We start from the raw sequence: 72,089 nt of genomic DNA on the forward strand, positions 1-72,089 counted from the left end.
AATTTAAGTGAAGCAAGAGAGAATTTCTTGAAAATTTTACTAACTCCCAAATAAATCTTAGTGAAGCAAGAGAGCATTTCTTCAAAAATACTAAATAACACCATGCTCAAAAAGATATAAGTGAAGCACTACAGCAAGTCCATAGCTCATGAAAGATTTAAGTGAAGCACAGAGAGCAATTCTAACAAGTCATGACATTATTTTGGCTCTCTCAAGTAGGTGTGTCCAGCAAGGGATCAAGACTTAAAACACAAAATAAAACAAGAAAATACTCATATTATACAAGACGCTCCAAGAAAACCACATAGTATGTGACGAATAAAAATATAGCTTCCAGTAAAATACTAATGGTCGTTAGAAGAAAGAGGGGATGCCACCCGGGGGCATCCCCAATCTTAGTTGGTTGCTCATTTTTGGATAATAGCTTGGGATGTCAGGGCATCCCCAAGCTTAGGCTCTTCTACTCCTTATTCCTTCATCCATCATAAGATAACCAAAAACTTGAAAACTTCAATCACACAAAACTCAACAAAACCTTCGTGAGATCCGTTAGTATAAGAAAATAATAAATCACTACTATAAGTGTTGTATCAAACCAATTCATATTTTTTTCTTGCATTACATCTACTGTATTCCAACTTTTCTATGGAAAAAACTCATCAAAGAAAACCATAGAGCCATCAAAACAAGCACACAACACAAAGAAAACAGAATCTATCAAAACAGAATAGTCTGTAGCAATATCTATTTCGAATAATTATGTTACTCCAAAACTTCTGAAAAATTAGGACTACCTGAAATTTTTGTAAATTGATCTATTGCAAGTGGAATGGGTGTTTTATCGCTCTCTGGTTAAAAATGAGAATTATTTTCGTCAGCGCAAAAGTTTTTGTTTTTTCAGCAAGATCAAACAACTATCACCCAAGAAGATCCTAAAGGATTTACTTGGTAAAAACACTAATTTAAACATAAAAAACACAGTCATAATAGTAGAATAATTGTCCTAACACTCAAAAACAGGAAGCAAAAAGCAAGAATAAATTTTATTCATTGGGTTGCCTCCCAACAAGCACTATAGTTTTACGCCCTTAGCTAGGCATAAAGCAAGGATCTAAGTTTTGTCTTCTGATGTTTTGGCAACTTTTGTAAGGGTTTTCTCAAACTCGGGAATCTCTTTACGCTTCCCGAAATTTTCTGGAAAAGAGACAATCTTTATATCCAAAATATCCAATCGCTTGTTGCAAAGATTAATCAAGGTATTCATGTGATTGATGCTACCATTGAGATGTTTGAGGAGTTTGTTATATTTTTGTAATTCAACCATGTGTTTGTGTAGATCACCAAGTTTGTCCAGCATTTGAACTCCCTCTGGGGTGAAAGTAAACCCCTTCTTTTGAGGTGGAATCCCCAAAATTACTTCTAAAATTTCATAGGTAGCATTGGCATCAAGCTCAATAAAATTCCCTTTAGCGGCAAAATCTAGGAGTTTTCTATGATGCAAAGCCAATCCTATGTAAAAATTACGAAGCAAGACCTTAGCGTCCCCTTTTAAATTGGAAATATGATAAGATTCCATAAGCCTATACCAAGCATCTTTCAAATTTTCTCCTTGTCTTTTCTTGAAGTAAAGCACTTCAAAATCCGGTGACAAAGGAGGAGTAGGCACACTAGCCATTAAGACTAGGAAGCAAGAAAACAGATAGATCTGGAAAGAAAAACAACGAACGAAAAAGAGGGGCGAATAAAACGGCAAATTTTGTGAAGTGGGGTAGAGGAAAACGAGAGCCAAATGGCAAATAATGTAAATTGCAAGGAGATGAGATTTGTGATCAGGAACCTGGTATATGTTGAAGATCTTCCCAGGCAACGGTGCCAGAAATGGCGTGATGATGGGAGGCTATCTTGACTTGATTCTCCCCGGCAACGGTGCCAGAAATTCCTTTTGATGTCGCTTGAAGCTACATCGGTATTTCCCCAAAGAGGAAGGGATGATGCAGCACAGCGGCGGTAGGTATTTCACTCAGATGTGAAACCAAGGTTATCGAACCAGTAGGAGAACCAAGCAATACAACGTAAACAGCACCTGCACACAAATAACAACTTCTCGCAACCCGACGTGTTAAAGGGATTGTCAATCCCTTTCGGGGTACGGCGCCTCAAGATAGGCAAACGGACGTGAGGTAAATTTGTAGTAGATTTATATATCGAACGCCAAATAAAATAAATAAGAATATATTGCAGCAAGGTAGTTTTGGGTTTTTGGTTTAGTAGATCTGAAAATAAACACAAAGGAAAATAGATCACAAAGGAAAATAATATGAGAAAGAGACCCGGGGGCGTAGGTTTCACTAGTTGCTTCTCTCTAGAAAAATAGCAAACGGTGGGTGAAATAATTACTGTTGGGCAATTGATAGAACTTCAAATACTCATGACAATATCCTGGCAATGATCATTACATAGGCATCACGTCCAAGATTAGTAGACCGACTCCTGCCTGCATCCACTACTATTACTCCACACGTCGACCACTATCCACCATGCATCTAGTGTATAAAGTTCATGGAGAAACGGAGTAATGCAATAAGAATGATGACATGATGTAGACAAGATCTATCTATGTAGAGATAGAGCCCATCGTTTTATCCTTAGTAGCAAGGATACATACGTGTCGGTTCCCCTTCTGTCGTTGGGATCAAGCACCGTAAGATCGAACCCACTACAAAGCACCTCTTCCTATTGCAAGATATATAGATCAAGTTGGCCAAACAAAACCCAAATATTAGAGAAGAAATACGAGGCTATAAGCAATCATGCATAAAGAGATCAAAGAAACTCAAATACTTTCATGGATATAAAAAGAGATAGATCTGATCATAAACTCAAAGTTCATCAGATCCCAACAAACACACCGCAAAAGAGTTATATCATATGGATCTCCAAGAGACCATTGTATTGAGAATCGAGAGAGAGAGAGAGATAGAGAGAGAGAGGAAACCATCTAGCTACTAACTATGGACCCGAAGGTCTACAAAGAACTACTCACGCATCGTCGGAGAGGCACCAATGGAGGTGTGAACCCCATCCAAGATGGTTTCTAGATTGGATCTGGTGGTTCTGGACTCTGGGGCGGCTGGATCAACATTTCATTGACTCCCCTAGGGTTTTGGGAATATTGGAGTATTTATAGAGCAAAGAGGCGGTCCGGGGGGCGCCCGAGGTGGGCACAACCCACCAGGGCATGCCTGGGCCTCTACGAAGCCTGGTTTGAACAAGAAGGCTCCTGCAAGAGAGTGCCCATGTCAAAGGCCGGAGCCTACACTCTTGAAACTTCCAAATCAACTGGTGGAGAGACTGCTGGTGAGGGCAATAAGAGGAAGGATAGGGCCAAGAAAACTATGGCCAGAGTCATAGGCAAGCCCTCTATGTTGATTCAGTCTGATGAGGAGGAAGAGGAAGAAGAGGATGTTGCACCAGCACCTAAAGCTCAAAAGCTGATGGGGGATACCATCAAGTCTAGGTTTCTCCTTCTAAGCCCAAGACTGTCCCCAAAGCTTCTGCTCCAGCCCCCAAGACTGCACCAAAGAGGAGCACAAGGAACATACCAGCTGCTAAAAAGAACAAGGCCCCAGTGCCTGAGATTGAAGAATAAGAAGAAGATGCTGAAGCCCAAGTGCTCAGGAAGCTCAAGCCCAAGATCCCTGACCATGATGAGGAAGCTCAAGCTCAAGGGAAGATGTTCCTTGTCCAACAAGTATGTGCATGTGCCCATCTTGGAGTTGATGAGCATCTGGATGTGTGGAGCATACCCACATGATCTCTTCTGGTCTGCAGTTGTCCTCTTGATTGTCTCAACAATCAAACTCATCACTTTAAACTTCTGGGGCACATCAAACAACTGCAGTAAATTGATGGAGTGGCCTCTGATCATCCTGTGATCTCCTGATTTGGGCAACAAGGTGTGCCTCAAGATGTTGTTGATAGTGGTCAGTCCAGACAACAGATCAGAGCCCATCTTGTGAGTTTCCAAGGCTTTGTCAGGAATCTCCTTGTACATGTTGGCCATGGAGTTGTGATCTTTCTTACTCTTGGCATAGACATCTAGTCATCCTCATGCTCTGCAGGGGCATTAATGAGCTTGGCCCACTCAGCAATTGTTGATTGGTACCTTGTACCTTCAAACATCCATACAATCCTTCCATCGGGATAGAAATGAGTTGTGGAGTAGAATTGCATAATGAGCTCATCATTCCACTTGGTGAGTTTCTAACCCACAAAAGTATCTACTACACATAGTCTGGAACTTTCATGCACTCCTGGGAAGTGGTCTTCATTGTTGTTGATGTACTTCCAATCTGCCCACTTCATGTCACAGACAATGGGTTTCTTGTCCAAAATAATAGTCTCATAGAAGTCTTGCCGCTCCTTGGTGTGAAACATATAATTCACAGCAGTCCTTCTCCTCATAGCATATGGATCTGATTGTCTCCATAATCTAAGTCCTGCATCCTTTCTGATTTTCATGTTCTCAGCCACTGGATGATTGTCATCATGGTCAGGGATCTTGGGCTTGAGCTTCCTGAGCACTTGGGCTTCAGCATCTCTTCTTATTCTTCAATCCCAAGCACTGGGGCCTTGTTCTTCTCAGCGGCTGGTACGTTCCTTGTGCTCCTCTTTGGTGTAGTCTTGGGGGCTGGAGCAGAAGCTTTGGGGGCAGTCTTGGGCTTAGAAGGGGCAGCCCCAGACTTGATGGCATCCCCCATCAGCTTTTGAGCTTTACGTGCTAGTGCAACATCCTCTTCTTCCTCTTCCTCCTCGTCAGACTGAATCAACATAGAGGGCTTGCCTATGACTCTGGCCATAGTTTTCTTGGCCCTATCCTTCCTCTTCTTGCCCTCACTAACAGTCTCTCCACCAGTTGATTTGGAAGTTTCAAGAGTGGAGGCTCCGGCCTTTGACATGGGCACTCTCTTTGCGGGAGCCTTCTTGTTTAAACCAGGCTTTGTAGATGCAGCTGTGCCAAATGCTTTCTTGACAACCTTTTTCTTGGAGCTGACCTCCTCCTCAGCAGCAATATAATCTTCATCTTTAGACTCAAAATTTATCTTCCTCCTCTTCCTAGTAGTAGCCTTAGGCAGGTTCCTAGGAGTACTTCTGCTGCCATCATCATAACTGTCAGAGGGACTAGTGCCCTCACTCAGATTCACCTGCTCCTCAGAGTTGTTCTGCCTATCACTTTGATCTGACATGTTTGATACTGCAAACTGAAATTGACCCTGTGAATAGTTATAAATGAGATAGAGTGGATGAGCATCACAAAGTGCAGAGGTTTTGTAAAACAAATGAGTCAAAAACTTAGTTTTAGTTTTCCACAGAAAGCATTTCTGAGCTACCGATTTGTTAAACTCTGTGACACCGAAGGAACTTTTGGGTTCTAAACTAGTGGAATCGGTCAGACCGAGACACAGTTAGGTGACTCCGAGATTGCTAGGGTTTCACTGAGAGTTGAACTCGGTCACACCGATTTGCGAGTTTCGGTCAGACCAAAAATTACAAGTGTAATGGCCTAAGCCAAATCGGTGAGACCGATTTCCACAACTCGGTCGGTCAGAGATGAGTTCGGCGAAAACATAACCCTAAATTTTCGAATCAAAACTAACCTACATAAGTTTTTATTGGATAGGGTGATCTCATACATGCTAAGAATTGTGGCATTTGCTTTGTGCTAAGAATCGGAGGAAATAATTACACAAAGATTCGAACTCATACCCTAACTCGGCGATGAGCTCGCTACGGTGGCAACAACGGTGTAGATTTCCGTCGACGGCGACGAAGACTAGCAGCGGGAGGTCGCTGGTGATGAGAGGATGATCCGGAGACCCGAGTCGTCAGAGTAGGACACGCTCGGGCGAAGAGGTTTTGGAGGAATTTCCAAAATTTGACCCGTCGATATATATATCCTGACCTTGTCAATGTGATAGAGTGGAACAACTCGGTGGCACCGACATGCAGAATTGTAAGCGGTTACTGCAACTCGGTGTGAGCGAATGGTCCTAATCGGTTGCACCAAGATTGAAAACCTAGATCAACTCAGTGAACTCGGTGCGACCGAAAAGGATGAACTGGTCAGACAAAAATGCACAGAGAGGTTTGGGAAGTTTAAGTCTATGACGAATCGGTGACTCTGAGTGCTCCTCACCCAGAGGGTTCGAATATGACTTGATCAAATTTGTGATGTAGCATGAATAGAGTTTGAGACAAGAAAAGCATAGATAGCTAGCGGAAGTTCTTAGGCATTCTTGTCCATCCATTTGGCAAAAGAAGAAGAGCCAAACAAACAAGGCAACAAATGGATGTCCTCTAATTGGGAAAATATGCAATCAACATGCTCACACAATAAGATAGCAAATGAAATATGTGGAAAAGCATGCACAGTCACTCTAGCATCTATCAAGCAATTTGGCGACAACTAGGTCATCTATATATGAGTATATTGACTTAGGAGTCAAATGAGAACATTTGATCATAGGTCATACTCATCGTTTAAGCGCAAGTGGGGTTAACACTTTTACATAAAGCATTGTCGTGTTCACATCACTAGAGTTGCTTTATCTCAATTCTTAGAGTAATGCTCCCCCTAGATGTGATATCCCCCCTAGGCGGGATGAACTAACCTTGGGTTTTGTCGATGATGACTTCATGTAGATGTTGAAGATGTGGATGCTCAATGTTGATGTAGATCATTTGGAGCAATCCATTTTAGTGAGTTGCACTTTCAATACCTACATGGGTTAGTCCCACAAGGAACAAACAAGGATATCCATAGACATAGAGTGAAGTACACAAGATGATGTCCATGAAAGCATTAGGTTACCTTGTCCCTTGTCCTACCAACAAATGGGTTTGAGACTCATTGAACTAGTGCAAGATGTGGAAGTTGCTTGCACTTGTTCCCACCAAAATGATATGAGTGAAGTATGTTGGCAGAGTCACCCTCAAGAACTCTCTACTTCTTCTTATTGGGGATCCACATCAACTTGATGGGAATCCTTGGAGTTGTAGTCGTACTTGATGAAGTAGAACTTGATGTAGTCTTGGGAACACACTTGACCAAGGCCTTGGGAGCTTCTTCAAATGCATTAATCTCCACTTGAAGCTTGTCCTTGCCTTCTTGCTTGTGGTCTTGTGGTGGAAGATCATCTTGAGTTGTGTTCCCTTAAAATGAGTAGGATCATACTTCCCTTGTTGAGGAACAAAATTTGTCTTGGGGTATTGATCTTCTTCCCACTCAACTCCATTGGCATTGAACTTTCTTTCAAAGCAAACACCTTGATTCTTCGGTGCCTTCCTTGCTTCAGTACAATTTCATCGAATTTCTTACTTCCGACAAGGCACTTGTAAACACCTTTCTCTATAATTCCCTTCAATAAGCTATTTTCTTGCTCAAGTGTAACTTGGCTAAGAGAATCATTAGTGGAATCAAGAGAACTACTGGGAGCAACAACATTGGATTTAACATGATTATTGTTACTACTAGAAGAAGAATCTTTCTTACTCTTGTTGCTAGATTTTACTTGTGGCATGTAAGTAGACAAGAGTAAATGCTTGGCAATGTAAGAAGAACTTTTCTTACGAAGATCATCATTGATTGCTTTTAAGAACCCATGCCCTTGCTCTAGATTGAGCTTTTCAAAGCGTAGCTTGTCATGAGTCTTTAAAAGCTCTCGATGATCTTCCAAGGTAGTTTCATGAGCTAACTTAAGAGTGTTTAGTTCTTTAGTTAGATGCTCAATCTCCTTCTTATCATCGTCATTCGTTTTATCTTGATTAGCTTTATTAATAGCAAGTTCATCATGATTTTCATCACTAGAGTTTTCAACAAGTAAATCATCATCACCTAGCAAATCATCTTCATCACTATTGAAATTAACATACTCAGGGTGTGATACATTTGGGCCTTTTGCCATGAAGCATCTTCCAATTCCTTCATTTGGTGAGTCAAATATGTCATAGGAGTTGGTTGACACAAGTGCTAGATCGCCAACACCTTCATCTTCAGTATATTCAGAGTCGGAGAGATAACTTATCTCAGAGTGATGGTCGGAGTCGGGGTCGGATACCCAATCACCAACGTGAGCTTGATGTCTTCATATTGTGTAGCTCCTTGATGACTTGTCCTTCCTTTCCAAATCCTTACTTTTGCGACAGGTTCTCCGTTCATAACAATCATCTCTACTCCTTCTCTCTCTTGGAGGTGATTCTTCTCTTCTACTTCTCCTTTTAGGTGAGTCTTCTCTTCTTTTGTAGGGAGCCTTACACTCATTAGAGTAGTGTTCGGGTCTTCCACAATTTTAGCAATTACGCTCACGATTAAAGATCTTTTGTCATTGTAGGACCATGACTTGGAACTTCTTTCCTTGCTTCTACTCTTGTAGAACTTGTTGAAATTCTTCACCATTAGGCTCAATTCATCATTGAAGGCTTGTTTCTCACTTGATGATGTAGGAGCATCACATGAGGCTTTGTAAGCACCACTTGACTTGTTGTGAAGCTCTTCTTTATCCTTGAGTGACATCTCATGAGCAACAACTCTACCAATGACTTCCGTTGCTTGAGATCTTTGTAGTTGGGCATCATTTGGATCAATGTGCACATGGTATCATATTTTCCATCCAAAGCTCTTAGGATTTTCTTGATGATGAATCTGTCGGTCATCTCTTCACTTCCTAAGCCGGCAATCTCATTTGTGATGAGAGCAAGCCTAGAGTACATTTCAGCGACACCTTCACCATCCTTCATTTTGAACTTGTGAAGATGGGTTTGAAGCACATCTAATTTGGATTCCTTGACGGAGTCGGTACCTTTGTGCATATCAATCAAAATATCCCAAATTCCCTTTGAATTTTCAAGATGGCTGATTTTGTTGAATTCTTCAGGGCACAATCAGTTCAAGAGGATATCGCAAGCTTGAGCATTTTATTGCAACATCTTCAACTCTTCCGCGGTAGCTTCACGGTTCGATTCTCTCCCATCAAAGAATTCACCTTGCAAGCCAATACATACAGTAGCCCAAACGGCTGGGTTATGTCCAAGAATATGCATTTTCATCTTATGCTTCCAACTAGCAAAATTAGTACCATCAAAGTAAGGACCTCTACGATGGTAATTTCCCTCGCTAGACGCCATACTCTCCTAGGTTGTGAAACCAAGGCTATGATCACCAAAGCTATGGAAATCAAGGAAAATGGATACCAAAGCTCTGATACCTCTTGTAGGATCGAAAGTATGTCTAGAGGGGGTGATTAGACTACTTGCCCAAATAAAAATCTAGACTTTCCCATTTTTAAGTCTTGGCAGATTTTAGCAACTTATCACAAGTCAAGCAATCAACCTACACATGCAAATCTAAGAGTATAGCAGCGGAATGTAAATCATTGCATATGAAGGTAAAGGGGAGGAGTTTGGAGGGAGCAAACACAATGTAGACACAGAGATTTTTGGTGTGGTTCCGATAGGTGGTGCTATCATACATCCACGTTGACGATGGAGACTTCAACCCAGGAAGGGTAACGGTTGTGCGAGTCCACGGAGGGCTCCATCCACGAAGGGTCCACGAAGAAGCAACCTTGTCTATCCCACCGTGGCCATCGCCCATGAAGGATTTGCCTCACTTGGGTAGATCTTCACAAAATAGGTGATCTCCTTGCCCTTACAAACTCCTTGGTTCAACTCCAAAATCTTGACGGAGGCTCCCAAGTGACACCTAACCAATCTTGGAGACACCACTCTCCAAAAGGTGATAGATGGTGTGTTTACGATGAACTCCTTGCTCTTGTGCTTCAAATGATAGTCTCCCCAACACTCAACTATCTCTCACATATTTGGATTTGGTGGAAAGATGATTTGAGTGGAAAGCAACTTGGGGAAGGCTAGAGATCAAGATTCTTATGGTTGGATTGGAATATATTGGTCTCAACACATGAGTAGGTGCTTCTCTCTCAGAAAATGAATGGTGGAAGTGTATATATAGCCTCCACACAAAATCTAACTGTTACACACAATTTACCGAACTCAGTGTGACCGAATAGTTAAACTCGGTCAGACCAATTTAGTTCAAAATGTGAACATTAGGATTTTCGGTGGGACCGACATGTTAACTCGGTGGAACCGATTTCATTAGGGTTCGGGCATAACATAATCTCGGTGAGACCGGTCACATGAACTCGGTGAGACCAATTTCTATAATAGGCAAACAAAGAGTTGGTCAGGCAAACTCGGTGGTACCGATCGCTCATTTCGTGAGACCAAAACGTTACGAAAAGGAAACAGAGAGTTTGCATTGCAAACTCAATGGGACCGATCGCTCATCTCGGTTAGATCGAAACGTTAGGAAGGGAAACTGAGAGTTTGCAGTCCCATCTCGGTGAGACCGAGATCCGTATCGGTGAGACCGAACTGATTAGGGTTTTTGGCTATGGCTATGTGAAATGAACTCAGTGGCACCGGATAGATCAAATTGGCGGGGCCGAGTTTGACTTTTGGTTTGGGACATATGTGGATATGAGAAAGTGTTTGAGGGCTTTTGGAGCATATCACTAAGCATTTTGAGCAAGCAAGCCATTAAGCAACACCTCATCCCCTTTTAATAATATTGGCTTTTCCTATGGACTCAATGTGATCTTGGATCACTAAAATGAAAAAGGTAGAGTCTTGAGCTTGAGACAATATGTGTCCTTAGCATTTTGAGGGGTCCATATCTCTAGTCCATGTCATGCCAATCATTGAACTTTATAAAATGATCATCTTGAAAGAATATTAGTTCAATGAGCTATATGTTGTTAAGAATTACCAAAACCACCCAGGGATTAGTTGCACTTTCTGTGGATGAAGTTTTCAAAGATCGAGGAGTTATCGATATGAGAAGAATAAGGAGAGGCAATAGCTCAAGCTTGGGGATTCCCAGGCAACCCAAGTAAATATTTCAAGGATACTCAAGCATCTAAGCTTGGGGATGCCCCGGTTGGCATCCTGTCTTTCTTCAACAATTATTGGTATACCTCGGTTTTTATTTTGTTCCCATGATAAGCGTTTTGTGTGTTTATTTTTATTTTCTTTTCCTTTATGCACCATGCTAGTATGATATAGTCCTTCATTGATTTATAGAATGCTTCATGTGCTTCACTTAAATCTTTTGAGTATGGCTTTATAAAATGCTCTTTGTGCTTAACTTAAATATTTTGTGTATGGCTTTATAGAATGCTTCGTGTGCTTCACTTATATATTTTGAGCTTGGATATTGGTCAATATATATTAATTGTATAATGCTCTATGAACTTCACTTATATCTTTTAGAGTATGAAAATTATCTTCGAAATTGGGCTTGGAAGAGTATCATTAAAATATTACTATTTAGCTAAAAAGCTTTAAAGAAAAATGCTTGTTGGGAGACAACCCAACATTTATACCTATAGTTTTTGTGTGTTCACATGATTAAGCTACTACAATAATCATGTTTTATAGTTTTTGTTTCAATAAAGTGCCCAGTAAAGCCTTTGGGGTAGTGTGGATGATAGTTGACTTGATTCTGTGCAAAAACAAAAACTTTTGCTTCAGGTAACAGAATTGTTTAGATTCATTGGAATGCGATAAAATTATGAATTTTTTTACACGAGATTGATATAAAAAATTCCACGTTGTACTATTTTTTTTAGAATTTTTGGATTTACATAAGTATGGTCATTGTCCAGATCATTACAGACTATTCTGTTTTTGACAGATTTTGTTTTCAATGCGTAGCTTGCTTGTTTTATAGTTTCTATGGCTTATATTGCTCAATATAAATTGTTGGAAATGATAAGGTATAGTATGAATTGTATGAGAACAATTATGGGTCTTGTATTTCACAGTACCAAAGTGATTGGTTTGCCCTTTATCATACTAACTTATCTCATGAAGTTCCTTCAAGTTTTGTGTGATTGAAGTTTTCAAGTTTTTGGTGAGATAACAATTTGAGGAGAATAAGGAGTGGAAAGAAACTAAGCTTGGGGATGCCCAAGGCACCCCAAGGTAATACTCAAGGAAGACCCAAGCAACTAAGCTTGGGGATGCCCCAGAAGGCATCCCTCTTTTGTCTTCAACACTATCGGTAAACCTTACTTAGAGCTATATTTTTATTCATCACATGATATGTGTTTTGCTTGGAGTGTATTTTCATTTTACTAGTTGTTTGAATAAAACCATTGGATCTAAAATCTTGAATGAGAGAGAGTCTTCACATGGCTATTTTACTATTTAACTATGCATTGATCTTCACTTATATCTTTTTGGAGTAGTTTTGTCATTTACTCTCGTGCTTCACTTATATCCTATGAGTAAATGGTTGAATGAATTGAATATCATAAATCCGAAATTATATATGTTCTATATTCTTATCCCATGGGGAGTAATGACTTCACATATAAGAAGTATATGTGGTAAAAATTTATGGAAATTTAGCAAACACCGTATTGGTAACTTGAACAACTCATGAAGCAATAATGAAGAGAGATTTCACATATAAATATACTATCTTGGACATCTACTATGATTGTGAGCCCCATTAATTATTTTCAAACTTGAGAATATTAGTTGAAGTTGGACAAGGAAGACAATGTAATGAGTTAGGTTTGGGTATATTTGTATAGAAGTTATATTGTTATGGATCCTCCAACATGTGGCGCTTGCTTAGGATCTTTTGCTAAAATTTGTACTAACTAGAGATACTATTTGTGCATCAAAAACCCTTGAACCTAGTTTCTTGCCATGAGTGTCCACCATATCTACCTATGGATTGAATAAGATCCTTCAAATAAGTTTTCATCGGTGCAAAAAGCAATAAAAATTGCTCCTAAATATGTATAATCTTTCATTGTAAGGGAAAATAAGTGTTGTACGAACTTGTGATAGTAAAGAAATAAAAGTGACGGACTGCATAATAAAGGTTGCTATCACAAAGGGAAATACAATGTGATGTTCCTTTGCATTAAGGGTTTGCACATCCAAAATTAAAAAGTGCATGACAACCTCTGCTTCCCTCAGTGAAGGGTCTATCTTTTACTTTCATGTATTTACTTTTATGCAGAAGTCAATAGTATTCCTTCTTAGTTCAACCTCAATTATTCTTTAGTTGGCAAGCATCATGTGGTGGGGAAATATCCAAGCATATATGGCCATTCAAATATATTTGATCATGAATTATTATTGTTGACAATTATCTATATGGTAAATAAGTTGGAGGCGGAACATTAAGCCCTAATCTTTCTTTGTGTTCGAGGATGCTATTTGTCTAAAAATATGCTTTGAGTGTTAGCAATCATGGAAGACTATATGATAATTGAGTATGTGGAATTTGCTAAATCAAAGATCTTACATAGACCCTTCCTGAAAATAAGATGAATTGCAATTGTTTGGTGACTGAAAGCATAGTTTGTTAGTTTTCAAGAAACTTTATGGTGTATACTTTAACATGTGGATAGCTTGTTACTTGATCCTGAGAAGTTTTATGATATGAGCTACTGTTTATGATATACAATGGTGCTAGAAAAAGTGTTTGGAACTATCATTGATCAAATTTATGCACTATGCTAGCATTCACACCTCATAAATTATATCTTTTATCATTTACCTACTCGAGGATGAGCAGGAATTAAGCTTGGGGATGTTGATACATCTCCAATGTATCTATAATTTAGGAAGTATTCATGCCATGTTTACAACAATTTTATATGGTTTTCGTATGATTTGATTAGAACTAACCCGGACTTGACGATGTTTTCAGCAGAACTACCATGGTGTCGTTTTTTGTGCATAAATAAAAGTTCTCGTAATGGGCTGAAAATTTGTGGTGATTTTTTGTGGACCAAAAGAGACCCCCGAAGCATCAAGGAAGACTAGAAGCTTCACAAGGAAGCCACAAGCCTGGGGGCACGCCCACCCCTAGGGCACGTGGAGGAGGCTTGTGGGCCCCTCGAGCACCCCCTTGATGTGAGAACGACGCCAAAAATACTTATAAATGCTAAAACCCCGAAAAGAACCCTAAATGAGAAGTTTCATCGCCGCAAGCCTTTGTAGCCACGAAGAATCAATCTAGGCCCTCTCTGGGACCCTGCCGGAGGGGGCCATCATCAATAGAGGCCATGGAGGAGGAAGCTGGAGGGGTCCATCATCACCATGGAGGCCAAGGACCAGAGGGAGAACCTCTCCCCATATAAGGGGGTGTGGAGGAGGAAGCACAAGGGGGAGACCCTCTCCCCCCCTCTCTCGGTGGCATTGGAGTGCCACTGGGGAACCACCGCCGCGGTTATCGTCTTCATCATCATCACCATATTCATCATCTTCCTCATATCTTTTAAGCGGTCCACTCTCCCGCACCCCATTGTAATCCCCTACTTGAACATGGTGCTTTATGCCACATATTATGATCCAATGATGTGTTGCCATCCTATGATGTTTTGAGTAGATTTCTTTTGTCTTTTGGGTTGATTGATTATCTAGATTGGTTTGAGTTGTATGTTTATTTTTGGCGTTCTCCTATGGTGCCTTCCGTGCCGCGCACACGTGAAGGATTCCCACTGTAGGGTATTGCAATACATTCATGATTCGCTTAATTATAGTGGGTTGCTAGAGTGACAGAATCTTAAACCCGAGTAAGGGGGTTGTTTCGTATGGGAGTAAAGAGGACTTTATACTTTAATGCTATGGTTGGGTTTTACCTTAATGATCGTTAGTAGTTAGCTGATGCTTGCTAGAGTTCCAATCATAAGTGCATATGATCCAAGTAGAGAAAGTATGTTAGCTTATGCCTCTGCATCATATAAAATTGCAATAATGATTGCGAATCTTGTTAACAATTGCCTAGGATAATTCCGCACAACGATCCATCATTATTCCACATTCACTTTTTGTAATATATTGTGATATATTCTAACTTTATGATAATAACACCTATTTTATATTTTAGTTCTCTGATAACATGCGAAGCTATCCTCTTCATACCCACAATGTAGTTTTATTTCTCGTTTCCAGATGCAAGCAAACGTTCGGTGTACATAGAGTCGTATCAGTGGCAGATAGGACTTGAGAGAATATTGATCTTACCTTTAGCTCCTTGTGGGTTCGACACTCCATACTTATCACTTCCACCTTTGGAAATTGCTACGATGATTCCTTGCACTTGGGGATTATCAGTAGACAATGCAGGGCAAGGCCGAGGAGATGACAGTGCAGATAGCCACGCACTTGGCGCTGCTGTTAAGACCACACATGTTCCCAAAAAGAACCTTAAGGTATTAATCCATAGAAAGATGGGGGCACAGGACGGCGTAACACAACGCCATCAAGCAACGACTTGATAGGGTTGGCTCGGAGCCAGGCTAGCGACCAGATTGCCAGGTTTCTTCCAGCCAAAGAAATCGGCAAAAGAGTGGATAACATCTAGTGCCAAGGGTTGCTCGAACAACCTAGAGTATCATTCCAACACCTCGGCAGACACTAGATCATCATCTCTAAGAAGATCTAGCTTACACGGTAGTGTGACGCCCCTGATTCAATCATACACTCAAATGTGTATGATCAAGATCAGGGACTCAAGGAAAGATATCACAACACAACTCTAGACACAAAATAAAATAGTACAAGCCTTATATTACAAGCCAGGGGCCTCGAGGGCTCGAATACATCAGCTCGAAAACACAAGAGCCAGCGGAAGCAACAATATCTGAGTACAGACATAAGTTAAACAAGTCTGCCTTAAGAAGGCTAGCACAAAAGCAACAACGATCGAAAAGGCAAGGCCTCCTGCCTCGGAGCCTCCTAACTACTCCAGGTCGTCAGCGGCCGTCGCGTAGTAGTAGGCACCCTCGGGGTAGTAGTAGTCATCAGTGGTGTCGTCTGGCTCCTGGGATCCGTCATCTGGTCGCAACAATCGGGTATGGGGGAAAAAGAGGTAGCAAAGCAACCGTGAGTACTCATCCAAAGTACTCGCAAGACTTACATCAAAGGAATGGGTTGTATCTATGGACTAAACTGCAGAATGCCAGAAGAGAAGGGGAAAGTCTAGCCTATCAAAGACTAGCATCTTCAAGCATCTTGCAACATTTAGAAGAGTACAGATCATCATAATGTAAAGTAGTAGTAGTGTTATCAACCTCGCCCAGAGATCCTTCCTCGACCCCCTACGAGGAAGCAATCCCAGAGCCATATTATCCATTTATCATCACAAGTATCCAGTTCTAGTTGTATCGATCGAGATACAACTCCAAGTGTCCATTACCGTAGGACAGGCTATCTATAGATGTTTTCTTCCCTACAGGGGTGCACCAACTTGCCCTCCACGCTCGGTTAACTCCGGCCGGACACACTTTACTGGGTCATGCCCGGCCTCGGCCAAACAATATGCCGCAACCTGACCTAGGCTTAATAGAGAAGTCAGCACGCCGGACTAAACCTATGCCCCAGGGGTCTTGAGCCATCGCCCTGGGAACTCATGCACGTCGCGTGGGCGGCCGGTGAGCAGACCTAGCGACCTCCTTAAAAAGGCAGGTGCTTACCAGTCCACCCCGGCGTGCACCGCTCAGTCGCATGACGTCTAATAAGCTTCGGCTAATGCATACGACGCAGAATGCCCATATTATGCCCACATGATGGTTAGTGCTATCAAGCCAGAGGCTCCTCGAATAAAATATCCAAAACATTAGTGTGTTGGTAGTGCGGTCACGAGCAGAGACTCGCGAAAGATGTGACCCCGTCGCCCTGTCTCGAGGACTTGCGGCAAGGGCTAAGAGTGCCCGGACACGCCTCGTGTTCAACTCTCGGGTACCCTCCAGGTCAACCCGTCTCCACATCACTCGCGGGTACCCCTTAGGGTCGCCCCGCCTTCCCGAGTAACAGTTGTAAAGTCCAAGTATCCGTGTGTCCAAACACCAAGGGGAAACTCCGAGGAATCACCCTCGGCGGATTCCACTCGATGTAATCATCAAGGTGAACATAGGAGGAACCACCCTCGAGGTTCACACTTGAGGGGTTGCACGATAGAGCCGTATCGGAAGTGGTTAAGGAGGAACCACCCTAGATGACCACGACCAAATAGCTACACTACAGGATTAACATCAGGAGTGCTGATGAGGTGTCACCCTCGGCACTCGATAGTAACGCTGTAGAGTCGTACAACTAAGGGGGGTGATGTGCGGTGTCGGGGACTGGACGTCGATCACGTTGATTGAGTCATTGAACATAAAGCAGGGCAACTGGGACAACGTGGGGGTCACTGATGGATCTCTAACCAACCTATACTAAGCAGTTTAGAATAAGCAGCTAAGGTATGAAAGCAGGTAACAAAAACAGGCTATGCATCAGAGTGGGATCATACAAAAAGTAGTAGCAGTTCTAATGCAAGCATTAGAGGGAATGAAATGGGCAATATTGGAATGCTCAAGTTGGGTTTGCTTGCCTGGAAGCTTTGCTGCAAAAGAAGGGTCATCAACGAGGTAGTCGATCACAGGGGCAGCATCGGTCTCAGGGTCTACCCAAGAGAAGAGGGGGAAGAAACAATAAATATAAAGCAAATGTAGCATCACAAAGCATAACATGGCAATATGTTGTGCCGGGTGTGACCTAATGTATGGCTAGACAATATAGGTGAAGGGGGAATTCAACCGAGAATGTATTCCCGGTTCGGGACCTGTGTCAGACAGATGACCGGAGGGGTAATGTTCCATGTTCAGCTAGTTAGAGGCATCTGACAGGTAAACGGACCGCGTATTTGGATTCGTACGTTTTTCTGAGCAACTTTCATGTAGAAAACATTTTCATCGAAGGTATGGTTTAATTAATATGATTTTCTAAAGATTTAAACATTTTCTTATTTAATTATTTAAACTTGAATTATTCAAAACAGTGAATGATGACGTCAGCATGATGTTAGTGTGATGTCAGCAGTCAGCACCATCTAGTCAGTGTCAAACCTGACCAGTGGGACCCAAATGTCATGCACAGTAGAGCTAACCATAGTTCATTTTATTTAAACAGAGTTAATAAGGGGGTGGGCCCCGGGTGTTAGTGGCTGCTTAGGTTAATTAAACATTTTAATTTACACCAAAGTTAATTAGCGGGCGGGGCCCACCTATCATTGAAAAGGTTGCCCAGTCAGCAGAGTTGACTGAGTCAACTCAGTCAACAGGGCCCCACGGGCCCATGGTCAGCAGCTCAGGGGGCGGGCCCCAGGCGTCCTCGTTAGCCCACGCCGGCGCTGGTGACCGAAGTAACTCCGGCGGGCCGTTTCGCGGCGGTGCGTCGCCGGCGAGGTTCAGAAACAACCATACAGGGTCTATTTGACACGTGAGAGGCGCCGTTCGGGCGCGATGAATGAGCCACGTTGAGTGGCGGCAGCGGCAGCAGCTGGGGGCCGGAAAGGGCACCAGCGACGAGCTGCAGCGGCCGTGACTTTCGGGCAACGGCAGAAACAACGCAAGAGAGGGCGGGTGGACGAACTGGAGGGCACTACGGGTCCCTACGGTGTCGAGGAGCACGGGCGAGAACTCGGTCGAGCTAAATGAAGACCGAAATGATGGCGACGAACAGCATGGCGGAGACGTCCTACGGCCTTGGTGGCTAGTTGTGCTACGGGGACGGAATGGAGCGGGGGAGAGGGGGAGGAGGTGCGGTGCTCACCGGGCCCTGTAGTTGTGCGTTCGCGGGCTCGGGGAGGGCTCGTGGTGGCCGGAGACGATGACGGCGTGCGGCGGTGATCGAGGAGGACGGAGGTCGAAGACGGGTTGATTCGGCCGTCGTGGTTGCTCCTTGGTCGCGCTGGTGGTAGGGGTAGATGTAGTGTATGGCGGCAGTCCTGCCAAACGCGATGCGGCGGTTAGGGAGCAATGGTGGCTACGGGAGCGACCAGTGCACGGCCGCGGCAACGCCCGGGTGAGAGGGGAAGAAGGAGGGAGGGGAAGAGCGATGGGCGAGGGAGTGTCAGGGGAAGTGGGAGAGGTAGGTGGGGGGATGAGGCCCGACCTTATCATGTCTGGGCGTCGCCGGCGAGGAGGTGGAGTGGCGCCTGGACGCGCCCCTTCCCCGTGGTCGGAGGAACAGGAAGGGGAGCGACTGGGAAGGGGGACTGGGTCGCCCTAGCTGGGCCAGTTGGCTCGGGTGGGCCGAGGCCCAGGGGGGCAGGGGGCTTTGTCTCTCCCTCTCTCTCTCTCTCTCTCTCTCTCGCTTTTCCTTTTTTCACTATTTTTTAAAACTTCTCTGCTTTCTTTTATTTTCAAAAAGCAAAACAGTTCTATAATTTATAAAACTTACACCTAAATAGTATAACAATTTAGGACACTCCCACAACAAGTTGAAACCAAATTAAATTAGTTTAGCAATTTTTTAACTCAAAAGTATTCAATTTAATTGCTTTAGCCACTGTTTAAAATAGTTTAGGGCACTTAAATACTTTGCAAAAATGTTGGTTCACTACCAATATTAGTTATGGATTATTTGGCACATGATGAACATTTTAGTTTTCATGTTTGAGCAAATATGAATTTTTGACTTTAGATTAGATTTGAATTTGAATTGTGATTTGGATCAAGTAAAGATTAGCAACAGTAATGTGATGACATGACACCATTAATAGGGGATTACTGTAGCATGACACTGGGGGTGTTACAAATCTCCTCCACTACAAGAAATCTCGTCCCGAGATTTAAGTGGGGAAGTAAAGAGCAACTTCGGGAGAACTGACCCTTATATGGTTAATTATCTGGTGAACAATTCAGGGAATGAGGCAGAAGTATCTCTCGAGTTGAAACTTAATGAAACATCGAGAGCAAGTATGAAGGTACAATAGGAAGGATCAAGCGGGTGGACAAACGATTGATACCTGAACAGAGTGTGAGAAAAGGGGTTCAGAGCATCAGGAATAGATCATCTCTCAGAAGGTGGCTCGTGACTTGATACGAAGCCAAATGCAATAATATTTCTTAATCGAAGATATATAGGAGAGTTAGGTTACGATCATGTGGAGCTATGATGAGGGTTGATTGAGAGTAGGGAGATCAGTGTTATCTTATCGATCTCGACAACAAGGTATGTCATAGGATAGTCTGTCAATTATGTCGGCAACAACGTAGGTACCAAGGGCGAGGGACGAAGAGAACCATTTTCCTGCTCGTAAGACGAGGCAGACTAATAGGCAAAGTTCTCATCCATCAGTGGTTACCGGAATGTCATCAACAACAGTAACAGGGTCCTACTGACAAAGTTGTACACTGAGGTGTTTACATAGGCAGGGAATTATCACTACTTAGGTAAGTCAGATTACAAGAAAGATTAGACAAAACAATGGAAAGGAAAATGTGATTATACCCAAGTATCAAAAGTATATCTTTCCCATCCATGACAGGACAGCAAGTAGAGAATCAATTAGGTAAAGGGGCGAGGGATTTCATGATGTTACCCATATAATGATGTTTGGATAATCGATTAAGAAACATTTAGCATTTCGCTTCCAATGTTCATGTTGATGATCAGAGTATCACAGACATGCTTCGGGATAGCATTGACAAGGTCATCAGATAAAGGTCAAACTTTGGATACACAATGGATCCATTGGAAACAACTTATAAAATAAGTCATACAATTTCAACAAGCAAGAGATGTGGATGTTGCCAACAGGCTCAGCAACAATTCGTTGAGATCTCCATAAACATGGTTTTTCATAATTAAGTGATCAAGGTGATAGCATAAGACACGTAAGAGTATATACTGATGTATGTTCGAGGAGAACATCCTTAATTAAACATTGAGCGAAAATGCCCCTGGAAATATGGCCCAAGTAGCATGATCAATATTGGAATGGTGATTCAATAACCAAAAGACTTTGAATGAAAATATTGACCATTCACTTCAAAGCAATAGAGTTGCTAGAAGTTTTGAATTCACACTTCATAGTTCAATTGCCGGTATTCCAGTTAGAAACAACACGTGGACCAATAAATGAATGGAGATGACGAGAAGTATCACTATACCAGGAATTCTTAATAGGTGGGGCGATCCTCACAATATCCTTGGCATAAAAGACAGTAATACTTCAAGTTAGAACATAGAACAAGCTGGATAGCAAGGTGCATACATAACACGAACAAGTTTGTCATGAAAGGAAGGCAATAATGTTGTCGATGATAAGAAATCATCGAGGGGAAAGGATGGTATTTCCCATCATGAATTCGATTGATATCTTGGAGGAGCTCAGAATGTTGATGATGATCATGACACATTTGTTGAGAGATTTCATGAAGATGTAATCGATCGGCGATGACATCAAGTCAAAGGAATGATGAAGCAAATGGTTATTGGAACCACGGGTATGACATAAACTCTAAATCAAGCTTGCTGTTTAAGGTGAAATGATATGATCGGGAAGATCAACATAATACTAGCTCAGGGTCGAAAATTGTGCTCTGGGAAGAAGGACCAGGTAGCACAGTTAAAATTTCGCACGATAATGATCACTACAAAAAAATACACTTCCTTGATGATACATGTTTGTCACAGTAGGTCGCTTTTTTGTCATACATGTACATCCATGACAAATTTATGACAGAATCAAGATAGTCGTACCTGCGTTGTCGTAGAAGTGTTCCATGACATTACCAAAATTATCATCACGGAAGTGTCCACTTCCATGACAATTAATCGCACGTCACAGAAGTGCTTTCGTCAAGGGTGACCGACACGTGGCATCCACCGTAACAGAACGTCGTTAAGCTATCGGGTCGGGTTTTGGATCCGATAACCCGTTAACAGCCCCAACCAATGGGGATTTTCCACGTGTAAAATCATCATTGGCTAGAGGAAACACGTGTCGGCTCATCGTTGGGACAGATGTCATCCACTCACTGGACAGAAGACACCTATGATACGTTGACACGTGGCATGACCCAACAGTGGCCCATTCCTGTGAAAAGGCCAGCCTTGGTCAAAAGCTGGTAGGCCGGCCCATGGAAAGCCTGTTAACGGCATGTTCACATATAGCCCATTTACAGCCTGTTACCCCAAGGCCCGTTACACCCTATTTGAATTAGGCCCAGTAGCATCATCTGGGCCGTCCAATATGATTCCAGACCATTTTCACTTCTGGCCCATGTATAGCCCATGATGTCTTTCAGCCCATATGAGGCCCTTTGTAACTCTTGGCCCATTAGCGGCCCGTGCTGAAACTGGCCCGTAATGAACAGTGTATTACTTTACACCCATTAATGGCCCGTGGTGAAACTGGCCCGTAGTGAACAGTGTATCACTTTATACCCATTAACGGCCTGTTATTCTGTTGGGCCGTTTCTAGCCCAAGTTAACTTTCGGCCTTCTAAGGGCCCATTTATTCTTGGGCTCATTTGCAGCATTCAGTTACTTACGGCACGTTACTGTCATTTTCTGTTTGTGGGCCAAATTCAGCCTGTCGTTACAATCGGCCCGTTTGTGGACCGTTAGTCTGTTGGGCCATTTTCATAGCATCACCAAATACGGCCTATTAACGGCCCATTATGGTCAGCCCATAAAACATACGATTTCCATTAAAGGCCCGTCTACGGCCCATTAAAGGCCCGTACAAGACCCATAAATGAGTCGGCGGCCCATGGATCCTACGAGACGTACAAGGCCCATGGATCCTACGAGACGTAGAAGGCCCATGGATCCTACGAGATGTAGAAGGCCCATGGATCCTACGAGACATAGAAGGCTCATGGATCCTACGAGACGTAGAAGGCCCATGGATCCGACGGCCCGTGAAGGGCCATGGTCCGGCGAATTGGCCCCCGTTTGAACGATATAGCATATTCAAAGAATTATCCTACTCAATACTATCACCTTTAAAAAGCCTACACTATTACAACAAAGAGATCAAGGCATAGAAAGGTATAATAATCCTACACTATACAATAAAGAAATTACAGCCGATTATACCCACTGGGAAAATACAGCTCATACATCATGGACGCGCATCAACTTAACTCCATTTGAACAATAATCTCTTCAGAAAATAGGATTGGCCAGATTCAGATAGCACAAATTTTAGTCTGCAAAATCCCCAATTCCTTCATGGTTACCTCAGTGTCTTGTTTGATTTTTTGACTCTTGCATCTAATACCTGCATGTCCAGTCTCAACTTGTTGATTATACGTTGACAATCATGTACACGTTGTCTTGACACCTCTAGTTGATGCTCGAGAACATCAGTACATTCCAATTCCAATCCATAATCATTCGGTAACGGCCATGCCGCACTGCTCGCAGATCTTTGTGTTGATGTCACTTCATCCTGAAATGTTTCTGTAAGTACACATGACTAGGGCAAAAATATAGTTACAACAGTGAAGCGAACAAGACACTATTTTGTACTACATGGCAAAACAGGACTAACAATAATGTTACACGTCACTTTCAAAAAAAAATGTTACACGTCATGAAGCATAAGTAGGTGATATTTTAAAATTTATAAAAAAGATAGTATGTGCAGCCTGCATACAGAAATCCCTCTTAGCTCACCAGAGGAGCATGATGTTGGGGCCCAATCGAAAACACAGACAAGTTACAAATTTAGACAGCACGTTGCGTATAAGTAAGCAAGCAGTTGGCCATTCTGTGCCTCAATTAAAGTATTAGGGACCATAATGAATAGCAGAGGGTTTCATACAAACATACTACAGCAGGCAAAACTTTGCAATCGTTAGCGTAGTATAAACAATATTGTGAGCCTCATGCAATAATAGTTGGTTAATAGACTTCAAAGCTTCAGGCACACTTCGGCAGAGTAATTAAATGGTAAGGCATTTAATTATGTCAACTAATAGTGATACAAGTACCGAACATCAGGCATGATTATTTGGCCATCTCATTAACTGAGGACAAATAAAGCAATTGAAAAGAGAAAATTACCTATGCCTAAAACAAACAAGGAATTGAACTGTGGAGTTGCATACAGCGACTTACCTTAGCAGGTTGAAGAGGCTCAGCGCAGCTCCTACTTCTCTTGCAAGGCTCCTTCCTAACATCTTGTACTTGGAAATCCTCAATCTTATCTTCATTACACCCCCTCTGCAAGGTGACACAAACTAGTTACTCGTCTCCTTGGAAGATAAATATGCATACTTTCCAGTCTGTGAACACAAAAGAATGAGATTATAACAAAACACACCACATAATGAAACATGCCACATCTCTTGCACTTGCACACAATGAAATGAGCATTTACTATGTCTGCACTATGTAAAAACTAGGCATACCTTCGAACTAGATCTCCAAGTACTCTTGGAGAGCCTACTGTAGTGTACAACCAAACCTTTATGTCACCTATGAGTTAGACAAGGCCCCACTACAGCAGCCCTTAGTGTTTAAATCGTTGACAAGCTTTGTTAGAGTGTTATGTCAAGAACAGCAAGTAATCAAAGCAAATAGTCCTAGTATGGCTGGCTGATGCAAACAAGCAATTGAACAGATGTGTGAGCAAATCTTACATATCAAGAAAAGAAGCAAAGAAGGAGGCTTAAGGACCATCACTTGACTGACCAGATTTTAAGGGGCATTTAAACATCATGTGCAACGTATGAACTAACATAAACATTGCATATTCTAGATTCTACAATGGAATGCACATGTATTAGGTTATGCCATGTATGATGATGCCTAAATGTACAGATAGCAGGCAGGAGTGATTCATCATTGCACGCACAATTGAATTGCAGGTTAAGGGCCAGTTCGATTCCGCCTTTTCAGGGAATATTGTCAAAATAAGCCATAAAAGAATTAAAGAAGTCATTTTTTGAGTTATGGGCTTGGGCTTAACTAATTTCGCTTTGGAGGGGGGTGTTTCGGGTACAACCTAACTAAAAATTGAAGGGGAGGGGAATAGTGAAATGACTCTGTTGTCTGCCTATATTACACTCAAAATGCAACTGCTGATGTCCGTGTCACACCTGACCCTCAAGTAAAAACAAACACGCAAGCATTCATTGCCCTGCCCGCTTGCATCTCCTCTCCTCTTTCCCTCTACCTCAATCCCCTGCCTGCAGCACTAGGGTTCCTCCAACGAGCCGTCGCCACTGGTCCCATCTGGCCTTGTCCTTGACGATGCTATGTCCAGCTAGGCTACATGGCCGGCGGGTAGGGGCAAATCTCCCTGGCTTCCTCCCTCTGGCGCCGCCCCTCATTCTCATGGTCTCCAGCAGCTGCTCCACTATGGTTCGTCCAACGCACTACTCTGGCGGGCGCTGCACAACTACGGCTGATGCCACACTGCGGAAGAAGGCACCTTACTCCCCATCCCCTCCTCCTAGGCCATGGCCTTGAGGTGCTGTTGAAGGATGAGCTCATCCAACAAGGTGAGGATCTCCTATGATTTTTTGCCAAATTTTCATTCTGATCCACTATACGATGAATTGCTATGAGCTACTTCTGCCGCTGCTATATGATGCATTGCTATGAGCTGCTCCTGCTGCTGCTATATGATGAATTGGTAGGAGTTGCTGCTGTATGATGAGTTGCTATGAGCTGCTGCTGCTATATGATGAATTGCTATGAGCTGCTGCTGCTATATGATGAGTTGCTACAAGCTGCTCCTGTTGCTGCTATATGATGAGTCGCTACAAGCTCCTCATGCTGCTGCTATATGATGAATTGCTATGAGCTGCTCCTGCTGCTGCTATATGATAAATTGCTATGGGCTGGTCCTGATGCTTCTATATGATGAATTGCTATGAGGTGCTGCTGGTATATGATGAATTGCAGACTGCTGCTGTTGTATGATGAGTTTCTATGAGCTGCAGCTGCTGCTATATGATGCTTTCAGGTGGTGCTGCTATACGATAACAACTAGCAACTTGGACCATCGAATTTCAATAAATAATTGTTCTTCATTTAAATGTGGGTCATGCGTTCTTCGTTTAAATTAGGAAATGGGATCTCTATGGAAAACATTGACCAAAGTAGATTATGCCAAGTATATGGTATCTTTGTATTTGCATTTTGAGCAAATAGTGATGGTCTGTTTTCCTATCATATTAATTGCTGCACTGGGTTCAATTTGTGATGTTTGCAAGTAAAATTAATTTCCATATGGGCAGCAAAATGAAAAAATATAATGCAATCTAGACTTTCCACTGATCATACCAAAGATAAGGTGAAAACGCAATGAAAAGAACTGGTTGGCTTATTACATGGAGCTTATATTCACAGGTGCTTATTTTCTTAGGATAACTCGTAATAATTGTCCCTAAGAAACTTGGCTAATAGAACTGGCATACAAATAACATGTCACGATTAATGCAATGGAGGAGTGACGTACCATGGCACACTGTATAGGCTCACCGCTGCCTCTCCTTTTTTGCGATGTTCCATGAAAATGCCACATACATCTTGTACTTTTTCATTGTGTAAACCTATCTGCAAGTTGACACAGCTAATTTCAGACATCTCTACATGATACTACATTGCATATCCCTTGTGCATATTTAAACCACCAATTAACGATTGTGTGCGTACCATAAACTAGCCATGACTCTGTATGCTGGACTAGCAGGCACTCTAAGGGAGCCTAATGTAGTGCACTAGAATTCCTACATGCCACCTATGATTTTGTGTAATGTACTGCCCCTGTTCCTAAATATATGTCTTTGTAGAAATTCCAGTATGGACCACATACAGATGTATATAGATGCATTTTCGAGTGTAGATTCACTCATTTTGCTCCGTATGTAGCCTATAGTGGAATCTCTAGAAAGACTTATATTAGGAATGAAGGTACGAGGTAGTATCATGTATGACATCTACATATCTAATTTAGAAGCCAGTAGTAGAAATCATTGTCTGCACAAAGGGATTACTGGTCAAAAATCCTAGAAAAGCACGCTGGCAGGCACAGAACAATACAAGAGAGAGAGACGCGCTTACGAGATCATAGCAATGCCTCAGTCCAGGCTCTTGGTTGGCCAAGCTGTTAGATCCAGAAGAAACATCGGCCTTGTAGTTTTTGCCAGCTGCATAACAGGTAACAACGACCGGTTAGTATATTTGAAGTACATCAGGCAGGTGATGCTGGACGGGTTTAAAGGTGACAAGTACCTAGGCTATCACGGGTGCTTGGCATCTCTCCAGACTGTGGGAATCGGGTTAGAAACGTCGAGGGTGATGACGCTACGCTGGCTGTCGGGGTCCGGTAAGGAGATCTAGAACCGTCGAGTAGGGTGTTTGTGGAGCGGCTCCGGTAGGGTGGACTACGGTGTGGGCGAAGCGGATCTATGGCCGTGGACAAGGGAGTAGGTGAAGCTGCTCCGGTGGTTGGGTTAAGGATGGTGTCGATAATGCAGATCTGCGGCCGTGGACGAGGCGTCAGAAGCTGCTCCGGTGGTTGGGTTAAGGGTGGTGTCGACGATGCGGATCTGCGGCCGTGGATGGGGCGTCAGAAGCTGCTCCGGTAGGTTGGATGAGGGTGCAAGGAAGCGGATCTGAGGCCGTGGACTTGTGAGTTGGCAAAGCGGCCCCGGTAGGGTTGAGAATGGTATAGGCGAAGCTACTCCGGTAGGGTTGAGGAAGGTGCCGACGAAGCGGCTCCGGTAGGGTTGAGGAAGGTGTCGGCGAAGAGGATCAGAGGCCGTCGACGGGGGCGTCGGTGGGGCAGCTCCGGGGGGTGTGGACGAAGCATCTCCGGTGGGGAGTACGAATGAGCCGCTGCAGATGCGCGGCGGTTAACGAGAGTACCGATGAAGCAGATCCGGCGCCGTGGACAAGGTCGGCACTGAATGGGCTGTGGTACAGTGGTGGATGAGCAGTCTACTTGTTTCTAGGGGAGGTGGGAGGGGTAGATGCGGCCGCAGAAGCAGATCCAGCAAGGTGGACGCCGCTGGCAGTGAATGGGCTATGGTACGCCGGTGGATGAGTAGTCCAGGGTTTCGAGAGGGGAGGGGAGAAAGGGCGATGAAGTACGGACGGCGTGATGTAAGATGCTCTGGTGCTATGGAGTTAATCGTTTTTGCGGGAGGGGGAGAGGAAATGGGGGTGCCGTGTAGTGGGGGAACCGGAAGTTACCAAAGCAGCCCCGACCTATCATGTAGATGAGGGCGGTATTGTAACTATTGGTCTCCGTGCACCAAGGACAAAAGGGGGCTTTCGCATGCTAAAGACTAAGGTGGCGGAAATTTTAGAAGGAGGCGGGAGATTTTTCCGCCCGCGGGATCGTTCCTATCCAGTTTCAACTAATTTTGGACCGCGCTAGCGGGAAGGTCATGCTAGACTGTGTACATGGGGCATGCGTCAGCAGTTAATAAGTGGTGTGAAGTCCACCCTAGAAAAAGACAATAACTCGGGATGATGCACCGATAACTTGGACGTTCACACGGGCGCGGCCAATCGTACGAGTGTAGTGGCGCGTTCACAAAAAAGGATCAAACGCTCAGCCTATGTATTTCTCGTGTAAATAGATAATTTAGTGCCATTGGTTATTTACTTTAAACATAATGCATTGACGTGTTAGTGTAGAGGCGCACAAAAAGAAATGGATATTGTAGTCAGCTACTTAAAAGTGTTACCTCATATGCTTACATAGCCTCCATTTCATAAATTGCGTACCCGTTGAATTCATATATGAATATTACATATATTACTTCAAAATAGAAACTTAAATCATCCAAGACTAATGAATTTGAATGCAAGAGTAACAATGGTGCATGTTCATGATAGCTACATTGGTTGTTTGAAGAAACATCACTGTAACTTTGGCATGCACAACTAAAAGGCTTATTTAAATAGAAAAAAATGTGATATTTGAGTGTCCAATCTTTATAGCATTGAATCGATATTGTACCATTGGCCACGATACGAAGTAGATATTGACTTACGTTCAAGCGATGCACGTCCATGATCGCTAGATAGTGATACGTGAATGAATTGTGCAATCTCTCTCACACGCATACATATCTCATTTCCCTATGGGCACCGGAATCACACACGCGCACTTCGTGTATTTCTCTCCCTCCGTCAGGGTGAAATTCTTCTTTCTACCCCGTCCTACAAGTCTCTCACACAGAAACACACACGCTCTCTATGTCTAACACGCCCGCCCCTTTAATTCCGCCCACCCACAACCACTAATGTCTCTCACACATATGCTATCTACCTATCCCTTAATATAGCTAGATATGTGTCACACAAACTTCTTCTCCCTACTAGCAAGATGCCCATGCGTTGCACGGAACATCAAGATGCATTTGTATGAGAAGTTTATCTTGTGGGAGAAAAGGATGAACGAGGGAATGCCTTATTTGCAAATGCGGAGAGGGGTGTGGGTATCTTTTTCCAAAATTGCCATAGTTTCCTTCCTGTCCGTCGGATATAAATTGGATGGCCTATATTGCAGGATGGCAGGAACACCATCATCACCAACTCTGTTTTTTATAAGAGTAGAGATATGTGAGTGTCACTGCCCCCCCCCCCCCACACACCCACACTTCCCAACACCGAAGGAGTAGGGTGACACCTCGATCTTGATACTAATCTATCAACTGGCTTCTCTCTCAAACATACACACACACATTACCCAGCACCGAAGGAGTAGGGTGGCACATCGATCTTGATAATAATCTATCTACTCCTCTTTCAAACACACACACACACACACACTCGCTAGTTGTGCCTCTGTGCCTACCGCGCACTCTCGATACGTCTTTCTCTCCCTCCCCCCCCACCAATGACAGCAGAAGGGTGACAACTTGATCTGATCATAATCTGTCAATTGGTTTCTCCCTCAAACATTGTGTCTCGGTGCCTCGCTCGGTAGCCCCCTCGATATGTAGACTTCTCGCGCGCGCACACAGCTGTAGTGACGATGATGCTGAACCTAGTGTGCCTTGTTTTTACCGGCCTCATGTGATAGTTTTCACCCAATTTTCTGTTAATTAACAAGGCAACCTTTTCTTTGTTACTACTAGTGAATCTGAAATCTTTCGGGGCAGACATAAAATATATCACTTCAACCCAATTATCGCAGCACTATTTTAAAAGAAATAAGCTAGCTGCCCGTGCGTTGCATGGAACATCAAGATGCATTTGTATGAGTAGTTTATCTTGTGAGAGAAAAGGTTGAACGAGGGAAGGCCTTATTTGCGAACATGGAGAGACGTGTGGGTATATTTTTGCAAAATTGCCATAGTTTCTTTCCTACCCGTTAGATATAAATCTGATGGCCTATATTGTAGGATGGCACGCACACCATCATCACCAACTCTGTTTTCTACTCCCTCCGTCTGAAAATACTTGTCATCAAAATGGATAAAAAGAGATGTATCTAAAACTAAAATACGTCTAGATACATTTCCTTTTATCCATTTTGATGAAAAGTATTTCCGGACGGAGGGAGTATTTGTCTTTTTAGAGATTTCAACAAGTGACTATGACCGGGCCTTACCAACATACTCAAAAAAGTAGTCCATAATTTTGATGTTACCCTCTTTTCTTGGCGGTGCAGTGCCATCTGGATATCTCATAAATAAATAAAGTACTACATGATACTAATATATGATACATGGCGCAGGAGTACTAAGTATTATTAATACAGTTTAGCTAGAACTCATCTAGATGAGATATAATTTGGTCTCATTCATCTTTTATAGCCATTGGATGTGATGCTATATAAGATGCGTGTGTGCTGACGTGGGTTGTATTTGTTCTTGTGTAACAAACTGACCACTGCATGTCATGTTTGATAGTCTCAAGTCATTAAAAGCATACAAGCCCCACATCTCTTCTTGGTTGATTCCTCTATTTATGTCAAAAAAGAAGAAACACCGTGAGAGTTAATGCACCACGCCTATGTGTTTACTACTCCCTCCTTTCCGGTTTATAGGGCTTATCTCAAAATTTTAGTTTTTCCATTTTATAAGGCTCAATTTGGTTGTTCCCCATCACATGTTCAGACTTCAAGGTGCATTAAATCATTGCATGCAAGTATTAAGAGAAAACTGACCAATGCATGCACTTTATGCATGCATGCATTGCAATTAATGCATTCGTAAACATAATTTTTTGAGGAAAACAAGAGCATTAATTGGGTGCTTTTGTAAACTACAAAAAATATTCCACCACTCATCATCTACCTTAGTTGGTGAGATTTTTGAATTGAGCCTTATAAACCGGAAAGGAGGGAGTATTTGGTTTTCGTAAGATGACTTAATACTCACCTAGACGGAGGGAGTATTTGATTTGACAACGGGCGGCGCAGTTCCCGATACGGCTTTAATGCAGACGAGGGAGGGAGTAGCGGTTCCTAATATGTTGAACGGCCAATGCATCCTTCTTCAATTAATGCATGAGGGAAGTAATGAGAGGAGGTCCGGGAAAAGAGGTTGCACGATGTGAATGCAATGCAGTTTTCCCTCATTGCCCTCATATAAAGGCGCCCCTCCATTCTAATGCATCTACCACATCGTACGCACCTAAGCATTTGCCTAAGAACCTACACTAAGTGTAAAAGAGCTCACTCCAGACCCATGGCGGCGATGCTTGTGAGCGGCCAGCGGCTGCGCTAGATGGTCCACGACGCCGGCCTGTACATGGCGCCGAGGATCATCTCCAGACGGTGTTGGAGACTGGCTGGTGGATGGCCGCCTTCGACGCCAACTACGAATCTCAGTTGGACCAGATGATCGTTGCCACCAGCAACAAGTTCACCGTCCTCAAGAAGCTCGCGGACGACATCGCCGTACTCCTCCACCCCGCGCGCCCGGGATCCTCATTGCCTGCCACCCTAATCGGCCTCCATGACCGGAACCTCTTTCAAGCACTGGTGGCCCTGCGACTTCCCGCCGACGCCACGAAGAATGTCCACCTGGAGGCCGCGCTCACCGCGAGGCGCCTCGCCCTCCAAGAATTCATCGACCTACACATCCACGTGTATGAGGAAATCGTGTACATAGGTATATACAAGGCCAGTGAGGACGCTATGACGTTGACCTTCCTCAACCGGCTGGAAGCCTTGGATGCCTCTGCTGAGAAGCACCTCGACCTCGCCACAAAAGCCGCCGCTCCTTAGCCGCCGGTCGGTGGCCCGGCGCACTAAGTTGAGGAGGAGGAGGAGGTCGTACATTCGTGGATCTATCTTTCTTCTTGCCTTCTGTAACGACCACTGGGATCGCATCATCCTGGCCTTAATTCTCATTGTGTTGTTGCATTCTCGTTCCAGTCAATACCGACATGTGCGATCCCTTTGCTTAATTATATGCATCACTTTAACTAGTACTCCATCCGTCAATTTATAAGTTGTGCTTACATTTTCCATCAACTTCGTGCAACGCGCGGGCATCTTGCTAGAAACACTAGAATATGTCTATATAATCCGTATGTGATAGTCCATTTGAAATCTCAAAAAAGACAAATATTTAGGTATGGAGGGAGTAATATATTAGGAGTATATCAAAACAATAGTGATTTCTTTCAAGTTTGTGAACAAATACTACTATTCTACTACTTTGGATCCGTCGCAACGCCCGAGCACATTGCTGGTAAAAGGAAAAGGCATGCCGCGTTCGCGTCGCACCCCCACACGCCCGAGAATCGGGAGTACAACACGGGCCGTCTGGCACGACACATGGCTTAGGGAAGGCATGTTGCCTAGCATTTTCACTTTCATGTGGGACCGCCGTTGAGCAAACCGACACCCCGCCCGCCGCCAGGTTGGAAAAAAGAAACGAGGGGAAGATCTAGCTGTAGCATGGAAGCCAAGAAATTTGGTGTCAGGCGGGGCTCGTTGATAGAGTAGGAGCATTCCGTACTAGTACTACTCCTACTAGTACCAAGTTTGTACTCCTAATACTATATTACTAGTACTACCACTATACAACTAGTAGGTATGTGCACGACACAACATCGTAGGAACAAAAAATGGGAAGATCTTGTTTTGGGTGATTTATCTTTTTTTCCATCAACGTAGTATGAATAATATGATGTGGGGGGCACCCACGAAGCTTATGTAGCTTGGTTGCATGGCTACGGAAGGTTAGAGAAAAATAAATAGATAGTGTGTTTAGAGTGCACTCCACTAAATAGATATATATACTTTGGATCCATTGCAACAGACCGGCACATCTATATCTATACCCCCTATATAGTGTGTGAAAAACTTTGAAAGTTGGTCGTTGGATGAAGCCAATCCGACGGTACAAAGATGGCAAATCCGAGAACTACTGGCCGCTGGATATCATACACTAGATTCCGCCACATGTATAATCTAGAAGACTCCATGGTTGAACTTAATTCATGACTAAGAGCCTCTTTGATTCATAGGATTGCAAAAACACAGGAATAGGAAAAAACTAGGATTGGAATGGCATGTTCATTGGATCCCTATAGGATTTGAGTTTGTTTGATTGTGTCACATGAAAAACAAAGGATTTCTTTCAAGGGGTTGGAGTGCATGTTAGAATTCCTGTGAAACGTAGTACAAATGATTCCTTAGGAAAACATTCTACATGATTCAATCCTACGAATCAAACGACCAACGTAGGAAAAATTCCTAAGATTCTAATCCTTCAAAGATGTTGGAGTAATGGGCCACGGGTAGGCCAACCCGAGGCCCATAACCTTTCAAGACATCGGGGCAGGCTGCGCCCCTCAAGACTCCGGGACGAAGAGCCGCCTCCTGAAGAGTCAACGGCAGGACGGCCGACTGCCCGCCTGCGGTCGAGTCCCAGGGACGACTTCCAGAGAAGCCGGCTTTGGGGAGTCGGCCGGCGACTCCAACGAATCATGACCTCATCAAAGGGGAAGAGGCAGGGGCGTGGCCACAGCAAAGCCTACCCCTGCCCCTCACCAAGGGCAGGCATGGCTACAACACGCCGTTCTCCGGAAGATCTCCGTGCGGCGTGGCACTGTTGCCATGCCAGCCCTAACGTCAGCACCACAGTACCGAGTCATGTGCCCACGACGGCTTGTTTGTACGGCCTGGAAGCATCGGGACCCACCGGCCAGCGAGACCTCGGGAGACGGCGGGAGGACCGCCAGTCGGACCCATCGGGAGTCGGCCCGGGGAAGTCGGCCGAGCCAGCCCCCGGGGCCCACGCGCCATTAATCAAGATGAGATGGGGAGTGGCCATAGTGATCGCCCGCCAGGCGGCGGGGCTGTTGCCATGACCCCATGACCAAGCCTGCATCATTAGGAGCATGACTACAGTAATCAGCAGCCGGCAAGACCCGCCCGCGGCGGACGCGGCCTGTCGGCTCCGTACCAGACCAGTCGGCGGGCCCCAGCAGTCGGCGGAGAAGTCGGAGGTCGGAGGCACTGACGGCTGGGCCCACGCCCAGTCTAATTACCATTGTACCCCTGGGGGTGGGCCTATCTAAACCCCCCAGGGCACCCATGCAAAGGGTTGGATCCCAGTAGTTCTACACCATACCAGATAGAAGGAGGGAGCTGGCCTTGCCCTCTCCTACCACCAGATACAGCTCAAGGAGCAACCGTGTAAACACTTGACCATAGTGATCATGTGGAGACCCCGCAGAGCAGCAATAGGGGTGTTATCTCCTCGGAGAGCCCTGAAGCTAGGTAAGATTCGCCGGCGTGCATGTCTTCGCCTCATCCCGTTTCTAGGCACCAGCGACGTTCTACTCGCCCCCACCATGATAAGCCATCCATTGGCATATGTCGCACCAAACCCCCGACATTTGGCGCCCACCATGGGGCATGGTGCACCGCTGTCCGGAGATCTGTTGTGGACAGGAACTCTCTTCCTCCCTGGTGAGCGAAGCCAGCCAGGCACGCCAGACGAAGTTTGCATCGATGCGCTGCGCGGCGTTGAGATCGCCTCCGCAACCAGCTCCTTGGCCGAGCTTGTCGGCGAGGTCCGCCTCTCCGACGAACCTACGGCCGACGCAGCCGCGGGCGGCCCCGAGAACCTCCTCGCGGGCCTCCTCGATCAACTCCACGTTTCCGGCGAGCATGCCGTAGGCTTGGAGTCCGTAGGCTCCACCGACCTGATGCTGGTCGACTCCGACACCGTGTCGCTCGACGCGTTCCCCACCAACGTGGTGGTCTACGACGAACCTCCCCCCCCCCCCCGCGCGGAAAGCGACGGAAGCACCGTCACTGAGGTGCTGGTCATCAGTCATGACGAGTTCCCCGGTGGAGGAGCGCCCGACTCGCTCGGCGCGGCGCTGCAAGACCTAGCCGCACCCATCCCGGAAGATGCTGACGCAGAGACGTTAGAAGCGCGCCGCCTTCAGCTCGTTGAAGGCGCGAAGAAGCTGGCCAGCATGAGACGCTTGTCAGAAGCTTACCAGCGGGAGATGGATCGCGCCGTTGGCGGCTCGCCGGGTCCGGCAGGGCCCAGCCGCCTTGGCGCGGTCCGGTAGCGTGGCATAGCCATCGCCAGCCTGTTTGGGGCTAGCCGCCCCGTGTACGCTACACCAGCGGAGAACATCCGAGCCGCCCAGGCAGCGGCGGATGAGCTGGACAATTTCGAGGGCGAAGAACGCCGCCTCATGATGGAGCGAGTCCAGCGGCTCCTCGACGTGGCTGCCGTGCAGAATGAGGCCGGCTGCCGCATGGAGGCGCCTCCGCGGCCAAACAACGACCCGCACCGAGATCAAGGCGCGACATCTCGGACGCCGACTGGCGGCGCCCAAGGAAGAAAGAACAAGGAGCCGGCTCTCAGCCATAGTCGGACTCGGATTACCATAGAGCGCGACCGAGATGGCCGCCCGAGAGCAGTGGAACGACGGGACGACTGTCCGCCTCCCCCTCCCCGCAAGGAGAGGCGAGTCTCCCCGCCGCCTGTTGATCACCCGACTCTCGGTGACCGCCTTGGCCGCCGAGAGGGAGTTGGAGAGAACAACGCCCACCTCTGGATCGACCGACTTCACCGGTCCCTGGCGCTGGAGGAAGAAGACGAGCTAGGTCCGCCTTGTTTCGGGCCCCGCATTAGGGACGAGCCCTTTCCCAGAGGGTTCACGCTCCCAAGAGACACGCCCAAGTACACCGGCTCCATGAAGCCGGAAGACTGGCTAGTCGATTACTCCACGGCTGTCAGCATAGCAAACGGCAACAAGCGAGTCGCCGTAAAGTATGTTCCGCTCATGCTCCAGGGCACGGCCCGGACATGGCTGAACAGCCTGAAGCCCCGCAGCATCAACAGCTGGATCGACTTCACCGAAGCATTCCCCCGCAACTTCACCAGCACGTACAAGCGTCCTCCCAAGCCTCGTCATCTCTCCTTGTGCGTGCAAGGTCCCGACGAGTCGACTCGCGACTACCTCACGCGTTGGGCAGAGCTCCGGAATCTCATGCGTGCAATGCACGTGTACCTTACTAGTGCTAGTTGGTAGTAGTAAGAAACAAATTCCAGTTTTGGCACGAGCTCGTATTGCGGGAGCACCACAAGGCCTGCCGTGGGAGTTACATTTCCCTCTCGAGGCCCACGGGACCGAACTTCAGTGGCTTAGTGGTAGAAACAAGAAACGTGATGGTCGTCGTGGTTCAACTTCCATGGACAAGCTGTCATGTCTGCTGACACATGTATATCAAAACTAGAGTGTTTATATTTCAAGCACGTGAACAAGTATTATTCTACTACTTTGGATCCATTGCAATGCACGGGCCAGCACATTGGTAGTAGTAGTGTCCATCCCTATCTCTAGAGGCCTTCCCTCGTTCATCCTTTTCTCTCACAAGATAAACTACTCATACAAATGCATCTTGATGTTCCGTGGAACGCATGAGGATGTTTCCTTGGGGGTCTCTCTAGCGCGGCGTGGCCGTAGTTGCAAGTTGACGCCCCTTGAGATGCCGACGTTGAGGGGCACTCGAATTTCCTCCGATGAGCATGTAAGATGAGTTTGATTAAGTAGTAAATGCATTCTAAAGACTACTTCCATGTCCATTTCCTAATTCTCCCCCTGCCCACTGTTTCACAGGTTAGGCTCGGTGCGAGTGGAGATTGGCTTGCAAATGTACAGGAGGGTACCAACATCAATTTGCACAACATTTACAATGGTGAAACCGTTCCCGTAGAACCTTTTTCCAACATTGGGATCAGCCATGCAACGGGCCACCGCATGAATTGGTACGATGGAACCACGGTGAGATTGAATAAGATAGCACGAACCTTGCACATGGCGGTCAAAGGCGGACCATGCTGTCTGCGGCCGATTTGTTGCCGTACGAGTAGGAAGACGCTGTGCTCCTTTCTAACCGCATCTTCGCGGTGACAAACTAGGGGACTTATTTTGTATGGGACACATCCTATGATATACTCCCTCTCTCCCAGTTTATTTGTTTTGAATCTTTTCGTTTTATAAGTTTGAAATTCAAATTTAGAGCTCCCCATCACATGTTGAGATTACAATGTCCATTAAATCGTTGTGTGCATGTATAGTAAAGAAACAAATCTCGAGTTTGGCACGAGTTCATGCTGCAGGAGCACCACAAGCCCTGGCGTAGGAGTTACATTTGCCTCTCAGGGCCGTCGGGACTGAGCTTCAGCGCCTTACTACACCTGCCTTTGAGTCAATAACATGTGGACCCGATAGGTGACTGGTCCACATGTAATGCTCCCGTAGGCAGAGGGGCAGTGGGGCCAAGAGGGGTGAGCCGCAGGTCGGGGGACGTGTGGTTTCATGGGTTCGAGCGGCATCGTGAGAATCGCGGGTGGCTATGGTAGAAACTTGATGCTCGCCGCATTTTAGGTGGCCCACATGTCATGCACACAAAGGCAGAGGGGCGGTGCGGCCGAGAGGGGTGAGGCGCACGTCGAGGGGCGGGTGCCGTGGGTTGGAGAGGCGTCATGGGAATCGCGAGATGAAACGTGATGGTCGCCATAGTTGAACTTCCATGGACAAGTTGTCATGTCTACGGACACATGCACTGCATACCGATCACTGGAAGGAGTAGCAGAGAAAGCTATATATGCGGATAAATAGTTCCTTATAGTCAAACGGACCCACGCTACTAGTTTGTTCCAAAGACATGCACACCATCGAAATAGTCCATCTATATCAATATACACCGAGAGGGAATAATTTTTTTACAAGAGAGGAAATAGTTCATCCATCCATAATGCCCTCCTGCTAGTGCAGCCTTTTCTTCTTCTTCTTCTTCTTCTTCTTCTTCTTCTTCTTCTTCTTCTTCTTCTTCTTCTTCTTCTTCTTCTTCTTCTTCTTCTTCTTCTTCTTCTTCTTCTTCTTCTCATTCTCTATGGGAGACAGCTTCGCAACAAGCTCTTTGGAACTTGCAGCTATCTCGAAACTCACACGGGCATCGAGGGTAGCATATTTTATCCGCTCGTACGTCAAGGGATAATTCTCCCATCCAGACGACCTTAATGCCACCGTCTCGTCACCCTTCTAAAGATTTGTACCGAGCACAAAATTTTCTACGTCGAATAGGGATGGTGTCTGTTTAAAACAAACTTCTACAGGAATTTTGATTCTGGTTTGTAGGTCAGCAATGCTATTCAAATTAAGGTTGTACGGCTCCAGCTTCTGTTTGTCCCCTTCGATGGCTACCCCACAGAAGTGTACATCCTCCCGAGACAAGAAATCGTGAAGCTCAGCTGGCATGGAGGGCGAGTGTATGATGTTGTACACCAAAACTTCATCTTCGAGGCACAGCTAAAGGACGGCGGCACGCTGGATCTTCCCAGGGGCACACTCTGTGTACTCGACGTCGAGACCGATGACCCTCGTCTCTACCTTTTCGAGGGAGTTGGATACATTGTTGATCCACTGCCGAACAACCCTTGGGTGGACGGTGACGGTGACAACTATGTGCATCGAGCCTTTGACGAGGACATGTTGGATGCTAAAAACCTGCATCTCGATCTCTATCGCCATTTGGAACCGCTGGAACGGAGGGCTATGGTTTGGAGAATTAGGATTAGATGGCTAGTCTAACTGAAGTGGTAGATGATTATTTAAAGAGGTTAAAACAATGTGAACCCAATGGGGTTTGGATGCAAATGAAGACGAAGGGAAGGTGAAGAAGCCGAGGAGAATCGGTTCCCGATGGAGAAGTAAATGGGAGAAGTGGCGTGCAGGCAGTTGATTAGATGGCTAGGTAGACTAAACGAAAAGGCTACGCGGGTAGACTGATGAGTCGTACATGTTCGTGTATGTGCCCATCCTTCCTGATAGGTGGGACCTATGCAAACAAACAAAAAATGTGTTGTAGTTTTTTTGAGCGCGTGAGTGGGAGACACAACATTCTCTGGTTAAGGAATACTACCTCTGTTTACGTGAGTATAAGTCACCTTATGAAAATCAGGTTTTCCCAAAACCTTTAGGCGTGGAGCATTAACTTCCTGCTCGATCCCCTCCCAGCCTCGTTAGCCAGCATTCTCTTCCTCTGCTGCCGCGTTCTACCTTTCCATTTTCCCTCTTCTCAAGTGTGGAACGATCTGCATGCCGTCCTTGATGCACCAGAATGGCCACTGCATGCATCGCGGCAGAGCGTTGATTGGGCATGCACAAGAATTTGGTTCTGCTCGCAATATGGATGATACCTGAACGATGAAGTGAACAGGCATGCTAGCACGGGAGACCTATTTACGCTATACAATACTCGAGAACTCATGTACCTACTACTACTACTAGTGGTAGTAGTAGTAGTAGTAGTAGTAGTAGTAATAGTAGTAGTAGTAGTAGTAGTAGTAGTAGTAGTAGTAGTAGTAGTAGTAGTACAACTGTGGTACACTTGATGGTCAAAATACTATTCATCCGGTCCTCACAGTGAAATGACAACACCCTGCGCCTAACACTAGTCCAGGTGGCGTGTTCGGGTTACCAAAGTTAGCCTCACCCTGTGCACATTGCAGTCTGTCACCGCCGTTGTACAGCACATTGGAGCCTCGCCTCGTCTCCCTCTCTGCTCCCATAGCACCACTCCATCTCCATCTCCTTCTCCCTCTCCATCTCACTGTGCCCCCGTGTACCGTCGCCTCACTCGCCTCCCCCAGTACCACTATTCCCTCCCTAGCCGCTCCAGCACCGACATCCTTCTCCCCCGTAAATCAAGCCCCCTTCCAAACTCCACCATGGCCGAACGCGAACCGCGCAGCATCCATATGAGTCGTGATTGGAGCACTCTCCCCAGTGACATCCTCGACCTCTGTTGTTCGTGTATGGATATGTTGAGTGCCCTACGGCTGGCTGCATGCTCGAGGGACATGCACACGGCCATCGTCGAAGCGAGGCCTAAGCTTTTCAAGACACCCTGCTTGCTACGGAGGCGTGCATGATGCCCCTTGACTTCAATCCGATCTCCATTAGCCGAAACTTCTTTGCAGGTATGTAGTGGGTCGTCGTACATCATTTCCCTCGACATCGATCCGATCACCATCGCCCGAAACTTCTTGGCGGGTATGTACTGGGTCGGCATAACTCCCACTGGATGGCTGCCTTCAGAGAAGACGGTAAAAAGTTGGTGTTCGTGAACTTCCAGACCTCCCATGAGATTATCCTTCCTCCGTTGGATATATAGAGTATTACCATCGCGGTCTAAGTCATCTAGATTACTAAGTCAGTTGGACGGACCTTTTTTTGCAGAAGATTGCAATCTGCCAAGTGCCCACACGACATGCGAATTACGCATACTTCAAGCTAATTGCCTTGTTCGACCATGGACTCGCCTATCTTTACGCCGGTGCCTTCTTTAGCTGGAGATAACTCGGCTTGCAGTGGATCATCGCCAAAGCTGATACACACTTTTGTGATGCTATTGAACACAATGGCATCATCTACGCGATCGATAAAGCAGATGGCACCACGTATTGCTGGGACGGCGCGTGTAAGTTGTTTCCTCTCATGTTAATAATGACGCCATGACACTGTTTGAAATTTTTGTGATGATTGGCATATCTCTGTTTGAGCAGAATTTGAGTAGAACTATGGCAATGTATTAGAGACACCGTAAATCAGCTATATTTGGAATGAGTTAATTCATGCGATTGTGACCATGTCATTACAACCAATTTGCACCCTGAATAATCAAACGGTTAGGAATATATGTATATTATCCTTATTTTACAGTAATCTATATACTACTACTAAATATGAGTGTGTATCAATGGCCATGTTAATTTCCTCATTTTCATGATGTAGAAACATGCACCACACTGTTGGTTTCATCTAACCATACATTAGGGAAGTAAATGTGCATATGGAGAACACTATATTTGGAAGTAGTGAAATCCTGCAGTGCTTACCATGTGTACATACCTATATTCGCCCTTCAGCAATCAATGGCTAGAATAATATCCTCACAAAAATTTTGCCCACCGAACACGCGAGTATATAACAATGCATGGTCTGTTAGTTACCTTGAAGAATTTGTTTGTGAGGACAGAACATGATTACATAACATGCATGACATGGTAGTTTCCTGTGAAGAATCGATTGCGAGATTACATGAGTATAACCATGCAGGGCACTTTCGAACACAGTATACATTTCCCTGTATTTTCCTCCCAGTTCCAACAGGGACATATCAATGTTGTTTCTTGCATTATCCTACTCATACTTTGAACAATGCTAATCTTACATTAACAATGTCTGTCCTTTCTGATATGATGTAGTGTCCCTACAGTTACTGCCCTTTGTAATCACACCACCTTTGCCAAAAATAGGGAAGCACAACTGGTTCCTCGCTCGATCAGATGACGGCAAAAGACTGATGATCATTCGGACACATGAGCCGGAAAATTTATATTGCAAAAACCCCACTGTATACAAGCACCGTGTAATACGTGAGTATCCGGATAGTGGCTGTTACGTCTACAAGCAGGATACCAGCTTGTTGGGGCCTTTAGGATTTTTTAGTTGGAGGCGGGTAAATAGCCTTGGTTCACACTCTCTGTTTCTCGGACTCAATTATCCGATTAACCAGGAGATCACCGTTGGCAAGGACCTTGATGGCAGAGAGGCTCTGTTTGCTATGGAAAACTGTGTCTACACGGCGAGCCCTAGGAGTTCGGGAGCAAACTCCCCTGATTGTCAAAGATACAGCCTGCAGCCAAAAGAAGGTGAGAATGAAAAAGGCATCCGGATTAACTTTGATCCTTGAATGTCTCAATTACGATAGGAAGTGATGTGGTTCGAGCCTTCAGGTTGATAGGTAATTGGGCTGTTGCATCGAAAGGGTGGAGTACTGGTGTCTCCGGATCACTGGTCGCTGAAGCGGGGCTGCAAATTATGATGGTGTTGGTTCATCTCTTCGAATGACTTTGTTGTCTTGCTGCTGGTTCTGGATGGGTATTTCTTTCTTTTGTTATGCATATTCCTTGTCATTTGGTCATCCTCGTCTATGTCACTCTTACTATGTAATTGTTGCTTCTGTTCAGAATGTCATTCTCGTCTGGATCACGAGAGTCTGAGCACTGCAGATGGGTGTGTTTTGGTGGTGTAGCAAGACTTCTTATGAACTATCATGTCTTGTTGTTTATGTCAGTAGTAGTCACTAGTCATTGTTTGAATGTTGTATATATCGTTGTTTCGAACTGTTTATTGTCTCGAACTACCGGTGGGCTAAATGAGGGCATCACCATTCTCCAGTGTTCAGAGTATATCTCCTTTTTTCAAGTTATATAATTTGAGCTCAGTGTCTTTTCGATGATGTACACTTGTTTGGGCCAGTGAGGTGTCGTTGAATATGGGCCGAGTAGTAACGCAATGCCAAACAGGTCAATTATGACTCTCAGGCCGGGCTCTCAAAAGCTCCTGAAAAAAAGGTCGGGCTCTCCAAAAAAGAATGAATTAGGACTCTTAGGCCGACATGTGGGCGCCACCAGTGTTTTCATGCGCTTGCGCGCCGAGAGCATATTGGCGCGTGCTCAAAATTCATGCTACCTTTTCATCCGCAGTCTCTCGCCCCTCCCCCACCTCTGGAATCTCGATTCCTACTCCAGTTCCCCCAAATCCGCCTCCTGTACTCCCTGTACTCAAGCGCACTATCATGTCGTCGGTCAACACGGATCTCCGAGCCGGAGATCCTAAGGTCCGTCCTGCCTTCGGCCGTTGTGTGCTGTCGCTCAACAGTGGCATGCCGGCGCTTGACGACCAGTTTGCCGGCAAAGTGATGATGGTAACCATCAACGGCGACCGGCCTCCCGTCTCGTCGGATGACCTTGTCAAAGCTCCTGGCATTGCGCACGGCATCCAAATAAGTGACTTTCTCGTCGAAGTCTGTCCGCCACCGGCTGATTTCTTCGTCAGGTTCCGGACAACTTTCGACTGCAGTGCCCTCTGAGCTTTGATCGGTGGCACCTAGGATGGGGCTCGGTGCCCTCTGAGCTTGAGTTTTTAACAAAGCTTACCTTCCACGGCATGCCTCGACGTTCTTGGAATAGCGAGTCCATGAACGAGCTTATCAACGACCTTAGAGGTGAGCTCGTAAGTATGTTTGTTCCTCCAGACAGCTGGGCTCTGATGGTTATGGCATGGATGAAGAAGCCGTCCACCATACTGAAGGTGATTGGTGTTGAGATACCGTTGCAGGAACCGGAGTTGTACTATTCGTCGCCACCAAGGCCGCCATGGACCACGTTAGGGATGTACCTGTAACGAGTGTTCGTGCATGTCGAAGAAGTGGTCAATCCATCAATCAAAGTCCTGCCGCCGCCGCTAGTGCCAGGGTCCGTCGACGACGTCCATTACAGGAGTCAACGTCAGACTTTCCCTGTGTTGCTCGGAATGATGGATGGCACAGGGCCTACTCCATCGTGCGGCGGAGGCCACTGCTTCTTTGGGAGAAGAGGCAGGGCTGGCTGCCTAGATGTGCTCTAATTTGAGGTAACAACTGAATCTTGTCAGATACTAGTTAAATCCGAGCTATGGGTGTGAAGCACAGATATGCCAGTACATTTTATTGTGACCTGTTCTAATTTAGTACCTGAACTTTTTTTAGAAAGGGGTGTACGTCAACTTAATGTGCTAGGAGAACTTATTGTGTTGTCTGTCTGTTTTCTTTGCACAACATTCAAGATATTTCCCCATCATTGATAAAGACGATTGAGGGAGTCCTGGATTAGGGGGTCTCCGGACAGCCGGATTATATCCTTTGGCCGGACTGTTGGACTATGAAGGTACAAGATTGAAGACTTCGTCTCGTATCCGGATAGGACTCTACTTGGTGTGGAAGGCAAGCTAGGCAATACGGATATGGATATGTCCTCCTTTGTAACTGACCTTCTGTAACCCTAACCCTCTCCGGTGTCTATATAAACCGGAGGGTTTTAGTCCGTAGGACAACATACAATCATACCATAGGCTAGCTTCTAGGGTTTAGCCTCTCTGATCTCGTGGTAGATCTACTCTTGTACTACCCATATCATCAATATTAATCAAGCAGGGCGTAGGGTTTTATCTCCATCAAGAGGGCCCGAACCTGGGTAAAACATTGTGTCCCCTGCCTCCTGTTACCATCCGGCCTAGACGCACAGTTCGGGACCCCCTACCCAAGATCCACCAGTTTTGACACCGACATTGGTACTTTAATTGAGAGTTCCGCTGTGACGTCGCCATCAGGAAGGATGCCTCATCCCGTCTTTAGAGACGGCACTATTGCCAAGGGAGCTTTGGCTGTCGGCCAAACTCTCTAGCTAGGTGGTTTTCTTATGACCACCTGTTCGGTCGCTGCGCCGACGATGACTTCTCGGGTCATCGAAAGCAATCTTCACGTCAACTTGGAACTCGCCGAGCAGTTAGATCCAATGGAGCTCTCTTCCCTAAACGAGCTCGTGGATCGCATCGCCACCCTGGGAGTCGCTACAGACTACGATCAGATTGGTCCTAAACCCGATCTGAGAGAGATCAACTCTCCCCAGGTCACCCATCACGTTGCAGTGGTGGAGGAACAATGCGGAAACCCTTCATCTATCTTAAGGACTAGCTATGTCCGGATTCCCGAACCCTCCAAGCCGGATACCCGTGGAGGGGAGGACGTCACTCAAGACCTGAACCTAGAGTCAGGCAGCGGGCTAAATTCATTGGAAAACATCCAAGAATCCAAACTTCCGATTTCAGAAACTCCTTGGCCCATGAGTCTCAGATTGGGTGAGGATTCGGATTCAATTCCACCCACCCACCCAAACATAAGCGATCTATCCCAAATTAGGCAACAACCCAAAGAAACAGTACACCATTACTGGGCCAGATTCCTCCTGGTCATGAACTGGATAAAGGACTGCCGCGAGGAAGACGCAATTTCATTCTTCTGCAATAATTGCACAGACAAAGGAATCCTCAACGCCAGAAGTCGTCGTGAAATTACACGCTTTACCGACTTGGTGTCCATAGTACGAAAGTACTGTGCGATGGAAAACGCCTGGAAAACTGAAATAAAATTTAGGGATAATCCGGCCCTGAATACAAACCCAGTCCAAAATAAAAGGGTGCATTATCGCCAGACACCCGGGTTAAACACCAAAAGGCAAAAACCCTCTATAGGGCATGGAACTGTAATGGACGGATGGCTCAATGGACCCTGTAAAATTCACAGTACAGAGGGCGCCACACCAACTCATAGCCTTAGAGCATGTTGGATACTCCGGTAGGTGGCCAAAAGTGGCGAAGATCTTCTAACCCTAGAAGACATAGAGCACCAGCCCGGGGATACCAGTACGGTATTAACAGTCTTCGAGACTTTCGCATCAAATAATATGTGAAAACGAACACTCTGCAGCCTTGCCGAGGTCTACCACGCGGCAACAATAAACCCATGGAGTGACACGGCTATTACTTTTAATGCCAGTGACGAACCTAAATTCCGAACAGCCCGAGCACCAGCCGCATTGGTCCTCAGTCCAATAGTGGACGGCTTTCGACTCACCAAGGTACTCAAGGATGGTGGCAGTGAGGAAACCCTTCAAAAAATGAAAATAGACTAGAACCGCATCGAGCGAAGCAGCACAACCTTTAGAGGAATAATCCCCAGTCCAGAAGCGTGCTGTACAGGAAAAATCACACTAGATGTGGTGTTCGGCACGCTGGATAATTACAGGTCCGAAGAGGTCACGTTCCAAGTGGCCCCGTTTAGTAGCGGATACCACGCTCTATTAGGGTGGGAGGCGTTTACAATCTTCCAAGCCATACCCCATTACGGGTACATGAAGCTCAAAATGCCCGGGCCCAACGGAATCATCACTCTTGCTAGTGATCCGGACATAGCACTCCGCACCGAAAATAAGACAACCGCACTGGCCCTCGAGGCACTATCCGAAGCCCTAGCGGCCGAGGAACTGACTGTGCTGCGCTCCACGGTGAACAGGGACGACGTGATACTCGATAAAAGATCCAAGTCCACCTCCTTTAAACCGGCGCATGAAATAGTCAAATTCCAAGTCCATCCAATGGACCCTACAAAACAGCTTCCATCGGGGCACAATTAAACCCTAATGTCGACGCCGCACTATGAGAGTTCCTACGCGAGAACTGGAACATTTTTGCCTGGTACCCTTCAGACATGCCAGGAATCCCATGTAGGCTGGCCGAGCACAGCCTAAATATCCTAAAAGGATTCAAGCCAGTCAAGCAGGCTCTTTGGCGTTTCTCCGAACCTAAGAGACAAGCCATGGGAGAGGAACTAGCCAAGCTATTGGAGGCCGGATTCATCAGAGACATAAAACATCCGGACTGGCTAGCAAACCTAGTGATGGTACCAAAGAAGGACAAATCCTAGCACTTGTGTGTCGATTTTAAGGACCTTAACAAGGCCTGCCCAAAGGATCCCGTCCCCCTCCCCCGCATCGATCAAATCATCGACGCTACCGCAGGACACGATTCATTGTGTTTCCTCGACGATACTCCGGCTACCAACAAATTAAAATGTCAGAGCCAGACCAAGCCGCAACGGCATTCATCACACCGTACGACCCATTCTGCTTCAACACAATGCCCTTCGGGCTCAAAAACGCTGGCGTAACATATCAGCGCATGATTCAGACATGTGTGGCAAACCAGATCGGCAAAACAGTGGAGGCATACGTAGATGACGTGGTCGTCAAAACCAAGCATGTCGAATCTCTAGTAGACGACTTGAGGCTCACATTCGATAACCTCCGAACATACGACATCAAGCTCAACCCGAAAAAATGCGTTTTTGGCGTACCAGCCGGAAAGCCCTTGGGCTTCATTGTATCCGGTAGAGGAATTGAAGCAAATCCAGCCAAGATCCGACCTCTGTCACAATTGGACACCCCAAAGGACCTCAAACAAATACAAAAATTGACCGGATGCGTGGAGGCTCTAAGCCACTTCATCTCCCGCTTGGGAGAAAAGGCATTACCCCTTTATCGCCTCCTCCGGCGCACCGAACACTTCGAGTGGACGGATGCTGCCATGGCCGTACTCGACGAAATAAAAGCCATATTGGCAACAAACCCATTACATTGGCGAACCAATGCTATTATACATTGCGGCAACTCATCAAGTGGTAAGTGCAGTGCTCGTCGTTGAACGAGAAACTGACGGACACAAATTCCCCCTTCAAAAGCCGGTTTACTATGTGTCCACTGTCCTTACTCCATGCAAGTCACGGTACCCGCATTATCAAAAGATAGCGTACGCGGTATTTATGGCATCCCGGAAGCTGCGACACTACTTTCAAGAGTGTTCGATAACGGTAGCCTCGGAAGTACCACTTAACGATATTATAAACAACCGCGATGCGACGGGCCGGATTACCAAATGGGCCATTGAGCTCCTCCCGTTCGACATAACTTACAAGCCACGGCGAGCTATTAAGTTGTAAGTTTTGGCCGACTTCATCGCCGAGTGGACGGAAGCCAAACTCCCTAAAGACTACAGCACATATTCAAACTGGATCATGCACTTCGACGGCTCCAAAATGTTGGCTGGTCTGGGGGCTGGCGTCGTTTTGACATCCCCAACAGGAGATACAGTTCAATACGTACTACAGATAATGTATACGGACTCCAACATTGCAGCCGAATATGAGGCCCTTCTACATGGTCTCCGGATGGCAGTATCCATGGGCATTCAACGCCTAGAGGTGCGCGGGGATTCGAACCTCGCGATATACCAAATAAATGGAGACTTTGATGCCAAGGATCCGAAAATGGCAGCTTATCGCAATGCCGTCCTAAAAATGTCAGCTTGGTTCGAGGGGCTCGAATTTCACCATATAGCACGGGAAAACAATCAGGCAGGAGACGTCCTGGCACGCATCGGTGCAAAACGCGATGTTGTGCCTCCAAACATCTTCTTGGAGAGGTTGTTCAAGCCATCCGTAGTATGGGAAGGGGAACCTGGAAATTACAGCCCGGACCCAACCGCACTGCCCGACACCGAATATTCTGACATAATTGGAGGCCCTGCCAATGAAATAACATCTTCAGCCCATGTAATAATGGTAGTCATCGCCCCGTGGACAGAACCATTCCTAGCCTACCTAACTAAGCAGGAACTTCCCGCGGACCAAAACGAGGCACGCTGCATAGTGCGGCGATCTAAAGCCTATAAAGTGCATGAGGGAGAACTTTATAAGAAAATAACCACCGGAGTCCTTCAAAGGTGCATCTCCGAAGAGGAAGGGCGGAATCTTCTGGCTGAAATTCATGCCGGACTCGGCGGTCACCATGCATCGGCCCGGGCCCTTGTAAGCAAGGCCTTCCGTACAGGCTTCTATTGGCCGACGGCCCGGGCAGACGCTCAGGACTTAGTCCAACGATGCGTTGGTTGCCAGCTTTTTGCTAACCAAAGCCATATGCCACTCACCGCCCTCCAAACTATCCCCATCACCTGGCCCTTTGCTGTCTGGGGGCTTGACATGGTTGGACCCCTTAAAGGAGGAACCCACAAGCAAAAATAATTACTGGTCATGGTGGATAAGTTCACCAAATGGATAGAAGCCAAGCCTGTTAAGACGGCCGAATCCGGACCGGTGATAGACTTCATATCCGGGGTCATACACCGTTACGGCGTCCCCCACAGCATCATCACTGATAACGGCACGAACTTTACGGCCGACGAGGTAAAACTCTAGTGCAAAAACATGGGCATCCAGCTTGATTATGCTTCAGTCTATCACCCACAAACTAACGGTCAGGTCGAGTTAGCAAATGGTCTTATCATGAGCGGCACCAAACCCAGATTAGTGCGGTCCCTCAAGGAATCTAACACGCATTGGGTAGAGGAGCTCGACTCCATACTCTGAGGGTTGTGGACCACGCCGAATCGCACTACCGGATACACACCATTATTTATGGTATACGGCGCAGAGGCGGTTCTGCCATGCGACATTATTCATGACTCACCTCGAGTGCGCATGTACGAAGAAAGAGAAGCCGAGCTCGATCGGCAGGACAGTTTGGACGCCTTGGAGGGGGGCGTGACGTGGCAAAAGCCCGTTCCGCATTCTATCAACAGCAGGCTCGAAGACACCAAAGCATAGAAGTACGGGCCAAAACTTACAATATTGGCGAGTTAGTTCTACGCCTGCCGGATAAGAAAAAGGACAAACTCAAGCCCAAATGGGAAGGTCCCTTCATCACTGACCATGTCCTCACTGGTGGAGCGTACCGTCTGCGGGATGCATCGGATAATCGACTCGAGCCAGACCCATGGAATGCAGCCCGACTTCGAAGATTCTACGCCTAACGCCGGACTCTGTGTTCCTCTCCTTCCCGTGTCCATTTTTTATACACTATTTGTCTTTTATTTTTCTCCTTCTCCTTTTCTTTTCTCTCACAGCCTTTAGGGGCCCGTTCGTGCCTTGTGTGCACGCAACTGACGTGCTATCCGCGCTCATCATACCTGGGGGCTTCTTTAACAGAAGCTTATTCATACGGGCTTTATGCCCAACACATGTGTTATCCTTCTGCATGTACCCTTTATTCACCATTATATGCATCGATGTGACTTAAGTTTTGGCCAAGCTGGGTTGCCTGGCTCTTGTATTTATGCCCTACGTTCCCGTTAATTCGGCTAGGGAATAAGGGGAGCACCTATGCGATTGTTACTGCCGGGTCAGCCGGATATGTACCTCAGACAGGGTGAAGCCGAAAGCTAGCGTTCTTAAGGGAATATTCGGTCAGTGAACTAAAGATGATTTTTCACTTATTTATTTATGCGCCCCCAGATGTTTTTTCTGCGTCTCTTCTCGCAGTCCGGACATGCACTTTAGGGCATGCCTCCCAGGGAAAGGAACCCCTAACGGAACTATTCTCCCAGGAAGATGTTTCTTACTAACCATGTAATATAACATAACTAGTTGGGCCCTTGTCCGTTAAAGCACTAATGACCCCTACGCCTGGTCTCCACGCATGCCCTGGTTCTTACATAACCGAGAGGGTATTCGGATACACTCCGGACCGTCGGCTCCCGGGGTTGAAGCGAAAGGTCCGCCACGACAAACGATCTACAATCCGGCTAGAAGGCATTATACATGTCACTTTAAATTACATAGTCAATTTGACTGGTTGAATTCCTCTTCAATACCATCCAATAGGTTGTCTAGTCTACAGTCCTATTGGGAATACTTTGCGGCCAATTCTACTTGGCCGTACAGTAAGCTCACAGGGATCTCCTTCCCATCGGGCCCCACAGGTCCGACCTCGGCCATCTGGTTCGGGTCAGCCTTCGTGTACCGCGTCTTCACTATTGCCCAGGCTTCCCTGGCACCCTGACGACAGGCCGATATCTTCCATAATCGGAAGTGCCGCCACGCTCCCTCCAGCTTCTCTGCAAGCTCTCCAAGGCCTTCGGGCGTGGAGACGGATGGCCACAAGGCATGGGCGACGCCTTGCATCACCTGCCGAACTCGTTCGTGCAGTTGTGAGAGCTCAGGAAGAAGGTCACCCGTAGAACCGGGCATTTCCTCTACAGGACGACCTGTTAGCATACCTACAGACATAACTCTGTCAGCCAACTTTCGTTCAAGCACTTACTAAATATGCCGCGTCGAAGCCGCTGATTCTCCTTAATAGAGTCTGATAGTTGGGCACGAACATCTTTTAGTTCCACGCCCAGCTTGGTGTTGGCATCTAGGAGATCATTCGTCTCCTGCCTCACCCTCGTAAGCACGCTCTCACCGGCCTTCAGCTGGCGTAGGAGCTGTTGCTTATCCGGATTTACTCCAGCATCATCTGCAATTTTATCGTCAGATCTGCATATACGCCGCATTCTATATGATACTTATCATTCGAAGGATATATTACCAGAGGGGGTCTCTTTGGGCTCCCCTGCTACGGCCAGTGCGGCCTGAAGTTGGGCTTTGCACTCTTCCAGCTCCTGGGACAGTTGGGTATTCTTTTCTGTAAGAACTTGCATAACAAATGATCCTTAAATTAGTTATTCTAACTGTTTCAAGTCTCAGGGGCTACTGATATATATAACCACCAAATTTTCTCACCCGTATGTCTTTTACATACTGCTCTGTGGCTCTGGCTAGACCATTTTGAGCGGCACGGAGGTACGCATCTCCCGAGTTGAAGGCATCCAATGCCTCTTGGTAGAAACAAGCGTCACGAAGAACAGTTCGGCGACGCCTGTGGTTCATGGCACTTTCCACCTCGGACTTGGTGGCGGACAGTATATCCACATCCTCTGTCGGAGGAGCGCCCGGCGCACGCCTCGTATTTGTTCCCGCCTTCGAATCCGGCCTTGGAGGCTGGCTGGTGGAGGCGCGATTAGTAGCCTCTCTGGGTATAGTCCGGCGAGCGCTCTTTTTCCTAAAAAGAAGGCATGGGCGTTAGTATGCCTCTGAGAATAATGTCTTGGAATAAAGATGGCGCACCATACCGCTGCGCCGGTGTCTCCATCCGGACTGCGTGTCTTTTCAGCCTGCCTCGCCTCGCGGCCCCTTGTTGGCTAGTCGCCGCAGACTCGGCCTTCCGCCTTGAGGACCTCCCCTGCAAAACACGGTTATTATACGGTAATCAAAAACATGCAGGGACGGATCCCTTTTCAAAGTACTGGGACTTCGCTCTTAGTTACCTGTGAGGCTGGAAGTAGCCCAGGGTAATCGGCCATAATGCCCACCAAGGCGTTGTCATTGCTCAATTGGTAAAATACCCCATTGATCAGCTCCACAGATATGTCCGGATCCTCCTGGGAGGCCGGGTCAAGGGACCGTTCCGGGTCCGCGGGCTGTGGAGGGGGTTGTTTATCTCCCTTACAGCCTGGCGCAGCTCCTGCGTTGAAATTGCTAGGCTGAATACTTAACTATGGGAATATGAAACAGATGGGCGAGCAAAAGTCTTCGCTTACCCACCTCAGAGGATTGTACATAGAAAATCCGCCCTGTGGGTTGACACGGAGGAATTCCTCCTCTTCTCCCTTGTACAAAGTGGATAAGATCTTTATTAGATCAGCAACCGATCCCGACCCTTTACGGCCGTAGCGGGTGGCGTCATCCTCCCCGTTGAAATCCCACATGGGGTGGCCTCTATACTGAAGCGACTGCACCCCCCGCATAATACATGTGGCCATGACCTCGATCATGGTCAATCCGGATTGAGCTAACAAACTTATCCGGCTCATCAGGTAAAGAACGTCCCTGTCATGTTACTCCAGGGAGCTCCATCGACGCCAGCTCCGGCGCTTCTTCAAAGGAGCATTGTCGAACTCAGGGAGGCGGATTCGAATAGGATCCGGGAGGGGGACGTCTTCTATATAAAACCATTCTGAAGGCTAGTTTCGGACGTCTTCTTTGGGGTTCTGGACAGATATCCGGTCCCGGCAATACGCCACACTTCGGCACCGCCCACTTGATATATTGACCCCTTCTAAGAACGGGGCACAAGGCAGAACAGCTTCTTCCACAGCGCAAAATGAGCCTCACAGCCCAAAAACAGCTCGCAAAGGGCTAGGAATCCTGCGATATGCAATATGGAGGCAGGTGTAAGGTTGTGCAACTGGAGGCCGTAGAACTCCAGGAGCCCTCGGAGAAACGGATGAATTGGAAATCCGAGCCCTCTTACCAAATGAGGGACAAGGCATACCCGCTCTCCCTTGGAGGGATTGGGAAGGCTCTCCGCTTGCTCTCCGCCATTATAGGTGGCGAGCCCGGCTCAAACCGGGACCATGTATGCTGGGGGAAGAAATCCCTTGGTCTGAAGCATCACTAATTTGCTGTGCGGGACGGAACATCTCTCCCAATCTCCAGGCTTGGGGCTAGGGGAGCGAGAGGAGGAGCTGCGTCGACCAGCGATGATGGAATGGATCTCTGTCGGATGCGCTCCGATGAAGGCTCGCCAAGGGAGTATGGTGTGATTTGGATCTGAATCCTCGTCTTTTTAATAGGCAGCTCATTCACACAGCTAGGGGGGTAAATGTAAAAACACCCTGGCTCTTCACATTCGCTCGACACATGGAAAGTGGCCATTATGGGGCGTGGAAGCCAAGGAGCGCAACATTCACAGGAGGCCGGACACTATTTCAACAGGTACACGGAATTTGGAGAGGAACCCGCCTTGCAATGCCAAAGACAATACTGTGCGCCGGACTCATCGTCATTGAAGCCTGGTTCAGGGGCTACTAAGGGAGTCCTATATTAGGGGGTCTCCGGACAGCCGGATTATATCCTTTGGCCGGACTATTGGACTATGAAGGTACAAGATTGAAGACTTCATCTTGTGTCCGGATAGGACTCTACTTGGCGTGGAAGGCAAGCTAGGCAATACGGATATGGATATCTCCTCCTTTGTAACCAACCTTGTGTAACCCTAACCCTCTCCGGTGTCTATCTAAACCGGAGGGTTTTAGTCCGTAGGACAACATACAATCATACCATAGGCTAGCTTCTAGGGTTTAGCCTCTCTGATCTCATGGTAGATCTACTCTTGTACTACCCATATCATCAATATTAATCAAGCAGGATGTAGGGTTTTACCTCCATCAAGAGGGCCCGACCTTGGGTAAAACATTGTGTCCCCTACCTCCTATTACCATCCGGCCTAGACGCACAGTTCGGGACCCCCTACCCAAGATCCGTCGGTTTTGACACCGACAACGATGAACCGTTATGTACGACTTCGTTGGTTTCAACATAGCCCTTTCCGTAGCGATCCACTGCTTCCATCCGGATTGTGCCGCCTGCGTGAAATTTTTGTATGCAAGTTCAGTGTGCTATGATGTTCTATATGATTGTGCCAACTATATAAGTTTTTACTGAGCATCAACAATGTGTATGGCTGAAAGATGTATTTATGAGCATCGGCCGATGGGTCTCTCTCTCTCTCTCTCACACACACACACACACATGCGCACACGCACAAGTGGGACCCGTTGAATTATTTATTTGCTCGTGACAGCTTTTAATTAGGTTCCACTGTAATCTAACTTTTTTCTTAAGTTATTAACTGAGCTCAGTGACTTCAAAAAGTTGTACAGAAGCCTTGTTTGGGCCTTTCCGGCATCGCTGAATGTGGGCTGAGTAACCATGTTAGGTTGTACTGTACTACATAGGCCTTTTTTGCTATTTTTTTAAATAATACATTTTTTATTAATTTTCATAAATATTACGCTGGGTAAATTTTTTTCAAAAATAATACACCGTCCGCCCGCTGCAAGCCGACTCGGCCTAGTCAGCCCACAGCAGGCTGATTGGATTCCAGCCGGCCTACAGTTGGCCGACTGGCCCATGTCGGCCCACTGTGGGCCGACTGGAACTAATTGGCTCGCTGTGGGCTAATTGTTTTTGCAAAAGTGTTAATCATGTATTAAAAAATATGTGTATTGTGACCTCCGCTCACTGTGGGCCCACTGTTGACTAAAAAATATGTTTTAAAAAGCGTTAATCATGTATTTAAAAATTGTTAAATGTGTATAAAAAATGCTCCTTATCTATACAATTTTTTAATGTGTGTATAAAAAATAGCTTTTTTCAACATCAGCAATGCAACTGGGCCGACAGTTGTACCAATATCTGGGTCAACTTGTTATTCTCCGCCCCGCTGGGCTGCAAACTTTCCAAGGAGGTATGCATTAGGCTTAACAAGAAAATGGACTTGAAGAAATAATAAATAGGATGTAATTATAATAACTAGACACTTACTATGCACCAAACACGTAATTACTTTGAAAATATATTATTTTTGGAATTTGAAAATTTTAATTTCATTACTTGTTGCGCGCGCAATATTTCATTGGATTTTAACGCAATACAACTTTATTTTAAAATTATATTTAACCTGACTAGAAATTTCGGATACAAATATTTCGGATCCCATCAAAATGTGGGAATTTTTTTGAATTCTGTTTTGGGCGGTTGTTTCAAATTATTAATTCTTGTCCTAGCTAGAAGTTGGGTTGTACTTTTAACAAACTGTAAACGGGCTGTAGTAAATTCCATTAGAATTAAAAAATGGGATGTACATTCTTACAAATCGCAAATGGGCTATATGTTCTCTGCCAAATCCGAGTTGTGGGCCTACTAAGTTGACGCGCACCAAGGGCTTTGTCAACTTAGTCAATATAAACTATTCTAGCTGCAGTGATCGTACGATGCCCATCCAACGGTCGTAGTGCTTCTTCAACCTCTCGTCTTCTTGCTCCAGCCGCCCAAAGCAGCGCCGGTCATGTCGCGTGCTCCTGCCTCCCATGGCCGGCTGTGATGCCGCGGAGGCCTCACCGCCCCGTACTACTCCCACCGTTGGCCAGGCCATCCCTCTACTCACCCACACCCCCTGTTATTCTATGGCGACGGTAGCCTCACACCGCAGCTGAACCAGTGAACCCTCGTACTCCTCTCCGCACGGGCTTCCGCTGCTGTGTCTTCCCCGGCTCCGCGTCGTCCCCTTCCTAGGCCTCGCTGTCGTCCAGACCACCGCCCTGGTGCTCTCGGCGCGGCGTGGTCAACGTGGTCAACGACCGACTTCCATCGGAAGAGTACTGTATGTGGAGAGGCTGACAGTTGGGTCCACGGCAGCCGCAAGGAAGTGCCTCCTTATTACGCGCAAAATAATTATTCCTGCACCTGACAACGGGGACCCGCCGGACGAGCCACCGTATTTCACAAAAAAAATGATTCGCCCCCTGACTGCTGGGACCCATGAGCTACATCTTCGCACGCAAGGAAGTGCGTCCGAAAAAAAAACGATTCGCCACCCTGTCTGCTGGGACCCACCAAGCCCCCGACTGCTGGGACCCACCAGCTACACCTTCGCACGCAAGGAAGTGTGTCCAGGAAAAAAACAAAACGATTCGCCCCCTGACTGCTGGGACCCACCAGCTACATCTTCGCAGGCAAGGAAGTGCCTGACAGTCGGGACCCACCTGGTCAAAGCGTACGTAGCATTGTCATTCTGGTCGCGAACATGTACGTACATACTGGTTGATGTAGAGGCGCGCATGTGTCATAGTAGAGGCACGCACGTGTCGTAGTAGAGGCACGCACGTAGCATGTACACGTACGTACAGCGGCCATGGTGCAAGAAAGAAAATACGGCCACGTATGTGTACATACGGGCGGGGTCTCGAACGCCTACTCGCGCATATGTATGGCTAGGGCTCGTGTACATGGCTGGGTCAAAACGGAGAAACAACGTCGTCGTCGTGTTCATGGGGAGGCAACGGAATGCGTCGTGTTCATGGGGAGGCAACGGAATGCGTCGTGTTCATCGGGGGGGCTTGGACAGAATAGGCGATGGAAACGAGGGCTGGCGTACCGCAGAACGGAGGAAACGGCCTTGTGTTTGACCGGCCACGTTCGAAACGGGATCTTGTTCATCGGGAGGGGTCTGGCATACCGCAAAACGGAGGAAACGGACCTCCTACGGTCGGAACGGGGGTCCTGTTGATTGGGAGGGGTGTGGCGTACCGCAAAACGGACGAAACAGACTTGTGTTCGAGCGCTATGGTCAAAACGGGGGTCCTGTTGATCGGGAGGGGTGTGGCGTACCGCAAAAAGGATGAAACATACTTGTGTTGGAGCGCTACAGTCGAAACGGGGATCCTGTTCATCGGGAGGGGTGTGGTGTACCACAAAACGGGACTCCATGGGATTCTATTCATCTCCACCGTCGACCCCCTCCAGCCTCCATGAGCTACTGTTCATCCACCGTCGACCTCCTCCAGCCTCCACCTATGACTGTTCATCCACGGGCTCCTGTTCATCCAGCCTCCACCGCGTGCTACTCCACCGGCTACTGTTCAACCAGCCCTTTCCACGGGCTCCTGTTCAACCACCCCTCCACGTGCTACTGTTCATCCTGCCCTCCACCATCTACTATTCATCCTGCCCTCCACGGGGTGGTCCTGTTCATCCAGCCCTACACGGGGTCCTGTTCATCCAGCCCCAACCGGCTTGATCGATCGGGGTCATGTTCATCCAGAGGCAACACCACGAGGTCCTATTCATCCACCCCCACCGGGAATTGTTCATCCAACCCCCACCCCCCCTCCGCAATGCTCACTGTTCATCCAGAGGCAGCATCGATCGGCTTCAGTTAGCAGCAGTAGCGAAGGAATCGCTCGATCAGGTTCAGCTAACAGCCATTGATCGATCGCTCGGGTTCAGTAACGTGTAGCCTGCAGTGCAATCGCTCGGGTTCAGATAGAGCCCAACGCCTCGCTCGGGTTCAGTTAGAGCCAACGCCTCGCACACACGCGCGTATGTGTACGAGAGAAATGCGCATCGCTCGGCCCCCGACCTCCCACCGTAACCGGGAACTCCCCGAAAGTTTCCTCCCCCTCGCTTCTACCATGGCTTTTTCCGTCATGAACGGCCCAAAGAATGTCATGCAGCTGCGTCTCCGGCCCGCCCAGGACGAAAAGCCCATTTTCTGTCATGATTTTTTGTCATAGAAGTAGGAGCCCACCACATCTATGATGATACCGGGTTTTGTCACAATTATCGTCAAAGAAGTGTCATATGTATGACAGAAAAAAATTTCGTTCGGCCCAAAATGTCACGGATGTGTCTTTTTTTGTAGTGGATATAGCCGATCAGGCTAGGAATGACTTGAAGGACTATTAAACTCATAAGCAACGAAAATTACTTAGAGTTATTGAATCGAGGTGTGGAATTGATTCACTTATCGATGTTCTCGAGTGACTAATAACTCAGAACCCGGGGAAATTTGAAATCAGTGAGAAGCAATACTAGATGAAGACTCAAAGGAAGCAACACAGTTATTTGTTCTTCTCCAGATAGAGGAAGGTAATACTCAAAGGAAGATGGAAATAGATGATTGTTCCATGCCAATATTATACAACTTTCATATACTTTTGGCAACTTTTTATACTATTTTTGGGGACAAACATATTGATCTAGTGCCCAGTGCCAGTTCATGTTTGCTGCATGTTTTTTATTTCGTAGAAAATCCATATCAAACGGAGTCCAAACGGGATAAAAACTGATGGAGATTTTTTTGGAATATATGTGATTTTTGGGAAGAAGAATCAACGCGAGACGATGCCCGACGGGGCCACGAGGTAGGGGGCGTGCCCCTGGCCCTCGTGGCCACCCCGTAAGGCGGTTGGTGCCCTCTTTCGCCACAAGAAAGCCAATATCCGGATACAAATCGTGTTAAAATTTCAACCCAATCGGAGTTAGGGATCTCCGGGAATATAAGAAACGGTGAAAGGCCAGAATCTGGAACGCAGAAACAGAGAGAGACAGATCCAATCTCGGAGAGGCTCTCGCCCCTCCACCGCCATGGAGGCCATGGACCAGAGGGGAACCCCTTCTCCCGTCTAGGGAGAAGGTCAAGGAAGAAGAAGAAGGGGGCTCTCTCCCCCTCTCTCTCGATGGCGACGGAACACCGTCAGGGCCATCATCGCAACAACGATCTACACCAACACCTCTGTCATCTTCACCAACCTCTCCATCACCTTACCCCATCTATCTACAGCGGTCCACTCTCCTGCAACCCACTGTACCCTCTACTTGAACATGGTGCTTTATGCTTCATATTATTATCCAATGATGTGTTGCCATTCTATGATGTCTGAGTAGATTTTCGTTGTCCTATTGGTAATTGGTGAATAGCTATGATTGGTTTAATTTGCTTGTGGTTATGTTGTTGTCCTTTAGTGCCCATCATATGAGCGCGCGCGTGGATCACACCATAGGGTTAGTTGTATGTTGATAGGACCATGTATTGGAGGGCAAGAGTGACAGAAGCTTCAACCTAGCATAGAAATTGATGCATACGAGATTGAAGGGGGACCAATATATCTTAATGCTATGGTTGGGTTTTACCTTAATGAACATTAGTAGTTGCGGATGCTTTCTAATAGTTCCAATCATACCAAGTCAGGGATGACATGCTAGCAGTGGCCTCTCCCACATAAAACTTGCTATCGGTCTAGTAAAGTAGTCAATTTCTTAGGGACAATTTCGCAACTCCTACCACCACTTTTCCACACTCACTATACTAACTTTATTGCTTCTTGACCTAAAACAGCCCCTAGTTTTTATTTACGTGCTCTTTATATTCTTGCAAACCTATCCAAAAACACCTACAAAGTACTTCTAGTTTCATACTTGTTCTAGGTAAAGTGAACGTTAAGCGTGTGTAGAGTTGTATTGGTGGTCGATAGAACTTGAGGGAATATTTGTTCTAACTTTAGCTCCTCGTTGGGTTCGACACTCTTATCAAAAGAGGCTACAATTGATCCCCTATACTTGTGGGTTATCAAGACCTTTTTCTGGTGCTGTTGCCGGGGAGTTATAGCATGGGGTGAATATTCTCGTGTGTTCTTGTTTGCTTTATCACTAAGTAGTTTTTATTTTGTGATCTTGTTTTCTATCTTTAGTTATGGGTAGGAAACGCAAAATACCAAAAATATTAGATGTACCTTCTACACCAATGGTTGAAGAACCAGTCAAAACCTATCACACTCCTGAAGCTTTTTACTTGGATCATCTTTGATCCCTATGTGCTCGTGCTGAAACCCCAACTAGCTTAGTTGAGGGTAAATCTTTAGATGAGCATGCTTGTTATGTGCGACATCGCTTATCTGAAAAAGGGAAACTTTTACTGGATCAAATCCATCGTTTGCAATGCTATGCTTGGAATTTATGTGAAATATATGATTTTACTTGTTGTTCTGAAGACCCTAAGAAACACCTTCCCTACCAATGTGAGTTTAGTGATAATGGAATCGTATATTCGTATGCTAAGGGTGTTTGTAATTACTATGATGTTCAACAAATTGAAGAATTTGTTGCTTTTAAGGGTGCTTATGAAATTGATTCTTTGATTGAAAAGTATGATGCTACTCTTTATAAATCTGAAAATTCTGCCATACTTAAATATTGTTATGATAATTATGCTTCTAATGCCTATGTTAAACCATATATTGAGGACTCCTCCGCTGTCCAAGAAGATACTAATATTTTGCAGGAGTCTATGGAATAAGGAATTGATGAAACTGTGGGCTCACTGGATGAAAAAGATGATGAGGAGAGCGAAGAACAAAAGGAGGAAGAGTGGATTAGCTACCCATGCCCACCTTCTAACACTACAAAAAAATACACTTCTGTGATGATATGTGTTTGTCACAGTAGGTCGCTTTTTTGTCATGCATGTACATCCATGACAAATTTATGACAATAGTCATACCTGTGCTGTCGTAGAAGTGTTCCATGACATTACCAAAATTATCATCATGGAAGTGTCCACTTCCATGACGATAAATCGCGCGTCACAGAAGTGCTTTTGTCAAGGGTGACCGACACGTGGCATCCACCGTAACGGAACGCCATTAAGCTATCGGGTCGGGTTTTGGATCCGATAACCCGTTAACAGCCCCGACCAATGGGAAATTTCCACCTGTAAAATTCTTATTGGCTGGGCGAAACACGTGTCAGCTCGTCAGTGGGTCAGATAGGCGCCTATGATATGTCGACACGTGGCACGGCCCAACAGTGGCCCATTCCGGTGAAAAAGGCCGGCCCAGTAAAAATTAGCAGGCCGGCCCATATAAGGCCTACTTGTGTCAGGTCCATTTAAGCCCACGGCCCATACGAGATGTGCCAATTCGGCCCGTTAAAGATTTGACACCATTGCAGCCCATCGTCAGTTCGAGCCCGTTAACAGCCCGCTATATACTTGGGCTCAATATCGGCCCGATGAGATTTTGGCCTGTTAACGGCCCATTTAATGGATGGGCCAATTTTCAGGATGTACATCTTTCGGCCTTTTAGCGACCCATTTAAATGTTGGGCTAATTTCCGGCCCGGTGTGTCTTTCAGCCTGTTGACGACCCATAAATCTGATGGGCCATTTGTAGTCGGACCTGAGTTTCGGCCTTTTAGTGGCACATTTAAGTGTTGGGCCAATTTATGGCCCGGTGTCACTTTCAGCCTGTTGACGGCCCATAAATCAGTTGGGCCAATTGTAGTCGGACCTGAGTTTTGGCCTTTTAGCGACCCATTTAAGTGTTGGGCCAATTCCCGGCCCTGTGTGCCTTTCGGCCTGTTAACGGACCATAAATGAGTTGGGCCATTTGTAGTCGGACCTTAGTTTTGCCCTCTTAACGGCCCATGCCCTTCATGGTCCAATACCAGCCCGGTTTCTCTTTCGGCCTGCTAAAGGCCCACAACACAGTTGGGCCGTTTACAATACGACCTGACTTTCGGCCTCTTAGCGGCCCATGCTCTTCATGGTCCAATACAAGCCCGCTGTCTCTTTCGGCCTGCTAAAGGCCTACAGTATAGTTGGGCCATATGTAGCCCAAACTTAGTAACGGCCTGTTAACGGCCCATGAAATAAATTGGGGCCACCTGTTGCCCGCTTCGATGTCGGCCTGTTAACGACCCGGGAGGTAAGAGGGCCGACCATTAACTTTCGGCCTAGTAACGGCCCATTAACTCAATGGGCCCACTAAAGTTCGTTCATGTCTTTAGGCCAAATTAGATAATTTGAGCCCATTACGATGAGCAAAGGTACGGCATACAGGGAATAACGTTGCACATCCAGAATATATTACAGGAAATTACATCCACTGGGCAATCAAAGATTGTTGCCAATGCAAATAAATGAGCAGAACCTAACCATCTACAACGTCACAATCTGCAACCTCAGCACAGATGACGCCCATAAGCATGTGGGCAAGTTCTTGCTGCTTTGCCACACTGTCTCTGAAAACATTGATCAGTTGTTGTGTCGCACGACTCTGCACCTCTGATTCATCCACCATTTCCATCATTGCTTCAGCCATTAATTGGTTCACAAACATACATTTATTCCGTTGCATTCGAGACAGAGGATACTGAATAGATTCAGATGGCGATTTTGGCAGGCTTGTATTATTGATAGTGGAGAGTGTCTTGACCACTGCATCATAACGTAAATTAGGACGGGAACCAAACAGATTAATCATGAGTTATTGCCATATTACCTGGCCTAGATTTACTGGAAAGAAACAATGGGGTTGCCTTGCTGTTTTCAGAGTTTGTCTTCTTATCTTCAGCAGCCTGCACAAAATTAACACACTAGCATTGCTATCATTGGCCAAGTCAGATAATAGGAAAGCAACATTGACACAACGAACGTTTGGGCAACTAGCCTACACCAAATTAACACAATATGGCACAGCTATCATCAGCCAGGTAAGGTAATACGAAAGCAACATTAACACAATGAATGAATGGGCAACCAGAGAAGCACTACAATTCAGTAATGTGCGTGATATGAGATAGCACTTTCATGCAGCTCAGTACGCAAAACTACCAGTCAGTTTCCTTTACAAAAATCAACATTGGTGCCTTTAACATTTTGCTACAACTAATTTTAGATCAGATAAAGGTTAGATTCACGCCGATTAACAAAATACATGCTGATGTAAAAATATAGTGATATACAACAGGTACTTACATCAGCACTGGAGCAAGAGAATTCCGCAAGATATTTTCCTCGAATATGATCCCAATGGAGGAAGTCTTGTATCATTTAACCTTATTTTCTAAAAGAGAGACGGATAAGAAACATGTAGAAAATATGATCAGAATGCTATAAAATTTCATGATGCGAGGATACGCACACGCTTCTTAGAATGGAGTTGACATTCTTTTGCTGGACTGGAGCGGACTAGTTCTTTGGCCACTGGAATCTGCTTATTATCAGTGGGAGTTGGGTTTCTCTGTGCTGGAGCAGTATCTATGAAAAATGGAGTTGGTTTATTATCTCCTGGTGTTTGGATCTTTTGCAAAGACCTGGTTTGTAACCCCTTCAGATTCTAACATAGCCGTCTTCCCCTTGCATGCCTTATGTAGAAGAATGGTGATTCAGTTATAAAACATGCTACAGCAGAGATGGAATAGGTACTGAAGAATAGAAAGGCATGACATATTGACATGTATTCACTCCATCCGGAAATAAATGGATGGGTCTAGGCGTATTTCAGTTCTAGATACATCCAGTTTTATCCATTTCTGCGACATTTAATCCGGACGGAGGGAGTATGATGTAAGAGCTAGGGATACAACAGGACAACACAGTAAAAAAACACTGAAAAACCCACTGCAGAACCAAAGTATTCAAACCCACTGATATGAGATAGTACACTCATGCAGCTCAGGATGCAAAACTACCAGGCAGTTTTCCTTGCAAAAATCAACATTGTGGCCTTTAATCATACATTTTGCTACAACTAAATTTAGATCAGATAAAGCTTGGATTCACGCCGATTAACAAAATACATGCTGATGTAAAAATATAGTGATATACAACAGGTACTTACATCTACATTGGAGCACAGAGAATTCCTGCAAGAATCTTTCCTCATAAATGATACCATTGCAGAAAATCTTCTATCTGTTAAGCTTATTTTCTAAAAGAGAGATGGGTAAGAAACATGTAGAAAATATGATCAGCATGCTATAAAATTTCATGATGCAAGGATACGCACACGCTTCTTAGAATTGAGTTGACATATTTTTGCTGGACTGGAGCGGACTAGTTCTTTGGCCACTGGAATCTGCTTATTATCAGTAGGAGTTGGGTTTCTCTGTGCTGGAGCAGTATCTATAAAAACTGGAGTTGGTTTATTATCTCCTGGCGTTTGGATCTTTTGCAAAGGCCTTGTTTGTAACCCTTCAGATTCTAACATAGTCGTCTTCCCCTTGCATGCCTTGTATAGAAGAATGGTGCTTTAATTATAAAACATGCAGCAGCAGAGAGATGGAATAGGTACTGAAGAATAGAAAGGCATGACATATTGACATGTATTCCCTCCATCCAGAAAAAAATGGATGGGTCTAGGCGTATTTCAGTTCTAGATACATCCTTTTTTATCCATTTCGGCAACATGTAATCCGGACGGAGGGAGTATGGTGTAAGAGCTAGGGATACGACAGGACAACACAGCAAAAAAACACTAGTTGAATGTAAAACTGTATGCTAGCGGAATGTAAAATAGGAAGGCATGACATATTTACATGCATGATCAGCATGCTAAGCACATGGCATTGCAACAGAGTAGATACACTCCAGGACATTATATGCATGTTGTACCCATATCACAGGCCAAGTTAGAGCAAGGACCTTGTGGGGTGAAGAGGATTCATCATCTTTCTGCAAGTCTTCTGAAGAACTGCCTTTACATGTTCCATCATATTGGGTATCATTGACATCAAGTTTATTGGCCTTTACATTGCTCCGTGAGGTTCTTGTGGATATATCAGTGTGTGCAATTATATCTGACATGCATGGAAGACAACTAGTAGTTAGATTTATGTAATGAGTGCCTGTAGGAGACGACATAAATAGTAGGACTGGGGTTAACTAGCAGCAATAGGTCTCATAAACTAAAGGGAGAACACAGATGAAAGCTACAGAATATGTATCGTTTGTACTCGAGATTAACTAGATGGCACACAAAAGTATTAAAGAACAACATAGGAAATACTAGAAGTGGTATAATACTATAATCACCAGCCTGTGGGATAGCATTGGCTGATGGATGATAACTATGGAACAGTGTTACCTAAAGAACAAGTATCTTAGCTGAACTATGGAACAACGTTAACTCCTGAACAAGACCCGTAAGAGATCAGCATGAATATACAGTGAAATGTGATGATCTATTTTCCATGCTTAGATGAATAACAAAGCCATAAATGTTGCACACAAGTAAGATGAGGGTACAACCTATCGGGCTGCCATCCATAGGAGTGAGCATCATGTGCTGACTTGTCGATGGCCCTGCAGTTGTTGTGGCTGTGCATGTCGGGCACGCGCATTCGATGCAGGGAACTGTTGAGTGGGGACTATAGCTCCCTTCTGGTGTATGCTTCCCTTGTTGGAGCAGCTGCGGTGAGTCGGAAGACGGTGTGTCTGAAGATGCAGATAACGCATAATGTTAAGAACGACATATCTCTTTGATCTGAAGAAATACACTAAGAGATCAACAGCAAGGTACGAGAGTGGTCACACGTCTGTTGACTGAAGACTAAATTGGGGTCACACGATTTTATTTTATTTTGGTACTGTCCGATCTACGCCGGATGGCTGGCCGTCTTGTGCCTCCCGGCTGACACTGTTCGGAATCTTCCCCGAAGAGCCAGCGACCAACGGCAGAGCAGCCTGCCTCCGCCGTCCGTGGCCCCGGCCAAAACCCCGCTCCCCGCCCCACCGCACTGCGTGGTTGCGCCGCCCCGGGCCAATCCACAAAGACTCCCCGTCATCCAGATCCGACGGCGGCAGTACCTTCAACCCACGCAACTCTAAGATACCCATCTAAGCGCTGCTTCCGCGGCGAACTTGCGGCACCGCACCCTTACGTTAGACACCAGCCAACCGGCAGCCTAGGAGCTCCGCCGCCTCGAGGGGTGCTGCTTCCCATTGCAAATCGATTGGCCCAGAATAAAAATTCAGACAACTGACGCCTAAATAAAGTGATTTGAGATGAGGGTGCGACCTATCTGGCGGCATGGTGAAGTAGGCAGGTCCAGCTGCCGAGTCGGTGAGGCCGGCGCGGTTGCGGTGGTGACCGGCGGCAGCGAAAGAGCGATGTCGCGACGGTCGACGGCTACGCCGAAGCAGCGCCAGGACTCTGGACGGATCCGAAGTTGGAGCCGCTCCGGCGCCGTGAACAACGGCGGGGGTGAATCGGCTCCGGTACGGTTCACGCGGCCGTTCGTCGAGGCAGCACCAGCAGCACGGAGTAAGAGGCACACGGCCCAGTGCACGACGGCAAATGGACAGCGTCTCCGGCATTAGGGAGGAGGGCGGCTGTGAAATTGGTGCGGTGGGGGCGCCATGGAGGTGGGGCTGAGGTTTCGCGGCTCGGGAGAAGGGAGCTTCCCGGGGAGAAGGTGATTTGGCGCCCACGAGGTATGAATGGGTGCGGGCGGGGGGGAATTGGGAGGGGAGTGGAACCATGTCTTACGGACGCATTTGTCTGAAATGTGAGGGGGAGTTACAGTTCTACCCTTGCCTATAGGCTTCTCGGCTTGGGTCTGTGTACTGAGGGTCGGGGATAGTAGAGTAACTTTGCTTCTCCCCAAATAGTGGGCGGGAGCGATTTCGGGCGAGGAGGGCGTGTTTTGAACTATAGTGGGCGCGAGCGATTTCGGGCGAGGAGAGCGTGTTTTGAAATAGTGGGCGCGAGCTATTTCGGGCGAGGAGAGCGTGTTTTGCCGACCATGGTTTATGAATTATTCGGCACATGTCATTTCGGCCGAGGAGAAGGCGCGCTTGGATGAAGTTACGAACCTACCCTCGATGTACAACGGGCCAATTGATGCGTGTCCCACATAGGACGGTAATTTCGCGTCTCCCATTTATTTGCTCGGGCGAATTCCACCGAGCAGAGAGGATGTTTAACGGTTCGTTCAAATTTTGGGAGAACGAGCATCCACGTCTACCTTACCAAGTCGATTCGGATCAAATTTTGAAATATTAGCTTGCCACTTCTTTTTTAGATGGAGAGATGATGCTCGGGAGTAATGTGTTTTTACATGCTCGTTGCTAGCGATTTACTATATGACAAATAGTTGACCCACTCAAAAACGCGAATCAAACCCAAAATGAAATATCTCGATTCAATGAAATATCTCGTTCAGTAGGTCAAAATAGTGAACTAAATCCAAAATTGAACACCTCAATCGATTAGCATGTTGTACAGTATTATAGTACTCCATGAACATGTTGAAAGTCAAATTAATGAACTTGTTTGATATACGCATATATCCGTTCATGTGTGGATTGCAGATAACATGTTCTCCAATTTAAATATTTGAATGCAAGTTTATATCGAAACATGGTTTATATCAGTCTTTGATGCATAAAACGCGACCTCTCCCTCTCCCGGACTCCTGTTCTCTCTCTCTCTCTCTCTCTCGCCGACAATCTTCAATTCTGTCGCACGCATCCGACACAAAAACCTTGTTGGTCCCTCTCCCTTCTCTCTCTCTCTCTCTCTCTCTCTCTCTCTTTGTGTGTGTGTGGGGGGGGGTCTTTCTAGTTCGCATGCATATATACACCATCTATAGGTCTCTCTCGCACACTATGTATGATACTCTAGCTAGTCCAAGCTAGATATCTTGGGTGCACTCATCGTACGCACACAGATTCCTTGGCTCTTTGCCTGTAACTCTCTCACGCACCACTATGTCGTCTCGGAGCTCTTCCCCCCCCTCTCTCAAACTCTCCATCCACTTGGGTCACACATACACATGCATATCTCACTCGCACTCGATAGGCCCATCTAAAACTCTATCTCTCCCCCTCGTTCTCTCTCCATCTCACACGCGCACACACACAATCTCATGCCCAGCTAGCCAAGTATGATGGTCTCTCACTCAATTGTAGGCACACGCAGTCCCCCCTATATGTATATGACTAGCTAATCTTAGTCTCCATCACAAACATGTGCATGGTCTATCTCGATTTCTCTCGGGGCATCTTTCTATCGCGCACGCACTCCCTTGATCTCCCACCCATATAGTCCCCTCACGATCTCGACGGGATCTCTCTATCACAAACACACCCTCTCTCCCTCCCCATGCGTCCATGCCATCCATGTGTCCCTCTCGACCTTTGTTCCTTGTTGGCCACACCTCTATTGGACATGTGCTACAGGGGTGTCTCTCTCCGTTGCAAACAATCACACACTAGCTATCTTCGTGTATCTCCTCGCCTCGCTTTTCCATCTCGGAGATGCATGCGTGATATGTTCGCATAAGAAACGAAAAAACACTCTCTCTTTCTAATTTATCGTTTGTTGTCACTTTCTCTTTCACACGCATACTCTTTTTGCACACTTACTCATTCTCCTTCACACGCACTTGATCTGTCTCGACTGAGGCACTCTCCTCGGTCCATAGCATACAGATTTATTGAAAAGTCAAACATCACAAAGTTTGACCATGTACGTGGAGAAAAAGAATTACATCTAGTACGGCAAACATATACCATTAGATTCACCATGAGATGTAGTTTTGTATGATGTATCTTTGGTATTGTAGATATAAATAACATTTGCGTAAACCTGATCAAAGTTTCCAAAGTTTGACTTCTAAAAAATTTACATGCACTGCATTATCGAGCGGATGGAATATCTCTTTCCCCCTCTCAGCTATCTGACGCACCACTCAGCCTTATCGGGGCTCCTCAATCTCTCTCAAACTTTATTGGTCAGTTTGGTTCGTGACCTGACCCTCATGCCTTGATGGCCGGTACTGCCTGGTGTGGACGTGAGATGTAAAATATTTCTGCCTGGCCAGGCTTGTGTGGTGCTGAAGCGTTTGGTTCATGCCTGGGCCAGGCAAAGCATCAACGTCCCATCAATCAATCCATGCATCAATTATTTAATGCTAATATCCATCCATGTTGCTGTTAGCCTCGTGGCCACACGACCAGGCACGGCCAGGCGTTCGAAATCGGTCGCCTGGGCCAGGCTACTTGCAGTGTCTGGAGTTCAGCCAGGCTAATTAAAGTGCAAGGGAACCCAGGCCAGGCGGGCTTTCTTTTTCACAGGGTAGCAACCAAACAAGCGTGCATGAAATCCAGCCACAACCCCAGGCCAGGCAAAAGATGCTCAGGACGCAAGCCAAACTGGCCTTATATCTCCCTGGTTCACACATACACATGTCTCGCTCGCGCTATACATATAGACCCATCCAACACTCTCCGCCCTTGTTCTCTCTCCATGTGACACGCACCCCCCTAAGTACCATAATCCCTCAATCCATCATAGGCGCAAGCACTCCCCCCCCGATCCTAAGTATGATTATCTCTTACTAGCCATCAGGAACACACGTATTGTCTCCTTCCATCCATACGTCTATCTCGATATCTCTCGGGGCATCTTCTATCGCGCACACACCTTGTCACTCGATCTCCCACCCATGTAGTCCCATCACGATCTCCAGGGGATCTCTCTATGACAAACATACACTCTCTCCTCCCCATGTCTGCATTTTCTCCGTACGTCTCTCTCGACCTCTCTCCCTTGTTTGTCAGACCCCTCTTGGCCACGTGCTAGGGGTCTTGCTCTCTCGGTTCCAAACAACCACACACTATCTCCTCACCTTGCCTCCGTTGTCGAAGATGCATGTGTGATATGTTTGCATAAGACACGTACGCTTTTTCTCTACTTTTATCGTGTGTTGTCCATGTCTCTTTCACACACGCACACACACTTTTTTCACTCTCTCTCTCTCTCTCTTGTTAGGGACTCTGTCACGTCCATAAGCATATGGATGTTTTGAAAAGTCAAACCTCAGAAAAGTTTGACCAGGTATATGTGGAGAAAAACATTTACATCTGGAACGATCATTAGATTCATCACAACATGTACTTACTTCATACTATCATTTATCTTTGGTATTGTAGATATAAGTAATTTCTTTATAAACTTGGTCAAAGTTTCAAAAGTTTGACTTAAAAAAATGTTGGAACTACATTATCGAACGGAGGGAGTAGCTCTTTCTCTCTCTCTCTCTGCTATCTCTCACGGGCCTCCCCTCTCACTCGAACTCTCTATACCGACGGATTATACGCTCACTGTGTCAGCGTATAGCTCCGTATATTGTTTAGTTGACCGGTCAACCAATCCACATGCTGCCTTGTCAGCTCGTGTTCTGTATCTTCGTGTGCTGGCCCATGTGGCAGTGGGTGAAAATAAGTAAACTAGAGGCCCATCTGACACGCGGTGAAGTAAACAAAGTTGAAACCACTCGGGGTAGCACCCCGCACGCTAGTAAATTGAGGGCGCATTGAGGACAAACTTCTTGCGCGGGAAGGACGCACTCGCGCACAATTCACCACTGCGCGGCGGCATGCACAGAAGGACGCACTCGCGCACACCCAGCACACAACACACACCAGCACACGTGTACACCGGCGTCGCCGCCGGTTGAGATGGACGGCGAGGCAGCCAACAAGCGGAGGCGGCTCGAGCCAAAACCGCATCCGGCGAGCCTGGACTTCATCAGCAGCCTCCCCGACGACACGCTGCTCGTCATCATCGGCCTCCTCCCCACCAAATCTGCCGTGCGGACCGCCCTGCTCTCCCGGCGGTGGCGCCCCCTCTGGCGCTGCGTCCCCCTCAACCTCACCGTCGACAGCTGCCTCTGCGACGGGGATTGCAAACGCATGGCCGCAGTCTCCAAGATCCTTTCATCGCACCCTGGGCCAGCCAAACGCCTTGACATCCGCATGTTCAGTACCAACTGCAAGGTCCAACCCAAGTTCGACGAGTGGTTCTTATCCCCCGCCCTAGATCAGCTCGAGGAGCTCAGCTTTGAAGCTGGACGATGTCGCTCTCTGCCGCCGTCCGCGCTCCGCCTCACGCCAACGCTGCGCCGCGCCAGCTTCAGCTCCTGCTATCTTCCCCAGATTAATGCCGCGCCCGCTCTTCTTCTCCCTCAACTCAAGCAGCTCGACCTCTTCGACGTTGTCATCTCGAAGAAGGCTATGGAGCACCTGCTCCGCAGCTGTACTGCGCTCGAGTACCTTCGTCTTGAGCAGATCCACGGGTTCATTAGCCTCCACATCGCCTCGACGAATCTCCGATGGATTTATGTGTCTTGCTGGCCCCGCAACAAGACATCAATTGGGAAGAGATCACTCCAGCTGTTCCACGTTATGGTCATTGAGAATGCGCCTTTCCTTGAGAGATTGCTTGTATCGGATCTAGAAGGTCCAACAAAAATCAGGGTCATTGACGCGCCGAAATTGACAGCGTTGGTGTACTCGTCTGCCAAATTCTCCGAACTCTTTATTGGATCCGTAATCGTTCAGGTACAACACTCATCTTCTTCTCCGTCTTCTTGAAATTCACATTTTTAAATTTCTTCTTGATGTATTTACGACCGTCTTCCAGAAAATGATTCCCACAAGCTTGACCCAGTCCATGCGCACAGTGAAGATCTTAGCACTAAAATCTATCGGCCCCAATCTGGATCAAGTTGTTGGATTCCTTACATGCTTTCCGTGCACGGAGAAGCTACTCATCGAGGTGAAACTTCTTTCCTATAAGTAAACGGTAATCACAACGTAGCTCAATTTTTTCGTAATTTTCCCAAATTACGATGACAAGTGTAGTGTTCAAAACTGCATCTACGCACTGCACCGAAAGAAATGTTTTTAGTATTTTTTCTCACGTGATCACCTGCATCGTTTTTATGCTGTACTACTATAGTAGCCTAGGCTAGTCATAGTGGAAAGTAACTTATGGTTACCCTAAGAGCAAGTACTACCTCCGTCCTGGTTTACTCTTCCAATTTTGTAGTATCAAAATTTGACCATAGATTTAACTGACAAAATGTTAATGCATGTCACTAAGAACTATATCGTTGGATTCGTATTTGAACATAATTTCAAATGGTGTAATTTTTAGTGACATGCATTGGCATTCTCTTAGGTAAATCTATGGTAAAAATTTGATACTAAATACGAGGTAGTATTACAAAAGTGGGCTATGTAGGCCAAAACATGTGCCAAATTCACTTGTGATGCATTTGGCATCGATGCCCCTCCATTGCTCACCTTGTGCCCCAATCTGGATCACCTACTTTGCTCCGGTGCCAAATTAACTCACGCAATGAAAAAACACTGCGTGGGAGAGAGAGAGGACTGAGGCAATAAAAAACACTTGTTTGGGAGAGTGAGAGGCTGGTGTAGTTG

Source organism: Triticum aestivum, chromosome 4A (assembly GCF_018294505.1).
Source record: "Triticum aestivum cultivar Chinese Spring chromosome 4A, IWGSC CS RefSeq v2.1, whole genome shotgun sequence".
NCBI classification, from domain to species: domain Eukaryota; kingdom Viridiplantae; phylum Streptophyta; class Magnoliopsida; order Poales; family Poaceae; genus Triticum; species Triticum aestivum.